This window comes from Pseudonaja textilis, chromosome Z (assembly GCF_049901715.1).
Source record: "Pseudonaja textilis isolate UNSWEBS1 chromosome Z, rPseTex1.2, whole genome shotgun sequence".
Classification (NCBI taxonomy): Eukaryota; Metazoa; Chordata; class Lepidosauria; order Squamata; family Elapidae; genus Pseudonaja; species Pseudonaja textilis.
In genome coordinates this window covers 107,844,760-107,916,848 of record NC_142008.1, presented here as the reverse complement: position 1 = coordinate 107,916,848, position 72,089 = coordinate 107,844,760, and the positions used below count along the sequence as shown (strand labels likewise).

The window sequence follows — 72,089 nt, the reverse complement described above, 5'->3', positions numbered from 1 at the left end:
CATGTAACCTAAACCCACCCCCCTGCTTGCTGCACAATAAAAGAGAGGGGCAAAGTTTGCTCTGGGCTTCCTCTCACCAAAAGAAACCTTTGTGTCGCTGTCATCTTTGCCATCAAGAGGAGCCCACCCAGACAGTCTGCCTGGGTGCAGGTCGTCAGCTGATTCATCCCGGCACTGGGACCCGCAACTCATCACAACCTGGCTTGCTTCTCTGCTTGCCCAGGATCCATTTCTAATGGGAAGGAGGTGGACTTGGAAGCTTTCTACTGTACTGGGAAACTCTTGCCTCCCATCAACAGCAACAGGAAGGAACACGTGGAGGCTCGTGGAGGCTTGAGCCAGGTTAGCAGCTGCTTTCATTCTATCACCTGCTGCTGTTTTGGGGAAAGCAAAAGTTTCCCAAAATAGCAGAAAGATTATAAATCCCCCCACATCAGAGACTGCTCCTGGGCAAGCAGAGAGAAGGAGGATTCAACCTGGCTTCTCCTGGCCCAGGATCCATTTATAATGGGAGGGGGTGGACTTGGAAACTTTCCACTGTGCAGCAACAGATGAGAGAAGCAGCCGCTTACCTGGCTGAATCCTATACAAGCCTCTCCATGTTTTCCTTGGTGGAAGGCAAGCGGTGAGGGAAAGGTGGCTGGCAGAGGCAGCAAAATGCAAGTGGGAGGGGGAAGGTGACTGGCGGCAGCAGCAAAAGGCAAGTTGCGGGGAAAGTGACTGGGGCTTGCAGAGCCTCACTCACCCAGGGAGATCAGTAAAGGCAGGACTGCAGTGGAAGGCAGGCAGCAATGGCTGGCCTGGCAGGCACGCAAGAGCAGGCAGAAGTGTTGTGCATATGTGCAATGTTGGGCATGTGTGATAAGGACTGATGGGCAGGCAGTGGAGAAGTGAGAGGAGAAGCAGTCAGAGAGGGGCAGGGCCAGCCAGAGGCCCGATTTACCAGTTCTCTGAACTACCAGGAACGATAACTGGTTCTATAGAACCGGGCCGAACCTGTAGAATCCTACCCCTAGCAGAAGCTGAACTTACTTTTTAAAATGATGCATTTTAACTCATTAAATAATGAACTCAATAAAAAATAAAGTACATATTTCTTATTTTAATTGCTACAATAAAATGCCATGATGGAAAAGAGAAGATAAAGGATTATGCTACTGATTTCTTCTCAAATGAGAATGATCATTATAGTCAGATTATTGAATTATTTTGGGGGTGTGGGATGATTCAAAGGGAAAGTGAAAGGAGGCAAAAATAGAGAGCTTTTTAAATCAGACTGACAGCACATAGAAGAACATCGATTCTGGGAAATGTTGAGATGTAATCTAAGCAAGGGATTGCTTTTAATCTCGAGACCCAGAGATTTAAAAATAGGGAGATTTCCATTGGCATATCTGTTCTCTCTGTGTTGCTCTTTCATTTCTCTTCCTGTATTTTAATGGATATCCCCTCCATTTACATTTAAACAAGAGTCATTTGATTGGGTTTCATATTGTTGTCTTATTTGGCTTAAATTGCCTTCTTTGTGAATAGCTTCTAGATCTTATGCACAATGTGCCTTAAATGGTTATGAAAACTGCACGCTTGCTTATTTTTATTTATATATTTATTTTCCTCTTTACTATTCTTATAAAAATCTCAAATTGGCAGACATATCTAATATTCCTTCTTCATCCTATTTTCACCACTACAACAACTCTGCTCTTATTAGAGACATACTGATCAGGGAAGATACAGTGATCAGAGAAGTTAAATTACTTTTAGATATGTGGGATGATTCAAAAAGAGACAAAAATAGAGAGCTTTTTTAATCAAACTGAGTGCACATAGAAGGACATAGATTGTATAGTCTGAGCAAGGTATTCGTCTGGTCTTCAAACCCCAAGATTGAAAAATAGAGATATTTCCACTTGGCACATCTGTTCTTTTTCTTTCTATCTATCTTTGCTCTTTGTCTTTCTTAATGAAAGTTTCCCTGTTTTGCATTTAAACAAGAATCATTTGGTTGGGCTATACAGTCTCTGCCAATTTTTCATAGAACTCACTGTCTCCAGTTTCTAGCCTGGAGCTTACCCATGACACCAATCTACTGCAAAAATCAAATATCTTTAGACTGATTTTCACTACATTTTATAGGTTCTAGTTCTAATTCTATTTTCTGATTATATTTCCTTGTGTGCACAGAATAAATGCAATTTGTATGCAGACTGGATAGTTTCTCTATCTTCACTACTTTGAATTAATCTTCTGAACCCAATGGGCAAGACCACATCCATCTTTCATTTCTAGAGAACTTTCTGGAATTGAGTTTTGAAGTGTAATAAGAAATATTTCTGCTTGTATCTTATATCCTGCCCATCAAGAGACCTTCTTATTTTTTGCATTCAAACACATACTAATTAAGTTCACTTAGGCCAGGGATGTTAAATTCAAGGCCCACAAGGTGGTTAGATCTGGCCTGCTCACTTCATCTCATCCTGCAGAATGAGCCCACTGCTCCACACACCAGAGACCCCTGTGTTCCCTCCTCAACCCACCTGGCCCCCGACAACCATTCCCCATAGAAGCAACATTGATCTAACCATGCCCCCAGGCCACAACCATCCTGGCCATGCCTCTCTCCCAGCCACCAGAGGACAACCACAATGCTGATCTGGCTCTCAATGAAATCAAGTTTGACACCTCTGACTTAGGAAACCTGTTAGAAATAACAGATATTACTGATTTTCCATCTACACCTCGCTCTTCTTTGTGGTCAAGTGGCTGGAGTATCAGTGTTATTCAACCTATGTCCAATGTATTTTTTGTTTGTTTCACATTTTTATTAGTTTATCAAAATATGAAATACAATGAGAAATTCAAAAAAGTAATAGAATAGGAGGAAGGGGAGAAAAAGAGAAAAATATAGTGTAAAGAGGGAAAAGGAAAGAAAAAGGCACTAACTTTCAACTCTCTTTAGTACAGTAGAAAATAACATTATAATTTCAACTGTTTACTTTTACACAACACTAAAACATTTCTATAACAATAAATCTGCCCAATTAATAATTTTTTTTCATTGGAAGCACAACATTTGAAAGCAATTTCCCAATAGAAATGAGGTTAAATATATTCTCTTCTCTAGATGAAATTATCAATTTGACCATCTCTGTTTCTCCTTGATATGGAGAATAATATATGCTACTGTCATTAATCTTTATCATAATTTGTATTAAGAAAATCAGCTATATTATTTCAATATTTTTAAACATTAAGGGAGAAAACACTCTTTTCTAATTTTGATATTTTACTAACTTTAAAAAATACTCAAATATATATAAAGGGGAGAAACCCTTCATTTCAAACTCAGAACCCAAACCCCCAAACTGCATTGGATCTTTCATTTGATTACCTTTATCTATACCATAAGTCCAATTAACTCCAATTACCTCATTTGATTCATATCTCTCCCCCAAGATTAGAATCATTTTCAATGATTCTAGGACTCTCCCTAACCCAGGAGAGTCAGATAGACAAAAGGAAAACTATTCTTTCTATTGTTAAATTGGAAAAACATCTACAGAGAGGAAATTCTCTGGGTATGTCAGGTGCCAACCATGTCTTCACCAGAAATCCATGTCCAACATATTTGATTATACATAAACTTACCTGCCATGGCCATGTATTCTGAAGATTGAATTTTCTACCACTCAGCTTTCTCCTGTGTTGTTGGCTCAGGTTCATGATATGTAAAGCATGTGCCACAGCATATACTGCATTGTATATACTATAACTATGACTGGTCATTCTTGTTAGGAATAACAAGGTTACCTAACGTAGTTTGGGTAAAATAATATATATAAACTATGATAGTAAGTTTAAGTGTGTGTCACTTTAAACTGCAAAGCATGTAATTTTGGGTGCGGTGTGAAACCTCCATAAGAGGGAGCAAGAGAACCTGACGATTTGCACAGTATTTGCACTGCAATGCTTGCAGTCAAGAAAAAAACCAGCAAATAGAATTAATGGATTTAAAACTAAAGAGCCTCTAGAGGTCATATTTGCTGATATTATAGGTCCTAAAAAACCAAGTGTGGGAGGTGCTCGTTATATATTAAGTATAATGGATCATTATTCTAGATATGGTTTCTGTTATTTAATGAAGTGTAAAATGGAAACATATCAGAATTTCTTTAATTGGTTGAAGTTTGCAGAAAGAAAAACTAAAAGGAAACTAGTAACTCTTGTAACTGATAATAGTACGGAATTTATAAATAATAAATTCCAAAATAGACTAAAGATGGCAGGTGTAGAACATAAAAAGTCTGCACCATATAGACCACAACATAATTCCTTTATAGAAAGATGAGGCCAAACAATACAGGCAATGGCTCGTACTATGTTTTTGGATTCAGGATTACCTGAAAATTTGTGGGGAGAAGCAATAATGTGTGGTAATCATATACTAAATAATGTTGTTAACTCAACAACAGATGTATTACCATTCACACGGTGGCATGGTAGAAAACCTGACCTAAGCTACATGCACACATTTGGAGCACCAGCATGGGTGCATATTCCTACACAACTGAGACATAAGGGGCAGCATAGGGCTAAAAGGTTATTTTTTGTAGGTTACGAATCTAATCACAAATCATACAGGTTCTGGGAAAAAGGTACATCTAGAGTTTACTGTAGTACTAGTGCACAATTCCTGGAACATGTAGGATGGGAAAAACTGGAGCAAGATTCAAGTAAGGATGTAATCATAGAAACCTACAAAAGACCAAACCAACATATCAGTAATAAGAAAAGTACAATTAAAGAGGAAGTACAGGAAGAGCAAATAGAACCAGAACAGGAAGAAATAGATAACCAGGAACAGGTAGTACATGAAAGTCCACCTGTAAGTCCTGTAATACCTAGACGTTCAACACGTGAAACCAGACCACCTGACAGGTACCAAGCAAGTGTAGTTTGCCAAGTTAGTAAAGTTCCAGCTACTGTTGAAGAACTTAGAATGTATCCTGCAAAGGATCAAGAGAATTGGCATACAGCGATGGAGAAGGAACTAAATTCATTAAAACAGATGGAAGTTTATGAAAATGTTAAATTACCTCCAGGTGAAAAGTCCATTGGCTGTAAATGGATATTTAAATTAAAAACAGGTAAAAATGGGACTGTTACCCATAAGGCTAGGTTGGTAGCTCAAGAATTTAATCAAACTGCATGTGATTATGATGAAGTGTTTGCACCAAGTCTAAAAGCAACAACCCTGAGCAGCTTTAGTGTGGGCAGCTAAGAAAAACTATATCATAAATCATTTAGATGTAGAAACTGCTTATCTGCATGCACCATTGCAGCACATTATATACCTAAAGAAACCTGTAGGGATTAAGGATAATAAAACAAATAATGACTGCTGGAAGCTTAAAAAGAGTCTCTATGGATTAAAACAATCTGGTTATGAATGGAACCAATATATTGTTAAGGAGTTAAACAATATAGGGTTTAAAGCAGGTTTAGCTGATCCATGTTTATTTAAGAAAGAGACAAATGGAATAGTGTCATTATTATTGTTGTTTACAGATGATATTGCTTTAATTACAAAAACTAATAATGAAGCTACTGAAATAATATCATTATTAGGTAAGAGGATAAAATTAAAGCAATTAGGAGAGATAAAACAGTATTTAGGATTGACAATAAATAAAACCAACGGTGGCTATAACATATCTCAAGAGGATAAGATTTATCAATTACTAAAAACATACAAGATGGAACTTTGTAAGCCGGCAAAAACTCCAATGGGTAAGGAATTTTGCCGCACTGATGCTCAAAGTTCAAAATTTGATAAGACTATCTATCAGTCGCTAATTGGTAGTTTATCATACATTAGTAATTGGTCAAGGCCAGATATTGACTATAGCATTAATCAATTGGCACGATTCAATGCTGAACAACACGACAAAGCGTATCTTAAGATATCTTAAAAGGACAATGCACTATGCATTGTATTTGGAGCCAAAAGATGATTTGATTTTAAGTGCATATGCTGATGCAAGTTTTGCAACAGACATAAACACTAGGAAATTAACTTCAGGAATGGCTATACTGTTAGGAAAAGGATTGATTGGTTGGAGGTCAATTAGACAGCAACACATAAGTATGTCCACAATGGAAGCAGAATTTTCATGTCTATCTTTATTATGTACTGATTTAATTCTGTATAAACAGTTATTATTGGATATGAGACTAACTGTTAATGATTCCATTGTAGTGTATGAGGACAATCAAGCGGCCATACGGATGGCTACAAATATTGCTGTGAAAACAAGATCTAAGAATACAGATCTTAGATATCTGAATGTAAGGCAATCTGTAAAAAATGGTTTAATAAGACTGGAATATTGTATGACTGAGCAAAATATTTCTGATCAATTTACAAAAGCCCAAGGTGCAGTGAAACACAAAGAAAGTTGTGATGACTATGGGTTGAGGTGGTAAATAGATATATATATATATATATTATTATATTACCCAAAAGGGGAGAATGTTAGGAATAACAAGGTTACCTAACGTAGTTTGGGTAAAATAATATATATAAACTATGATAGTAAGTTTAAGTGTGTGTCACTTTAAACTGCAAAGCATGAGCAAGAGAACCTGACGCTTGCTGACACTTGCTGGTTTGATGGATTGATGGTTTGCTAACTGCGTGTTTTCCCTACTGCTGAGTTGCTGAAGGAAGAAAGGAGGTTTGACTTCTTCATATCTCTACTGTGAGGAGATATATTACTGGACTGATATCTGTAAGTTTACTGGCCTCTTTTTTGACACTGGACTTTGCAACTGATTAATCCCCGGACGGACTGAATTAGTGAATGATATATGGACTGTTTTGACTATGCTAAAACTATTACTGGAATAAACTATTTAACTAGCACAGTGTATGACATAAGACATAAGAATTTATTTGTCATTACACTCGCAAGCGGGTGCAACGAAATGAGGTGCTCTTCCACAAGTATCTGTTTTACTGAGTGTAAGCTACAAAAACGTTTATCTCACATATTTTGCCTGACTGCTTGACTGCCGTGCAGATTCTGCTAGGGTGTATCCCTAACAATTCTCATTTAAAAAAAAAGGCCCAGGAAGGCTATCCAGTTTCTCCTTCCCTATGCACAAATCATCCATTTCCTCACTCTCAGATGGATTTGGAAATACACAACCAAATCCTTGCTCCCACACAGTTTTGAGGAAACCATCCTCTTTGGCTGAGAAATGGTTTCTTGTCTGGAGAAAATGTTGAAAACCTGCAACTTCATTTGAGGAAGCTACGAAGGTCAGAGCACCATGGAGGACTTGGATATCCCAACTCTTCTGATAAAAGAATGAGGCAAGACCCACTCTTAAAGCCATGATCCACCTTTACCTTTTGGTTTTATAGAAACTATTTCCATTTCAGGTAGACGTAACAACCATCTTAAATTTAGAAGATAATTATCATTGACTATAACAGCATTAGCTTTGCTGTTAACAAAAGTATGAAAACTTTTGAGAAGTCACTTCATATTATCAAAAACAGTGTTGATATAAAATGGTCTTAATTGTTCCAAAAATGCAATGCAAATACCATAGAGAGGAAGCATTGAAATAATTAGATGCTCAAATTTTCCTCTAAGCCCTTTCACAAATATTCCAACCCAAGTCTATCTGAAATGCAAAAGTAATCGAATAATCCCCATGTAATGATGTTCTTCACCTGGAACCATACAGTAGTAGATAGGGTTTTCATTTGAAGAAGAACCAGTTGGAAACTATCAAAATCAAAGTCAGGTGAAATTAAAAAAAACAGACTAAATACATGATCAACAAAAGAATATTTTAAATTTAATCCCTGAAATATTTCAAGTTTTTTTGCACATGGTACTAATGATACGATGGCTGTATTAAATTATCCTTGTGTTCTCTTCTAACTCTATAATCCTATGATTATCTCAGTGCATGTCCTCTGAATTGGCTTCCATAAAATTACTTTCTGAATTCCTGCTTTGGCTGATTATTTATATAAGTATTTACTTCCTTCTTTAATTTGAGTGCTATTACCTTGCCCAAGATTCAAAAGATTCTGGGTAGCATATTTCTTGGGAAAATGCACAAATGTAAATCTTCTTTAGAAGTTTATATACATATATTGAAGTACATATTAAGAAATTACCTCTCTTAATTTCTTTATTCTAAGTTTTGAATGTATTTTCCAACAATCACAATCAACTGTATCTAAAAATACAAATCAAAGTATGGCTATGTTGTCATTAATTCATCTTACCTGTGGAACTTTGTAAGTGCTTAAAATATCTGCCATTTCAAAAGAAATGGCAGGATCACGATCTCCAACAACTGATATGAGTTTGTTCAATTTGTAATTGGGGAAAAATTGTTCTGACTAGAGAAAAGTTCCATTGTAGCATAATATGTCTGAGCCCCAGCATAGCTATCATAGATTCTGAAGCCCAAAGTGATGTTAGGTAAGATGCAGAGGTCTTCATTGATCTTCTTCACAGCAAATATATGCTGATAGTACTTAGTCAGGACTCTGCAAAGAGAATCAAACGTTGTATCAAATAAATTCCTGCCTCTAAAAAGGATAGTAAAACTAAAGTACATGAAAAAGTGTCTTATAAACCATCACTTTTTCATCTTAACCAATTAATAGATGAAACCCCATCAAAATAACAATTTAGAAATTAATCGTCACTGCTTCATGTTAAGCAATTTATATATTACCTGTATAAATATTGTGGAATTAATTTTGAGGGCAATAATTAAAGGGTATTTCTTTTTTCTCTTTACTCTTTTTAAGCTGTTCTAATTATATGAAGGCTGACCAAAATTGTTACCAAGAAAGTAACATTGTATACTTGGTACCTGAAATTGGATTAATCATTTTTTCCTACACTAGATATGGTTTAATTTTAATTTAAATGTCTACAAGAATGATGATTTTTTTAAAAAAAATTGTCTGGCTTGTGAAACATATTTATAACAAATTATATCTTGTTGAAAATCAAGCAGCAATGCTTTTATAGCACCTCAAATACTTCTTAAAGAAAGCATATTGTAATTATTTGTTATTACATTACGAGGCAGCTTAAAACTCTTTGTATACTAGAGAATCTACCACAACTGGATCATCATTCACATAATTTTTTCTCTCAAATTTCTGTAAAAACTGGTGCTACTGATATGTTTATGAAGTTGATAAGCTATGTTGTAAGAAATACATAACAGAAAAATTGGGAGGAAAATGATTAAGAGAATTAAGAAAGGTAGAAGTAGAAATTTTACCAATAAAAGAAGATTGAGAGCATATGATTCTGCTCTCTGCTTTTCCACCTTTTCCCCCCACCCCTCCAAAAAACACTTTCAGGTTATAAGAAAAGTATTCTTGGGAGAAAGTTGTCTCATTTACCGAGATGAAACATGTTGTATGTCTTGGTGAGCATCATTATTCCTCTGGTACAATAAATTTTGCATCTTCTGCAGAGTTACTTTTAGAGGCTGATGCTATAATTCCTATCCCAAAGGAAAAGACTGGGAAAAGGAGTGGGACTCCCATTTTGTCAGAAAACAAAATCAGGTATTGAAATATTAACCAGGTATTGAAAGATTAATTTGGTTTGTTTTATTTGATTTGAGGAACATACAGTAGTTTTCATCTGTTGATTTTACAAAGTACAGTACCAGGAAATGATTTAATTGAAAATTATGATGCTATTTAAACTATAATTGGGGGGGAAATTATCACAGTAGCTAATTGTGATACACAGAGTAGATGTACTAAAGAATTTTAACTAGATTGATATAGACAACAGAAAGAAAATAATGACTTACAGAGATTCACCAACAACAGAATGATGGGGATCATCCTCAAAGTTTCCTATATCTCTAGTTATTAAGAGAAAAGAAGTAATGCCACCAATGATTAGATCACCTGGTTGGAAATACTTGTGATCAATTGGGATAGAATCTTGAATGCTACATTTTATTGGTTGAGTCTTGCAATCCATATGTGGCAGTAACAGTAAGAAACAGATCAAAGTTCTCATAATAAATATTAATCCAAGGTTAACAAAGTTCCCAAATTGAACCATCTTGAACCAAACTGTGTCCCTCAAATTATTTCCATTCTGTTTTGAATCTTAGAAAGAAAATGGCTTTGAGAGCACATTTAATTATTTTACCTGTCTCTAAATTCTAATTATTTTATTGTCCATTAACACTTGCTATTCATCTTTCTGAGAATAATAATTTCTCAGTTAGGGCTTTGTAGGACAGCAGAGATAATAATACTCTTTTGCTAATTATAAGGGGAAGAGGTAAATGGTACCCTTTAAATTTCAATTTCCACCCTTTTAATGAAATAGTAAGGGCAGAATGAGTCAATGATCACTGGCTTGAGTGTAGAAACAGTTTGTAAGATTATGGGAAGTTAGACATGGCAAAGATGGAGAAATCTATTCCATTTTACAAAGCCAGGCTAACATTTTTAGCAAAACAAAAGTTTGATAAAATATGAGGGCATAAACATAGCAACTCTTTGCAACCACATGCATTTTTGTCTTGCAATTGTCTTCATAACTGCACTGAGATTGTAGAAAAAGTTTTCATTGACTTAATGAGGTGCTTTATTTATTTATTTTATTTATTTATTTTGTCAAGCAATGATAAATTAACAGGTATAAGTATAAACATAGTTATGGATACATGAAATGGATACATATAAGAAAAATAAAAGAAATAAAAAGAAAAAAGAAACAATAGGACAGGGATGGTAGGCACGTTGGTTCGCTTATGCATGCCACCTAGGAAAGGGGTGAGGTCAATAGTAGACAGTCGAAGGTTAAAGTTTTTGGGGTTTGGGAAAGAAACAACAGTTAGGTAGAGTATTCCAGACATTGACCAATGTTGCTGAAGTTGTATTTCCTGCAATCGAGTTTGGTGCAATTAACCTTGAGTTTGTATCTATTGTTTGCTCCTGTGTTGTTATGGTTGAAGCTGAAGTATTCATTGACAGGTAGGACATTACAATGAATAATTGTATATACTATACTTAGATCAGACCGAAGGCGGCGCAGTTCTAGGTTTTCTAGGTCTAGAATTTCAAGTCTGGTGGCATAAGGTATTCTGCAACGAGTAGAGGAGTGGAGAACTCTTCTTGTGAAATATTTCTGGACTTTCTCAACTGTGTTAATATCAGATACGTAATGTGGGTTCCAGACTGATGAGCTGTATTCAAATATTGGTCTAGCAAATGTTTTGTATGCTCTCATTAGCAGTGTGATATTACCAGAGAAAAGCTACATAGGATTAGGTTAACAACTCTTAATGCCTTTTTAGCTATGTAGTTACAGTGGGCTCTAGCATTTAGGTCATTAGAGATGAATGCTCAAAGGTCCTTGACAGAGTTTGGATCATCAACAAGGTCTTGACTATTCAGCCTGTATTTTATTTTCTGATTTTTTTTTTTTTTTTGCCAATATGTAGGACAGAGCATTCACTTGTTGAGATTTGAAGTTGCCATTTGTTTGACCATTCTGATACATAGTCAAGGTCTTTTTTTTTAAAAAAATAGATTTTATTAAATTTACTATTTAAAAACACATCGACAATACATTTACAAAGTAGAAAGAAAAACGGGTGAGAGGGAAAGAAGGAAAACACCCGGCCTAGCACATCGGATAAAGGCTGGTTGGGGAAAGAGAAAGGATATAGAGGGAGAGAAGGGAAGGAAGGGAGGGAGAATAGGGTAGAAATACAAATAAAAACGAATGATATCTTTTTGTGACAGTCTGTAAGGATCATTTCTCTTCATCATATCCAATCTACTCCTCTTTTCCATTATGTTTAAGTTACTTTTTATCATTTACATAATTTGTCTCTGTGTAAGCCAATTATACCATGAGTCCCAGTTGTCATAAAATGTTGAGGACTCTTTGTTTTTTAATGCTATCGTTAATTTATCCATTTCAGCACACCCACAAATTTTCTGAATAACCATTTGCTCTGAAGGTGTATGAGGTAATTTCCAACATTGAGCAAAGGCTAATCTAGCTGCGGTTAGAATATGGATTATTACATATTTTGTCTTTTTGGATAAATATCTATCAGAGATCCCTAACAGGAAGAACTCTGATTTATAGACTATTTGTTCTTTAGTTATCTCCTCCAACCATTTTCTGATTTTTTGCCAAAATTTTTGGGTAGTTTTACAAGACCACCACGTGTGGAAAAATGTTCCTTCAGTGCTTTTGCATTTCCAACACCTTGAGCTCATGTTAGGGATATGTAAGAGTGAGCATTTGTTTGTTGAGATTTGAAGTTGCCATTTGTTTGACCATTCTGATACATAGTCAAGGTCTTTTTGAAGGGTAGCAGTATTGTCTGTGGTGTTGAATAGCTTTACATCATCAGTGAAGAGAATGCAGTTGCTCTTAATATGATCACAGAGATCATTTATGTAGAGTATGAAGAGAGTTGGTCCTAGAACACTGCCCTGGGGGACACCACTGTTGACAGGTACAGAATTTGATAGGACGCTCCCAATTTTGACCATTTGTTGTCTGTTTGACAGCAATACTTCTATCCAGTTATGCAGGTGTCCAGAGATACCGTAAGATTTTAGTTTTAGGAGTAGTTTATTGTGTACCACTGAATCAAAGGCTTTACAGAAGTCTATGTAGATTGCGTCTATTGCTTTGCCCTGATCAAGTTGAGTAGACCATATGTTTCTGCAGTGTAAGAATTGCAGATTACAGGATAGTTTTTTTCTGAAACCAAATATTAGAGGGTAGGTTGTTTGTCTCTAAGTGGAGGATAATTGATTGGTTAATAATTGATTCCATGGCTTTACAGGTGATGCAGCATAAAGAGATTGGTCTGTAATTTTCAATGAGACTGGGGTCTCCCTTTTTGAAGATGGGGATGACCGTGGCTTGAGAACATAGGTTTGACAAGGAGCTGGTCCTGAAAGATTTTTTCAAAGATTATGCTTAGAGGTTCGGCTATGGCAGTGGATAGCTTTTTTAAGAAGTAGGCATATATTCCATCCAGTCCAATAGATAGAGATGGTTTTAGATTGCGTAGTGCTTTTTCAACATTGTCTTCTGTAAAATCGATATGTATTAGATCATTGTAGTTTTCTGTGGTTTGGCTAGGAATACTGGGCTTGATCCATTGCTGTTTATAAATACTGAGCCAAAGAATGTGTTAAAGAGATTGGCTTTAATGGTGTCATAATTGCAGTCTTTACCATTTGGTCCTTTCAGGGGTGGGATGGACCTTGAGTCTTTTAGTTTGTTTTTACAAAATTGTAGAAAGTGTGGGTGGAATTGGTGCTTAAAAGGTTTTCCTCTTGTTTAATGTGATAATTGGTGGATTCAGTCTTTATCTGGTGGCATAAGTTTTTGTATCGACTTTTGAAGTTGGGAACATGACCAGATTTGCTTTTCTGCCAGAGTGATCTCTTTTTGGATTGAAGTTTCCTTATTGTTATGGGTAATCTGGTTTTTGGGGGCGGGGGGTTGCTGTTGGTACATATAGTTTGATGACTCTTTTGACTTCAAGTAAAAAAATGTAATGATCTTCAACAATATTGCATCCAGTGAATAGAAATTGCCAATAAAGGGATGAGAGATTGTTGTTTATAAGATCATAGTTGCCTTTTTTGAAGTTATAATCGGGGATTCCATTGTTGTGATGATTTTTGTGTGGACATATGTTGAGATAAAAGTCAATCATGTTGTGGTCACTGTTGGAAAACGGTTCTTTAATTTGTATTCCATAAATTGAATTCAAACTATTGCAGGAGATAGATCAAGGCAGTTATTAAGTCTAGTATTATTGGTTACTAATTGTTCTAGTCCCAGATTTGTTACAGCATTGTAGAAGGTTGCTTGTGTGTGTTCAGTTGTACATTCATTAAGGGTCCAGTTAATATGAGGTAGATTGAAGTCCCATTACCATTACCAAAAATCTAGTGGATCTAGTGGTGACACTTAAGAACAATGTCTGTTTTAAAGATGCTGCAGAGAATGATTCAGAAGTGTCCCAGGACAGCTTGCATGTAAACTTCCACCATTTCAGCACATTCAAACAAAGCAAACAAATTGAACTAACGTTAATTATAATAATATTAAAATTATCTAGCAAGATTAAGCATTATTAAAAAGTGAGAAAGTAAGAACTCTTTGATTCTTTTGAAGGCTTATGTCAACATTCCAGAAAAAACAAACTCCAACACCAAAACTCTGAGGCAGGCATTTTCTCAAAGTTCCAGTTTATTAGAGTAATCATACTGGCACATCTGGGAAAACCCAAATCTGAGAGTTCTGGATTTTTCCACAGTATTTCAAAACATAAATCCATCCCCTGCACACAGCAGTCCATCACATGGTCCAATAACCATCTGTCCCCACTTGAGACATCCCCTAACCATTAATCATCCAAGTACAGGAAAGACATGACCTTGACTGCAAGGAAGAATGCTATTATGTCTAATTACATACACTCTACAAAATCCTAGCTCCCAATTTCCCAGGCACAGGAATTTGGCAGAGTGGAAGCTTCTGGTGCTAATATAGCTTCCAAAGCTGACAGCCTATGGTCAAATCAAAATTCTTATGTTCTGTTACATAAACTGGGAAAAATAACTGAGAAGATCTCTTGATCCCTAATCAGCATAACATGAGTTGGTTGCACCTAAAACAGCTTTATCCTGACAGTTTTCGAGATGACTACTTCAAAAAATATAAAATATACTGGGTAAGAAAAAGCTCTGTTGGGATACATGAACAAAATCTGCATGTTCCTGAGTATTTCCTGATCAATTTTATCTGAAATCTTCTTTCATGGACATAAGATACTAAATAATGATGGTGAGATTGGGAGAAACATGATATTCAAACATTATATTTCAAAAAATATAATCCAGTTAATTATTTTAATTATACCATAATTATTAACTATAACATAATTATTTTCTGTTTCATAAAGGAATGAATTAATGATGTTCCACGTATCTCTATTTTTCTATGATTGAAGAAAAGTCTTATACATGTATTGTTCTCCAACCTTTATGATTATCTTTTTACAATTTACTGTATATCTGCCAATCGTGCTATCTATAGCATACAACATAATAATGCCTTAAGCAGTCTATAAAAACCCTTAATGCTTGCATTATTATGCTCATGTTAGCATATACTACTTTGGACTCTCCTCATGGGGGATAGAGTTTGTGGCTATCTATTGGGTTTTCCTGATGATTTTATAATTCTTGTGTATGTCAAGTTTATTTATTTATTTATTAAATTGATATGCAGCCCATCACCCTATGAAAAGTAACATTTTTCTGGGTGACTTCCAATTAAAACCACAAATATAAATATATATTAAAACATTAAACGCAAAGGCAAAAGAGGCAAAATTGGGACATTCTTGCTGATTTCCCCATTGAGTTTACATGTGAGGATCTGTCAGGGAATATCAGAAATCTCTCTCTTCCCTTCTTCCCTCCTTTCCTTCTTTCCCCCTCCCTTTCCCTTCCCTTTTCAATGGTCAGGTAAGTCACTATTACTGGGAGGGCAGTGAAAGATTATGAGACTGCCTGTGAAACTGTCATGGAACATTGAAAATGAAGATCATAAGACAACTCAGCAGCCCTGCAGCAGCTAGTAACACTGAAGTAGCTATAACTTTCCCAAATATATTCCCTTGGCAGTCATGGGTCTTGAATGTTGAACACATTTTGTAATATTCCCTATTTGAGATAAATGGTGCCTTTATGATGCAGTGATAATGAAATTTTTTAGTAGTATAGAGATAGACAGGAGTCCTTGTGTGTATACTGTTAACAATTTTTCTTAACTGTTCATTGCTATTTAACCTACACAACAACATTGCAAAATATGATTTGTACCCAGGCAAGATTATGTATCCCAATATACATATACATCCCCATAGAGATTAGAAACAAACTTTTCTTTTTTGAAACTTTAAATTTTTTTGAACATGAATCCAATCAAGTTTTCCTCAAATTCTGAGGTACATTCTTAAATAGAACCATACTTCCTCATTTCTCATATTTTCAATTATAATTGAATTATAATCAATTTTAAAAACTTTGCTCATATACCAAACACATGCCTGAGTATTTTGACCACCCACCCCAAATCAGCGGTTTAAAGTAAACAGACTTAAAAGAAGTGATATTAAAGAGAGAAATAATGAAAAAGGGATATTTTTGTGTATTATAAAGATTTTCTTTTTATTAGTTGTTCCCTGTTGTTTAGTTCTGGCCTAATAATGATTAGGTAACATTTTGGGAGATATATGCAGCCTAGCAACCCAGCACTGGAAGCCAGAATGGAGAAAACCTCCACAGCCACCATGTATTTGCCTTTGGTGCTCAGGTAGGAAGGAACAAAAGAGAGCCACACACTGCAAAAGATCAGCATGCTAAATGTGAGACATTTGGCCTCATTGAAACTACTGGGAAGCTTCCTGGAAAAAAATGCTGCTATGAAACTGACAGCTGCCAGAAAGCTCATGTATCCCAGGACACAGTAGAACATGGTAGAGGAGCCTTCATTGCACTGCAGTATGATTTCCTCTCTTTCTGAATGGGTGTCAACATCAGGGAAAGGTGGAAATGTGAGCAACCATACTGTGCATATTCCTGTTTGAATTAAGGAACAAGAAAGAACAATGGAAATGGCCAATCTTCTTCCCACCCATTTCCTTAGACTGGATCCAGGTTTAGTGGCCATGAAAGCCAAAATCACTGTGATGGTTTTTGCCAGCACAGAAGACACAGCCACTGAAAAGATGATGCCAAAACTAATTTGTCGGAGGAGACATATTGTACTGCTTGGTACAACAAGGAACTGCAATGAGCAAAGAAAGCAGAGGAGGAGGGAGATTAGTAGAATGTAGGTGAGATTTTGGTCATTGGCCTTGACAATGGGAGTATTGTGGTACTTCAAAAATGTTGCCAGAATTACAATTGTACAGAGAGAAAAGAAAAACACCAGAGTAACTAAACTTATCCCCATTGGTTCCTTATAAGACAAGAAAGATATTTTCTTGGGAATACATGAATCTTGGTCTTTATTTGGATATTGACTTTCTGAACATTTTGAACAGTCATCCATATCTAGAATTGAAAGATATAAACACATATACATTTATTCTACAGTCATATCATTCTTAGTAATTATACAGTTGTTTTCTGCATGTAAGATTAGCCCTTATGTTAATTATTTTTCTGATTTTTTTGCTCTTGTATTTGAGAAATATCAAACATAGAAGAACATGGTAGTTATGTGATAAGGGGTGTGTGCATTATTCTGTCTGGGAGCTGAAATCCCAAATGGCAAAGTGAAAGTATTTGCTATCATAGTTATACCAATAGCAAACAATAGCACTTAGACTTACATACTGCTTCACAGCACTTTACAGCCCACTCTAAGGAGTTTACAGAGTCAGCATATTGCCCCCCAACAATCTGGGTCCTGATTTTACCAACCTTGGAAGTATGGAACACTTAGTTAACCTTGAGCCAGTGAGATTGGAACTGCTGAAATGCTGGCAGTTAGTACTCAGCAGAATTAGCATGCAATTCAATACTGCATTCTTATCACTGCACCAGCATAGTGCACTCATAAATTTCTATTTCTATTTTATATTATCATATTTTATATCTGTTATTTGTACTATTTGTTAACAATCAAGAAAAAATTATTTCTCTGAAAGTAGCACAATTTTGCTAAACTTTATGAAAGCTTTCACCCACAAATGGTTGCTAATGATTTTGTTGTTATGGGATAGTTTGGTGTTCTTCATTTTATTGAATATACATTTATTGATCAGTTATGAAGATAAAGATTTTGTCTGTCTTCTTAATAATGACTTCATTTCATGTTGCTTACTCATTATATTTGCTTAATATTGTGCATCTCTATGTATCTCTTATTTTTACTACTACATAATTCTTCACAAGGTTTCCTAGAGACTATGATTGAAAATAATATAAATGTAAATAAATATAATAGTATTTTCCTTCTATCAGATACTTTATGATGTCTTTCAATTTTATATTCCTGTATAATAAAATAAAACTAATATTTACATCCATATATACAAACTTTGCTGAAGGAGCAAAAGGAAATATATTCCTTATTCTCCTTACATTAAAAATTTCCGAAGCTTTCTGAATCAAGTGGAATAGTTTGTGTAGACATTAGAATGGAATTTTTTAAAAAATGTACCACAATCTCAATGTAAGAGAAACTACATGCTTTAATCTTATTTTAATCTAGTCTGCTAAAAGTTGGGTAGTTTTTTTTTTTTTTATAAATCACATCTAAAAGTTTTAAATGCATTCAGAAATAAATAAATGTGCCCTAGAATGATATGTCCTGAATAGACAAAGCATATAACTTAGCTCCTATATGTCTGTGTTCATGGATCTGCCTGGGCTAACCTGCAGAACTATAAGTCAACTTACCCTTCTGGATTGACATTTTATCTTTGGGACATGGAGGACAATCATAGCAGCAAAATGGTTTTCCTTCCTGTTGTCTCTTAAAATAACCAGGGAAGCAGCTCTCTGTACAAACTGAAATGGGGGAGGTCTGTACAATAAAGAAAAAATAAAGTGTTAGCATTTAATCCTATATTTTGAAAATAAAATTGAAAAAAGCATGGTCAGCCTATACTGTATAAATTTAAATAATACAAATTTTAAAGTGTTTACATCAACTTCAATATAAAACTTTTCATGACTGAATTATTTTTATAATGTAATAATATAATATATAATAAATACAATGTATACAATACAACACAGCCTAACACAATACAATATAAATACCTCAAGGGGCAGATTTGGTGGAGCACTAGGTCTTTTTCTGCCATTAGTTCTTTTTATTTCTAAATTTTCAATATACTTAAACTCTTATTGGTTTTTGTTAATTGCTTATGGCTCTAATTATTTCAAGCTCCAACAAGTCCATAACAAAAATAACAAATCTTGCTAAGAAATCTTGCAATTTCTCAGATGGTTTAACAAGCCTTCTTTCCAATTTAGGACATAATGAGTCATATTGTAGAAAAATGATTGTTGAAAAAGAATTAAAGAATTTATCATCCATAAAAATTAACACAAAATGCTTCAAGCTTAAGAGAGTGATCAAATCTAAAAACCTGGGACCCTACATTGAAAAAAGGACAGAATCTGTCAGTGTTACATACATGTTTATCTATAGGTATGTTGATTTAAAAATTTAGTTAGTTATATACATATTGATTTGCATAGTATTTTTTTCTATAGCTTCATTCAACTGCTAAATGTGGAGAATGTTTTCTGAAATAGTCTCCTTAATTGTACTTAATAGCTAGACGATTGTGTTTAATAAAAACTGGAACAAGTTAAAAATTTGCTCTGCCTTTCATGGAAGATGAAATCATAGATAAGGGCAGACTTACTACAGGGAGATCTGGCTAGCCAAGGCTACTAAATATCTTGCCATTTGTTTTCATGTTATTGATGATAACTCAATCAGAATAAAACTGGAAGAAACCTTGGAGATCTTCTAGGCCAACCCCATATTCAAGCAGGAAACCCTAAACCATTCCAGAGAAGTGACGGCTAGTCTCTTCTTAAAATCCTCCAGTGATGAAGCACCTATAACTTCTGAAGGCAAGTTGTTCCATTAGTTAATTGTTCTCACTATTAAGGAGTTTCTCCTTAATTCCAGTTTGCTTCTCTCCTTGGTTAGTTTCCATCCATTGTTTCTTGTCTTGCCTCTGGTGCTTTGGAAGATAAGTTGACCCCTTCTTCTTTGTGGCAGTCCCTCAAATACTGGAATCCTGTTATCATGTCACTCCTAGTCCTTCTTTTCTCTAGATTGGCCAAAGCCAAATTCTGCAACCATTCTTCATATGTTTTAGTCTCCAGGCCTTTGATCATCAGTTGCTCATCTCTACATCTTTTTCCAAGGTCTCAACATATTTTTGATAATGTGATAGCCAAAATTGGATGCAATATTCCAGGTGTGGCCTTACTAAGTTTTTATACAGCAGCACTAATATTTCACATGATTTTGATTTTATGCCTCTGTTTAAACAACCAAGGATTCTATTAGCTTTTTGGTGGCTGCTGCTGTTGCACATTGCTGGCTCATATTTAGGTGATTGTCCAAGGTTACTCACAGTTACTGTTTTTGAGCCAGATTTTACCTAATCTGTACTTGTACCTTTGGTTTTTCCTGCCTAAGTGTAAAACCTTGCTTTTCTCCACATTAAATTTCATTTTGTTGGATTGGGCCAACTGTTGGATTATTCAAATATGTCATTCAATCAAAACCACTGGATTACCTCATCCAGAGGCTTTATGTAGAAGTTCAATCATGGGGAAAAAAACCCAAATCACCTGGAACTCTCAGGGGAGCAGTCTCTATGATGATCTTGCCTTTCTCACAACTAAAGACTGAAATAAGCATTGTAGGAATGAATGAAACCACTGCAGAGCCCAAGATTTGCAGATATTCCAGAAGGATAAAAATCATTCATTGTATCCTTAATAAGTGTCATATCTCATTTTAGTTACAGAATTAACAACCCTTTTAAAAACTGCTTGCGCCAAAGGAATAAAAAAACTATATATCAAATCAATTTACCTGAAATTCATTTCTGGAAGGGGAAAATTGTTTCAAAAATATAATTTGTGTTTTTCGCCCAAACATTTAAGGAAAACAATATGGTTGATTCATTATTAATGGAATGTAAAATAAATTGTAATGCACAGCATCCAGATTCACACATGAAGAATTTAAACTGTCTACTTTACTATGTTCTACCCATAGTACAAGAATCTGCCCAGTTAACATCCCTTTCCTTGGGAATAATAGATAAGATTAACCTGACTCTATGGTATTTGGGGGGAGGTCAAGTCATTGTGGACACACTGAGGCTAACTCCCACTTGATCTTTCCTCCTTTCCTGGTTGGGAGCGTCCCAACATTTTATTATTTGTTTATGTTAATATATACTCTATTTAGATGTCACTCACTCACAGAGCACCTCTAATTAATAGGTTAACAGAGTTAGGAGCAGTGGTGGGATTCAGCATATTTGCACTGTTTCACCCAAACTGGTAGCTAACTGCTTGTGCAGTTCAGAGAACCAGCTAAAAATAAAGTGCAAGGTGGGTTCCCCTCTTCCCTTCAGTTAATAACTCTGGGATGACAGCCAAGAACCACTTAACAGGCTACTTCATTGTGATAACAGCTGACACATGCCTTGAATAAAGTCGATAAACAACAGAAACTGACAGGATTAGGGCGGGGAAACATCCAGGAAACCCATCAGTCACTCATCTAGGGATGCGACCTTCAGGAAGAAGGACAAGATTACAAACATTTTACAAACATGGTTTGTAAACTGTTTACAATAAAACAGTTGGTTTTACAATTGGTTTACAAACATTTTACAATCACTTTTGGTGAATGTCTCAGCTCTCTTCTCCCTGAGATCCTCTGCTTTTTTCACCCTTGCCTCCACCTTTCTGTCTTAATGTAGCCGCTTAGTGATTTCTGCTGCCATTGCCTGTCAGTTACATGGTTGTGTTTATCTGATGTTTTTCCACATAACCCAAGCATGTGAGACAAGTAAGAATTTCACAGGCTATGCCATCATTAGAGAATAAACCAAAAAGTAGAGAAAAATAAAGTGGATAAAAATGAAATAAATCCAGTAATGTAAGGCATGTGACTAGGCAGTCAGCACCCCTCTCCTTTAGAAGGACATCATTTTCACAAATGATTTCTTTATTTTGTTAGATGTTTATCCTGTCTTTACTACTTTATAAGGAACTCAAGGTGGATAACTTATCTAATATTCCTTGCTCCTCTTAGCTTCCCCACAACCACAATCTAAGACACAGTTTGGGCTGGCAGAAAATGGCTGGTCACTCAGTCATTTTTTTCAAGATTAAAATGGGATTAGAACTCAGAGTCTCTTGGTTTCTAGGCCAGCACCTGAACCACTACTTTGCTTAATAAAAAGAATGTCAAAATAACTTATAAGAATTGCATGCAGAGGGTGACAGGACAGGGACGTCCAGAGGTGGAGAAGCCCAGCTGTGGCTTTCAAACACCTCTTCTCGTGTTTGGAGTGATCCTTAGTGGATACATGAAACCCGTAGAGCTTCGTGTCAGCATAGAGGACCCCAGGTTGCTGTTTGGGGGAAGGCAACCCCCCAGCAACAAAGGAAGAGCCTCTGAGACCAGCATGAACGAGCCAGCCTCCAGCAAATGGTGGCTCCAAAGTCCGGCCTGTCACTGAACTGACGAGGCGAAGTGTGACAGCCTGAAAGATCTGAGCAGAAAAGGGCGGAAGGACTATAAAAGTTGTGACAGAAATCGGTGTCTGATCCTCCCTGTTTTGATGTGAGTAACAGTTGTCGGAAGCTGGAGATAAGCGGCTAGAAAAGCGGTCTGAAAAGTGAAAGGGGGGACAAAAGCAGGCAGAGAGGCTCATTACTTAAAGTGAAAGTGTGGATTGGAGTGTTCGGAAGGAGATTGCTGGGAAGAGAAGAAGGCTGTGGGGAATTCAAGAGGCTTGTGAGGGGGCTGCCATCTGAGACCAGTTCCTGAGAAGACCAGAAGATTAGAAAAGGATTATAGCTGCGAAGGAGGGAAGAGCGGGGCACAGAGAGTGGGATACCGATCCGCTGACTCTTATGTGAAAGGTTTTCTGCCTGTTAGCAACATTGCTTACAAAACTGATTTCTAACGTGACTGATTTGGAGCGACAAAGTGACAGTGGACTGATAATTGCTGGCAGAAGGGAAGAAGAAGAGGGAAGAAGAAGAAGGAAAGGGACAGATGGAAGCCTGGTAAAGACTGATCACGGAGCGCTGAGAGCAATTAGTCAGCACTTCCTCCCTTTGCTCCTCTGGCTCGCCCAGGAAGAAAGACTATAAGGCAGAAATGCCAGCCTCAACTCAGATTTGTCTTCCTTTGGTACCAATTCCACAGACACGTGTCTAGCAACCCCTCAAAATCTAAAATACCCTTTTCCTTCCACACCCTCTCTTTCTCCCTTTCTCTCTTAGTCTTTTCTTTCTCTCTACAATATTTATAAATTTAGGTATAAAGGTAAATTGCTTTTTATAGATATAAGTATTAACTGATTAGAGTGTCTTGAACATATAATAATTCTAAGGATTGTTAAATATGGTTGATTTAGATTAACTGGAACTCTCAACATCAATACACAATATAGGATAAAGGTATATATAGAGTGAGAAATCTTAGAGTTGTTGGTAAGCTTTAAATAAGTTTGACCTGACATGGTATTGATTTATTAGTTGTAAAATATAATTAACTTTGGTATATAAACTTATTATAGAGAATAATATATAGTATTTGATAACATTTTATAATATTGGAATTTAAATCACCCAAATGACAAATTGGGCTGTAGAAAGAGATCTAAAACAACGTGGTGGTGTAATTTTAGTAAACAGACCTGTAATCACATTCAAGGGGCTATAAAACCGAATGGTGATCTGGGACAATATACTTAACATAGTTCAATTGCAAAAACAAATCTTATTAGAGATGACTTCCACAACAACCCCAACCCTGAAAACAGGAAGGAAGAACACCCAGACCTTGACGACAACTTTGGCATCAGCCTCCCCAACAACACAGAAAACTATAGAAGAGACCCTGACAGGAGAAAAACAAGTGACCATTACCAATGCTAATTTACAAGTGACATTATTATCCCTGCAAGAATCAATGTCCAGAATGCAGGAGATTATGATCAAGAACCACAGTGAGACTAGAGCTGATATTAGCGAACTGGAGGAAGAAATGGGTAAACTAAAAGCGGAGATGAGAGCAGACATACAGAAAGTTGAAGAAAAGGTTGGGACAATGCAATTGGCCATGGAAAGAACTGAAATAAAAATAAAACAAATAGAGAAGAGGACGGAACGAGTAGAGAAGAACCTAGAAAGGACTGAGGAAGACTTTAAAAACGTAAACAGAGAAATGGAAGATTCCTTGGTCCAACTAGAGATGGACAAAGCAGCGGCATATCTAAGGTTCCAGAACGTGGAGGAATCCAAAAATGAAGAACTAGAGCAACTAATGGCAGGTCTGCTAGCTAAACTAGTAGAAAAAGAGAAAGATGACTTACTCAAAGAATTCGACAAAGTCTATAGGGTGAATACCAATTATGCAAGGTGTCACAACTGCCCAAGGGAGATACATATCTGTTTTTTAAGAAGATGCATGAGAGACCTAATACTGAGAATGGCCAGAGATGAGAGAATATTATATAAGGGCAAAGAGATCATTGTTCTTAAGCAAATTCCAAGAAAAGTGAGGGCCATAAGGCAAGAATATAAATTTTTAGCCAATTACTTAAATAAAAAAGAAATTTCATTCAAATGGCTAATCCCAGAAGGGATATTAATATCATGGAAGGGAAGAAAAATTAAAATTGATTCAATAGAACAAGCACAAGACTTCCTAGAACAGCTAACAACCACGGAGGACCAACATGCTAGGGAGGAAATTCAAAGGAACATGCAGGAAGACCGTAACCGCCATAGGAACAAAGAAGAAAGACCCATCCAAATCCAAGGGAAAGACAACTTACAACAGGAAAGAGAAGAAACAACCCTATGTCAACCACAAGAAGAGAGCCATATAGTTACAAGACAAAAAGCGAAGCAAACGTAGGTAAATGGAGGAAGAAAGGAAAATTCTTTCCATCGATATAAACGGTTTAAATTCAAGACCCAAAAGGAAAAGGATTTTAACCAAACTAATAAAACAAAAGGTTGATATAATTTGCATACAAGAAACACACATTAGGAAAAATGAGAAATTTTTAGATTGTCCGAAACTGGGAAAATTATTTACAGCACCAGCAGATAAACACAAAAAGAAAGGTATTGCAATATATGTGAGAGATGACATAAAAGCGGAGCTAATTTGGGCGGACCCTGAAGGAAGAACTCTGGTGGTACAAATTTTGATTAATTGTATTACATTGTTGCTGGTAGTAATCTATGCCCCAAATGATGATCAAGGTAAATTTTTCAAACATCTCCACAAAAAAATGATGATCAAGGTAAATAAAAAAATCACCAAAAAAATAATAGATTTTGAAAAAGGCAATATTTGTCTGATTGGCGATTTTAACTCTATTGCTGACTATCAGAAAGATCATAGTAACACGAGTAAGAATAAAAAAGGAAAAAGAGAATTTTCGAAGCCATGTAAGGATATGAGGAATGAACTGAATCTGGTAGATATCTGGAGAAAACTAAACCCCCAAAAAGAACAGTTTACTTATTATTCTAACCCACATAAAATCTGGACAAGAATAGATATGGCTTGGATAAACTGTGAACTAGTAAACGAATTCAAAGATAGCGAAATCTTACCAAATGACTGGGCTGACCACAACCCAATTCAAATAACTTGGAGAGGTAGAAGAAAACCAAAGAAAAGATGGACTCTTAACACTCACTTAATAAAAGAAGAAGAATATACTAACAAATTGAAAGAACTGAACTTCTTCTTAAAGGAAAATAATAATGAACTTACTTCAAAACAAAATATATGGGACACAATGAAGGCAATTATAAGAGGAACAACAATTTCTTACAATGCTATGAGAAATAAAAGAAAGTATGCCCAACAAAGTAATCTACAACAAGAAATTAAAGAATTAGAAACCCAACTACAAAAGAACCCCAAAACCCAAAAAATACAAAATCAGTTAATGACAACTAAACACAAACTGAATTTACTGGGACAAGAAAAATTGGAGATAAGTCTGAAATTGACCAAGCAAATCTACTTTGAGCATGCAAACAAGCCAGGGAGATGGTTAGCCCACAAACTCAAAAAAACGAAGGAAAAAAAACTGATACACCAATTAATGGACAAGAGGGGCAATTAGCAAGATGAGATAGAGAAGAAAAAAGAGATCACCCATAAATACTTCGGGAAATTATATAAAAAGGAAGAAGTTAGTGAGGATAAAATAAGGAAATAGCTAGAGGAAGCGAACGATAAAGCAATTGGAGAGGAAGAGATAGAACTATTAAATAAAAATATTACATGGTCCGAATTGAAGTCAGCACTAGAGAAGCAAAGCAACAACAAATCGCCAGGACCAGATGGGATACCTGTAAAACTTTATAAAACAATCATAGAACAAATTGGACCACTGATGTTGGAAGTATTTAATGAGGTACCCTTAGCAGCTAGGATGCCGGACTCATGGAAGGGAGCCTTAATTTCGCTGATCCCGAAGGAGGATCTAGACCATAGATTCATTAATAATTACAGACCGATTTCGCTCCTGAATGCAGATTAGAAACTATTCTCTTCTATTATAGCTGATAGATTAAAACAGGTTTTAAACACACATATCATGAAGATCAAAATGGATTTCTCCCATTTCGACAAATCAAGAATAATTTAAGAACAGTGATAGACATTTCAGAATTCTATGAAGCCCATCCGAAAAAACAATTTGCATTTATGTTTTTGGACGCTGAAAAAGCATTCGATAATTTAAATTGGCATTTCTTAATACAAAAAATATACAATATGAACCTGGGCACTAGATTTGAAAACATCGTAACTACAATTTACCACACCCAACAGGCAAATATTCTAATAAATGGGGAACAAACTGGCCCAATAAAAATAGAAAAAGGGGTAAGACAGAGTTGCCCTCTCTCTCCTCTGCTTTTCATATTCGCCCTAGAATCACTCTTGACGTGCATTAGGCAAAATTCGAGAATTAGAGGACTGAGGATTACAAGTTTTCACTGATGACATGGTTTTCTTTTTGGAGGAGCCTATAGAAAAAGGACATAACTTATTAGAAGAATTAGAACGATTTGGAGAAGTTGCAGGACTCAAAATTAATAGGAAAAAAACAAAACTAATTACTAAAAACTTAACAGGAGACCAGAATAAAGAGTTAGGGACATCAATGGGAATACAGGTGACAAAAAAAATTAAATACCTAGGCATTTGGCTAACTCCACAAATCAAATCACTAAAAGAAAACAATTATGACAAACTACTCCAACAATCTAAGAAAGATTTAGATTCCTGGAGTAAATTACAGCTTTCTTTACTGGGCAGGATTGCCTTGATTAAGATGAATATACCTCCAAAATTTTTATATTTATTCCAGACAATTCCAATTAAATTAAATTAAAAATTTTTTATAGAACTAAATAAGATAACGCTAATATTTATTTGGCAGGGAAAAAAAGCTAGGATCAACGTAAAAGCCTTACAAGATCCGAAAAGCAGAGGAGGGTTAGCCCTGCCAAACTGGGAAATATATCATATGGCAGCCACTTTACTATGGATAAAGGAATGGGTGAATCTAACCAATAAAAGAACACTAATATTAGAAGGCCACGAAATGAAGAAAGGATGGCACACCTTCCTGTGGGAAACCCAGGCAATCATATTTCCATAGGCACCTTATCAGGGACTCGCTACTAACCAATTGGGAAAAAGTACGTAAAAAACTCTATCTAAAAATATCGATTTGGCTTTCTCCAATGGAAGCAATAGTACACCCTAATAACTTGGATATAACTAAAATGATTAAATACGAGAATTTATTAGACCCACAAGGAAAGCTGAAAACATGACAAGAATTACAAGAGTGAGGATTTATAATTGATCAGTGGGTGTACCTTCAAATCCATAGTAGATATAAACAAGATATTAAGGAATTCGGAATCTACAATAAATTGCAAACTTTAGACAAAATTCTATTAGGACCGAATAAAAAAAAAAATCTAAATTCTACAAACACTTATTGGAAACAGAACTAGAATAAGAGATTGTCAAGGGAAATATGATTGTGTGGAGCAGAAACGTGGGACGGAGTATCACCCTAGCAGAATGGGAAAGGATCTGGAATAGGAACATTAAGATCATGAAATCAGCAGCTTATAAAGAAAACTCATACAAAATGTTTTATAGATGGCACCTGTCCCCTTCAAGATTGGTGAAAATGCACCCCAACATGAGTCCCAAATGTTGGAAATGCCAAAACATAGAAGGTACCTTCTTCCATATGTGGTGGTCATGCAAAGAAACTCAGAAACATTGGCAAAAAATTAGGCATTGGCTAGAGGAGATTACTAAGGAACAAATTGAGTACAAACCAGAGTCCTTCCTTCTAGGAATTTTTGACAAACAAGTATCCAAAAAATCGAAGTATATTATAATTCATATCTTAACCGTGGCCAGACTGGTGTTCGCTCAGTGCTGGAAATCACCTTCTATCCCCACTGAACAAATGATCATTCAGAAAATTTTAGAATGTGCCGAAATGGACAAACTAACCCAATCATTAAAAAATAAAGAATCCTCAACCTATTATAACAATTGGAATCCTTGGTACAATTGGCTAAATCAAAGATAGACTATTTCGAGAAAAATTGTAGCCAAGGGCTACCTAAGCAGAGTTAATGAAAAGTACCGCTGACACTATATTTGAAGAAGAAAGGATCTTACAGACGGTCACAAAAATATGGTTTTATTTTAACTGTTTTTCCCATTTTATCCCCCCTTTCCCTTACCCTTCCCTCTCCTCCCTCATTTGCCCTTCTCTCTTTCCCTCTCACCCTCTGCCAAGGCCTGTTTGCTTTCTCTTCTGTATATAATTTGTAGATGTGTTGTTTTTAATGGTAAAATTAATAAAGTTTAAAAAAAAGAACTACATGCAGAAACAGGGTTGGAAGAAACAACTTGTAAAGCTGCAAACATCACAGATAATATTTCAGAATAATTTCCCATAGAATGATGACAGGGGTGGGATTCTACCAGTTCACACCTATTCACTAGAACCATTTGTTAACATTCTAAGCAGTTCAGAGGACTGGTTGTTAGAAGAAATTACTGGCCTAATCCTGTAAGGAAGGCAGGAAGGAAACATTCTGGTGTTGCTTACAGAAACTGCCTCTCCGTTAACCCTTATTACATTCTTGGCAGGACTAGACTTTCTGTCTCTGGAATTTCTTTGGAGGTTTTTTTCCCTCCTTTGCTGGTACTTTGCTTGTGTGGAGTGACCACTGAAAAATGTGACTTATGACCATTTTTCACACTTACGACTGTTGCAGCATCCCCACAGTCACAAGAGGCCAGGCGAGGAGATGTGTGCCTCGAAGTGAGTGATGTTGAGTTGGCCATGCCCAGCCAGTAACATGACCACCAAGCCATGTCACCCAGTCCCATGTCCACAAAGTATGCCCACCAACTAAGCCACGCCCACAGAACTGGTTGTTAAAAAAATTGAATCCCACCCCTGAATGATGGGGGGGGGACCACAAAAGGTTGTAACAAATTACAATCTGAGATGGACCTGTTAGTAGGAAAGGAGACTAGAATGAGCAATAATACTTTGCAACCTGAAGTCAAGATGTTTGGTATTTATTTGCACAAGGCAAGCATTCTTTTTATTTAAAAACTACTTGCTCCAGCAAGTAGTGACAAGAAGTGCCTGGAAGAGGAGCGGCGAGGTAGACTGGGCATGGCAAGGAGAGACTGGGCAAGATGAGGTGCCCCTTGACCCAGTCACCTGACTACCCTATACAGCTGGTCATTAGGGCAGAGAACCAGTTGTTAAATTATTTGAATCCCACCACTGATTGGAAGGGACCTTGTAGGTCATCTAGTCCTACACACCCAAATAGGACACCATTTCTGACAGCAGTCCAGTCTCTTCTTGAAATATGCGATCACATCTTCCCTGGACTTTCTTTTCAGTACACTAGCCACGGCCAATTCCTGCAACTATTCTTCATTGTTATATATTGTTATAGCTGCTTATCTCAGACAGATTCTAAGTGATACACAAAACTATTTTAAAAAAATAAGAAATTAAACACTTTGTAGAGTATGCTTCAAAAAGATTATAAATCAATTCATTTTGGCAAACTTTTTAGAAAAAGCATTATTATATTTTATTCTTCTAAAAATTGCTTTCAAATATACATTTTTATCCTGAGAATATAAGTTTAGGAATATATTTGGAAATTGATTGGTTCACCTGTGCCTAAGGCAGAACTCTAGCCTTGTGGTTTAATAACTGCACCAAACTGGTCCTCATCCTCTACTATAATGTTGGTATAAATACTTTATGTATCTTCTTGTCTTTTTAACAAATTCTTTATCTTAACAGCAACATATATTTTGAGAGCCATACTATTTTATGTAATCACTTAGATATGCCTGCTTTTCAGAAATTTTGAATTTGTACCCTGCTTACAATTATTCCCAGTTTTTTTTATAATCTTTCTATGTTAAATGATATTGAGCTACTCTTTGGATATCACCTGATCATTAAAAAAAAAATCAATTACATTTAGAACCTACTTGGTTGAAAGTGCCGGGCCAGCTGATAGCGCCCTCATGAATGGTGAACATTTTGTCTTTAGCAGCCCAGGGATCCAGCTTCCCAACTTTCATTCGATGGAAGGATTGGTTGGGGAATGTGATCCAGTTCTCAATCTCTAGTCCTGTAATCAGTTGTCTGTTCTTATCAAAGGAAATTTCATTTCCAACATTGTTGTTAAACGATATTCTTTGCAAAAAGTAGTGAAGCTGAATATGAAATAGTTATGCAAAAATCAATTATGGATAACATATAGAGCTGTGTGATACATGTTAATCTTTTTTATTTAAAACATTTTACAAATGTGGATAACATTCTACTCTAATGTTCTTGTGTTCCCCTCAAAGATGGTTATCTGTGGTCCTATATTTAAAAAAACCACACACTTACAATCTACTAAAAAATAATTCAGCATAATATACGCCGAGAAAGCATATGTTAATATGTAAAAGTATAACTTATTGATTGAACCTGTTATTTAACAAATAAATGTAATCAAACTTGTATTATTTTTGCAAGACTTTAAGATGCTTCTCCCCTGCTGTTATTAGAGACAGAATGGTCAATGTAGACCAGATCACTTTAAATCAGTTTTAAAATTAAACAACTATGCAAAGAAGTAGGGAAGGGCTGGACTTATTTTTCAAAATGTCAACATTATCTTTCTTTAATCTTAAAAAGGATAGCATTGCTGCATTTTGATTCTGTAAGTAATGAAATTAAACCCCCCTCTTCTCACATCCTCTATCTCAATGAATGTATTCTCAATCATTTTGCCTTTAAATAGCAAATTTGGTTCAACTGCACATTTTATTGTTTGATTGCTTTTTAAATGTATATCCTACCCATTTCACTCTGAATCATGTCTCACATTATTGCCTTCTGGGCCTTTTTGCTAAAAACCCTTCTTTGTGCACAGCTTCTAGATTGTATGCATAAATTGTCTGAGCCCCATGTTTAAACAATTCTTGTGACTTTATACATTTTGCTTCTTGGACCTTATTCTTTGCACAATCCACTTTAAACAATCCATTAAATTTAAGACTGCTTTTCACTATCTTTATTGGCTCTCAATTTATCTTCTGACTGTCCTTTCTTGTGTAGAAAGAAACCTAATTTAAAAGGAGGCTGGCTATATTCTCTAGCATAAACTGAGGACAATGAGCAAGATTAGTTTAGTACCTTATTTCTAATGTATGCACTAGAATGTCAGAACTTTCTGGTAGTGAATTTAGAATCATAATAAGAAATATTTCTACTTATATATTTCATCCTATCTCTTAAATGCATTCTCAGTTCTTGAATTTCATGCACATACTAATTTAATTCTCTTTTCTTATGCTTTTATTTAATGGCATCTATAAAAATATCTTTAACAAGGCATTTTCCTTTTCTCATACAATGGATTTACAGATATGCTCAGATTGATCTAAATCTTATAGATGAATCAAGAAAGAGCTGTGCACCTCAGGAAGATCATTCATGCTGCTGTGTCATTTGTAGTTCTTTGAATCTCACTCTTCATTCATAGATCTTTTTTTTGTCTAGACAAAGGTACTGTCTTGTGGCCTCAGATGCATATTTATTTTGAAAAACCAAATAGAAACTTTTAGTTACCCCAGTTCCCACATTATTAAAAGTTTTCCATTATATTCCTTGTTTTAGGCACATACCCATATTGACTGAAATACTTCTGAGTATGTTTCTCTTCAAAAAAGAAACTTAACTTGAACAAGCAAGTTATTATAAAGCTTGTTACAGGAAATAATGCACATATATGTAGGAGGCATAGGCAAAGGGTGCACCACAACTAGCCTACAACCTATCACAAAGAGAGATAGAGTGAGCTGCCAAGTTCAAAGCATGAAGGAAGTACACTGAATTTACCAATTCCACAAAAGAAAAGAAATAAGGAAGAAATCAGCAAGTCACTACAAAGTTTCCATCTATATCTCACAGCCCTTTGTGATCAGATGTGAGATACTGGAGAATCAATGGCACTCAATTCCCATTTCCAAATTACCTGCCATGGCTGGGCATCCTGAAGATTGAGTTTTCTACCACTCAGCTTTCTACTATGTTGTTGTGCCAGTTTCATGGCATGTAAAGCATGTGCCACGGTATACACTGCGTTGTATATACTGTAACTATGACTAGTCATCCTCATTTCAAAAAAAGCCCCAGGAAGAGTCTCCAGTTTCTCCCTCCCTGTACACAAATTATCCATTTCCTCATTCTCAGATGGATTTGGAAAAACACAATCAAATGATTGCTCCCACACATTTTTGATAAAACCATCTTCTTTTGAAGAGAAATGGTTTCTTGTCTGAAGAAAATGTTGGAATCCTGCAACTTCATTTGAGTAGGCTGCAATTGTCAGAGCACCGTGGAGAACTTGGATATCCCAGCTTTTTTGATAAAAAAATGATGCAAGATCCACTCGGGAAGCCACAATCCATACCTTACCTTCTGGCTTTACAGCAACTATTTCCATTTCAGATAGATGTAACAGCCATCTTAAATTTAAAAGATAGTTATCGCTGATTATGATAGCTTTGGCTTTGCTGTTAACAAGAAGATGAAATGTTTCAACAAGCCATTTCAGATTATCAAAAAAAGTGTTTAAATAAATTGGTTTGAATTGTTCCAGGAAGGCAACGCAGATGCCGTTAAGAGACAATATTGAAAAGATTAGATGCTCAAATTTTCTTCTAAGGTATTTTGCAAGTACTCCAACCCAAGTCCACTTGAAGTGCAAAAGTATTTGAATAATCCCCATATAATGAATGTCTTCACCTGGAACTAAGTGGTAGTAGAAAGGGCTTTCATTTGGAGCAGAATCAGTTGGGAACTATGGAAATAAGAATTGATTGTATAAATAGAAAAACAGAGAGGAGAAAACATGATTGCAAAATAAAATGTGCGCCCTCTCTAAATTAATAGTTCTGAAATATTTCAATATATGTTTTCAAATGATTTTTATACTCAAGATACTTATAAGACAATGGTCTGACTAGATGAAAGTTGTGTTTCCTTCCAAATCTTCAATTCTATGATTACCTTTTTTGCAATTCCCTGAATTTGCTTCTGTAAAAAGCCTGACATGTGAACTCGTGCTTTGGTTTAATATTTATATATGTACTGACTGACTAATTGACTTGCATACTTAGAATGCTTTACCTTGTGCCAGGACTCTGGGCAGCACATTACCTGGAAAAATGAAGTAAAGTATAATAACAATGAAATAATAAATAAAAGATACAATTTCAAATAAGAAAGAACTATAAAATTTCATGACAAGTGTATATATACATACTGAAGTGTGCATTAAAAGACTAAACTCATTTTACAATAAATTTTATTTTTTTTCCAGTTGCTATTCTAAAAAACATTGCAGTCTAAATTTTGCTTTGCCTTATTTCAGACCTTTATGAACTGCTATGGTTTATATGCTTCTTGTTTTAGAATATTATATACCAACAGCAGGTAACTCTTTTTTAAAAAAACCAAAGTTTATTCAGTTTTTCACATTAAAAACACATTAATGTTAAAACACATTTTACTGGACAACATGTTTCCGGGTCATCACCTTTGCATACAAATATGACAGCAATTATACATTGATATGTGCATACTTAATTCTATTATTATCTTTCCCATTCCAAATTTTCAGTAAGGAGAGAAAGAAACACATTAATTCTAGCCTCTTTCATTAATCTCAGTCGAAATTTCTTTTTGTTTCATTTCAATTATTTCAAATATAATCCTTTAATATTTATTTTAAAAATAAAGATAAACAATATGTGCTTGCCTAATAATAATAATAATAATAATAATAATAATAATAATAATAATAATAATAATAATAAAAGTTACCAATGTCTCTCCTTGCTTTTAATAGTCTATATTAACTTATTAATTTAGTTGGTTCTTTAGTGTGTCATATTCTCTTTCCATTACACATTCTTTTTATAAATTCCAGATTAATATGAATTTTAACACTAAAAATAAAAAACAAGTATAGGTTTCCCCCCTTTTACTGTTTTGAGTGTGACACCTCAATGATTAAAATATACCTTTATTCCCTCATCTTAATTCCCAATAAACCATTATTTTTAAGAAGTTACAATAATAATCGTTACATCTTTTCACTTGGATTCCACAGCATATTTCCCCCTTGATTTTTAATAAGAGTTATCAGTATCTATATTACCCTATTTTCTAAATAGTTTTAATTGCAGAAATATTCTTATTACCCCTTGTCACCCTGCAGAATCCCCTTTTTAATTTATCAACCGTTATCTCTGAAAAAACAATTTCTTTTCAACATTTTACTATTTCCGTATTTCTTTATTTCATGCACCTGTTTCTACTGCTTCTCCTCCCTCTCTTTTCCCCATATCTTTTCTCATTCCAATTTATATCCCTCTCTTTCTTAATATCTTCCTTTCTCCTTTTCTGCTGGGTCTTTCTGCCTTTCCCGACTTTACAGGTATTCCCCCTTTTGATTGCCTTCTTAAATCTCAACTTTTTAATGTTCCTTCTTTCCCCACTTTTTTGTAGTGTTCTTTGTGTTAATTGTCTATTTAAAATGCCTTCTCCTTGAATTGACTCCTCCTCCTCTGAAGCTCTTTCTTTTTGTTCTTCAATCGCCATTTCCATTTTTCTAACACAGAGCAAAGTGATTCTCTTCTTTCCTGTAGTAATTCTCTCATATTTTTAAGTTCCATTTTTAATTCCCGAAGAGACATCATCATTACACACTCTTATATTTTTTGATCATTGAGGTCCACACACACAAAAAAAACTTTTACTTTCCTTCTTTCTTCTTTCAATTTTCTAAAGTTCTCAATTATTCCAACCCAGGGTCTTTTCCTAAAATATCAATCAATCCCACAGTCAGTCTTTCCTTGCTTTTTTCTTTATTCTGGTTCTGCTTTCACTTTCTAAGATTCTTACTTTGTTTCAATATTTCTTTAATGTTATATCCACACAAGTTCATTCAGAAACAGGATGCTTTCCCTTTTTGTCAAAAGGTGGCACCTTCCATTATACAAAGATTTTTGGAGACTACAGATGCCATACAAGCATAGGGTGTGCTTTTGTATGGCTTCCGAACTCTTCAGAAGAACTGCAAGAGAACTGTTCTCTCACATAGCCTCTGAAAGTGGCTTGAAAATCACTTTTGGAGGCTGTGGAGGCTGTAAATACTGGGAAGTGATCTGATATGTCTTCTGAAGCATCTGTAAGTTGCATGAGAATGGAAAGCACTTTTACACAGTTATCAGATGTTTTAGAGGCCACAATAGAGCATTCTCTGAACCTACTTCAAGAATTAAGGTCTTGAGTGACCTGGAGCAGACTTAGGCAGGCCACAGGGGCTGTTAGCATAATACTGATTGAAGGTCAGCAGCATGCAGCAGATTCTGGGGAATGGTGGGGGCAGGGGTGGGTGGCTACCAGTTCACCCCGGTTTGGGTGAACCAGTAACTATTTTTTCATTTTTAATTACCAGTTCAGTGAACTGGCAAATCTGACCCCTTGGCTGGCCCCACACACGTTGCACTCCCCTTCCAAGAGTCTCCACATGGCTTATTTTGGATGCAGGGCCCACATGGAGGCTCAGGAAGGCAAAAAATGGGCCTCCTGGAAATGGGCCTTCAGAGCCCGGGGAGCTGAAAACACCCCCCACCATGGTGCAGGAGGCTGACTAGGCCATGCCCATGCTTATGCCCACCCCGCAACCAGGCAAAGAACCAGTTACTAACATTTTTGAAGTCTACCCCTGGGAGGGACATGGCAATAATCACACAAGGTGGCTGCTTTGAGTGGCAGTCATGACATTAGGGATGAAGTCAGGGCCTGGGCTTTGACTTTGGCCCAGTTTCAGTTCTTCTGCTGCTGAGTGCTTCTGTTCAAGGTGGCCTAGATATGGGGGAGAATGGGAGATAGATTTTTTTGTTTGTTGTTTGATGAAGGGAGTAACAAGCCAGCAGAATCAAGTTAGCATTTTCTGAATTTTTTAAGATCCCAGCCCCAAAATGTTTGCCATCGCTGCTTTAGAATGTTAAATTGGCCAGGAATTATATTGCATCTCCAAGGATAGTCCTGTCAATTCCTCTTCAATTTTCTGTTCAAGTTAAGATGAGATATTGGGGGACAGTGACAATACATCAAGGACAAGACAGAATTTCTGTTGCACTATAACTGCTAATGAGGCTTCTGATTCTGCCTTACATGGAATCTCTAATAATTATTTTATCTGGTTTTAAGTTCAAGAGTATCTTTCCCTGCACTAAAATATATTGTTTGCCAAGATTTAATGTTGGATTCCTTTCTAATAGGGGTTCTTTCATTATTCATCTCCTTGACTGATAGCCATACTTACAGCCATATCCTTTAACTTCCATCATGATTACCCTGCTTTAAAACAAGTATGAAATAAGCTTTGGATGACGAGCAAGAAGAACCTGGTATATGTTCTCAACCATTGTACACTTTGGGTCAGTCCTACCTTCTTAATATAACTTACCTTATCTGATAATTGTTCAGAAATATATAGACTGTTCTCCCTTACTGACTGCTTTGACCATTTGATGTTATAATGGTTTTAAAAAGGGTTTTGACCAATCCTTGCATTTACCATTTTTACAGTTTTTGACTAATCCTTGCATTTACCATTTTACAGCAGCCTATGGTCATGTGATCATTTTGGGGGAACTTACAGCTGGTGCATGTTTATGACCATCACAGAATCCCATTTCACAGACTTCACAACTGGCTTCCAACAAGCAGAATTAATGGAGAACACAGAAGTGAAATCACAAGTCATGGTAAAATGATTTCTTTCTACACAGTCATAATGATTTGGTTAATGACAGAAGCAGAGGTGAGCTTATATGTCTAGCATGAGCATATGATGTGTCAATTAACAACTATGGTGCTTAGTAAAAAAGTGGTAGGTCTCAGTTTAACCACCAAGTGAGGACTACCTGCAAAAAGCAAAAACACTACCTATGTCTCCTTAACCACCTGAATGAAAGGCACGATATAAAAATAATTATAAAAAACAAAAATTAAATGTAGAAACATTAATATTATTCTCATAGTATTAGCAAATAATAGGATATTACAAAAAATAAGTTTCTGTATAATAGTTAATGATTAATTAACATTAATGAATAATCTTTGAAACTCAGTAATAGTCAAACCAAATTCCGAGGTTGAATTTGTCTTTATTTTATGATATATTAAATACTTTCTCTTTAATATGGTCCATAGAGACCATATCATATACATAATGTGTATGAAAGTCAATTATATCTTGAGGTTTGTAATCTACTTTATCTGAAAAGACAAAGACATATTATTTAGGAAGTAATAGTTATTGCTTAATTTTAATTGATTTTTCCACATCTTACCTGTGGAACTTTGTAAGAGTCTAAAATATCTACCATATCAAAAGTGATTCCAGGATCAATAGTTCCAATAGCCGATATGAGTTTGTTCAGGATGCCACACTGGTAATTGGGAATTAGTTTGTTCTGAACAGAGAAAAGTTCCAATGTAGCATGATATGTCTGAGTCCCAGCATAGCTATCATAGATTCTGAAGCCCAAAGTGATATTAGATAAGAGCTGGAGGTCATCATTGATCTTCTTCACAGTAAATATCATGGTCAATATATGTTGATAATGCTTAGTGAGGACTCTGCCAAAAAAATTAGAATCAAAGTTGTATCAAATGAAATTCTCCTTCTAAAAAAGACCAGTAAAAATAAACTCTTACAAAAATCTTACAAACTGATAATCAGTCTTTCATGTTAACATATTAATGGTTAAACTCCATCAAAATAATTATTTAAGAGGTAAGTAATAGTTATTGTTAATTTTAATTGATTTATATAATATGATAGATAGATAGATAGATAGATAGATAGATAGATAGATAGATAGATAGATAGATAGATAGATAGGTAGATATAGAGATATTGTGAATTATTTTTGAAGAGAATAATGGCAGTTTTTTCTATCCCTTTGATAATTGTAACCTATTTTAATTATCTGAAACTGACCAGAATCATTACCAAAAATGTAACATAGCATTGTATAAATGGGAAGTAAAATTGCATTAATCACTTTTTCTTACAGGTGGTTTCATTTTAAGGTAAGTGATTGCAAAAAAATAAAATAGAAAGGAGGGGAAGCAAATGTAGCATAGAATTAGTGTTTAGTCTTATTTCAAGAAGAGGCCTTCCTATATCTTTTTGAAGAAATGTTGACTTTTAAAGTACCACAAATATTTTGCATAATTCAGTAATGTATAATTGCAGCTAAACCCAAGTTCCACAAGTTAGCTGGTGTTAAAGCTAGTTTGCCCCCCACAGTGCACCAAAGATAGGTGCACAAGCATTGAAGAGAACTGCCTGTCTCATTTTCTGAGATAAAATGTTTATTTATTTTTTGTTTATTTCTACTCATCTCACCAGGAGGTGATGCTTACAAACAAGGAAAACAACAAAATAAAACATTAAATATTAAAATAATAAATATTAACTTTAAAATTTACTTAATTTTTTTAAAAAAAATGGTTAGGAAGGGAGCAATATACTGTATCTCTGTCTGAACATACTTATTCCCATAGTTCAGTGCAATTTCACATTTTTTACCAAGTCAGTTTTAGAGGCTGATGCTGCAATTTTCATTCCCAGGAGAGTGGGGAGTGGGGAGGAATGCAATAGCCATGAAGTTGATTTAAAAAAAAAAAAAAAAAAGGAACGTAGATTCTAACTGTGGGTTTCCTTTAGAAAATATAAGTAAATAATGTATAAGCTAAAATTGTAATTCAGTTCTGGAAAAGAGTATTTTAATCAATCTAGATAATTATGATTTTTAAAATAGAATTTATCTAGGCTGATATAGACAATATAAATAAATAATGTCTTACAGGGATTCACCAAGAAGAGAATGTTTGGGATCATCCTCAAAGCTTCTCACATCTCTAGTTATGAAGACAAAAGAAGTAATTCCACCAATGATTAGATCACCTGGTTGGATATATTTATGATCAATTGGGATAGGATCTCGTATTCTGCATTTTCTTATCTCAGTTTTGCTAGTGACATGTGGCAATTGCTGCAGGAAAAGAACCATTACTATCATAAAAAATAATAATCCCAATTTGATAAAGTCTCTCATTTCCATGTAATGCTCAAGTATCACTAAAATTTGACTAGGTTGAAGTGAACCTCTGTCTGTTCTTATAATGACTTTTATTCTGAATCTTAAAATACAAATGGTTAAAAGAATTAATTATAATAATAACCTTAGCTGCCCCTAAACCCCAGCTTATTGTCAGCACTTTGTTTTTCATTCTTTCAAGAATAATAATTTTGTCAATCAGCAATTTGCTGAGTAGCAAGTTTAACATTTTTTTTTTTTTGATAATTATAAGGAAAGAGGAAATTGCAACCTTCAAATTATTACCGGAGTAGTAAGGTAGAATGAGTCAATAAGTTATCATGTAATGAAAAAAAATGGTTGGAGATAAGCAGAAATTAGATGGAGTCAAGATGGAGATATTCATGTTGCATTCTACATTTTAATTTTTTAGCAAAAGCAAAAGTTTAAGACAATGTAAGGAATAATTATATTTCTTTACACCTTTATAATCAGGTGCTTCCCCCCTTTCAGTTGCCTTCACAGTTGCAGTAATATCCTAGGAAATACTTTTTTGGTTTGAGGTGCTTACCTATTACCATAAATAATGCAAAATATCATCAATATTTGAGGTGTGGTGGTGCAGGGATTATAATGCTGTACTGCAGGATACTTCTGCTAACTGATCTAATTAAAAACAATTCCGAGTAGGATCTCAACATTAATTTTAAGTTGCTGAGCAGAATGACTCCTAAATATCTCAGAGCAACTCACACAAATTTATACCACTTACACACATTTAAACTAGGCAAACATATGTGATTAACATTAACTACAAATAATATTAAGATTATCAGAATGATTAAATATTATTTATAAGGGTGAATAATAAGGGTTCTTTGAAAATCCAAAAGGCCATTTTTAAAAGCCCTACCCTTTTTATTTTCTTTATCCCTGTATGGAGCAATTATGATGAAATCATTTGAAAAGAAACAAATGTGGATAAGCAATCCTTTCACTACAACAAGCAGCATTATTTTATTCCATTGCAGTGTAGAAAAATGTTCAATTTCTCTTGTTTAGAATAACAAAATATTATAAAAATCTTAAATCTAAATATATTTTCTAGAATATTGATTGATTAATTCATTTTAGCAACCATATAGATGTCTCCATGTTGATCTATCCCTAACTTGTTCTTTCAAGTTTCCCAATGGTACAGGTCTCACTGCTATAACCATTTACCTCACTGGTTGTTCTTTCCTTTTTCCTTCCATCTTTCCCAGCTGGTTTGGTTCTCCAACCCAATAGGACAGACACAGACTTCAAAGGATAATTTGGACTGCAGAAAAAATAATTACTACCCACCTACCTTCAATTGAGGACCTGTATACTGCATGAGTCAAAAAGAGGGCTGTGAAAATATTTACAGACCCCTCACATCCCAGACATAAACTGTTTCAACTCCTACCCTCAAAACGACATTAGAGAACACTGCACACCAGAACAACTAGACACAAGGACAGTTTTTTCCCCCAAATGCCATCACTCTGCTAAATAAATAATTCCCTCAACGCTGTCCAACTATTAACAAAGTCTGCACTACTATTACTATTAATCTTCTAACCTTAATCACCCATCCCCTCCCGCTTGTAACTGTATGACTGTAACTTTGTCCCTTGTATCCTTACAATTTATATTGACTGTTTCCTAGTATGATTTGATTGTTTATTGTACCCTATGACTATTTTTAAGTGTTGTGCTTATGATTTTTGATTCTTGATGAATGTATCTTTTCTTTTATTTATACTGAGAGCATTTGCACAAAGACAAATTCCTTGTGTGTCCAATCATACCTGGCCAATAAAGAATTCTGTTCTGTTCCATTCTGTTCCATTCCATTCCATTCCATTCCATTCCATTCTATTCTATTCTATTCTATTCAAACCTATTCCAACAAGTTGGGACTTTATCAGAGTATATTCATGAACTGGAATAGAGCTTGGTAACAAGGTCAGCCAATGAATAGGCATAGCAACTAAATCAGTCAATGAGAATAATTTGGAAACTAAAACTAACCTAGGTGTGGCTCTATTATTAAGCTCTGCAACTCTGCAGCTATTTTGAGCTCTGAATCTGTCTATTGAAGATGAAACTAACTTGCTTGCTGAAGACTGGAGCTCTGCTCTGAACTTGCAAGATGATTCTGTTTGAGTTTTCTCCATTTTGGAGAAATTTACAACTGGTTTGTAAAATCTAATGTTTATAAAGATGTTAAATGTAGCATCAGCCATCTGTTTTTATTTTTCTGGTGCTCAATCATTGTAGCTATTCCACCATTAAGCAGACATTGTCAAACACGGATACAGAGATGTTTGCACGTATCTAATGACCTTGTTTTAGCCTACCGCAAAATGTTGCAGTATGATCGTGAAACAATGATTGATGGTATTCTCCTCCATCCCAGGACACGTCAGCTAGTAAGATAAGCATACTTGCAAGCTTGCAAACTATCACATACTTTGTTCTTTGTTCTTTGTTTATGATTTCTTCCATATAAGGTAAAATTCTGCTACCCCCTGTGTGCTCCCCCACCCGCTTGAAAGAGAATAATAAAAGAGGTTTGTGCAAAGCACTCGGGGCTGCTGCTGCTGCCGGGACCATTCCATCTGCCCCGGGCGCGATGTGCTCCCTCCTTTGAAGCAATCGGATGTCTGGTGTCTGTTATTGGTATTCACCCTTGCGAGGGTCCCGCTAAACTTCTTCCCTGCTGGGAATTCCATAGGCAGTGGAAGGACACTGACGGAACAACAGACCGGTCGCTCGGCGCGACAACTGGGGGCTCGTCCGGGATCCGTCTGCCTTTCGCTGTCTCAAAGGTGTGATCTCTGTCTAGAGGTGCATCTCCTTCACTCCCGTTCTTACGCACCTGGCAAAGGCATCGTACAATCGTAAGTAATGGGCTCCTCACTTTCCAAAGTTTCATCAGGTCATAGGGACGAACTTTATACTATAGTGATGAAGGCTAATTCATTTCAAAAAATTAATGGCACCACTATATATCCTCTTTCAAAAAAATCATTGACTAACCTATTGGCATATATAGAGGAACATTGTCCATCTTATCCTGAGAAGGGAACACTCCGACACTCTTCATGGCAGAAATTGGGGAAGTACCTACACGATATCCCCCGAGCCCCGCCTGAAATATTAACATCTTGGCGGGCTGTCATGGCAGCATTAAACACACTTTATCCTCCAAAAGAGAATGCTGCACCTCTTACCTCTGATATTCCCCCTCTCTCTTCTTCTTCTTCTACTACCCCTGCTAAATCTGGAGATCCTCTTGTGGCACAGGTGGAAACTCCCTCTCTTCCCCCACCTTACATCAATCCTGCGGAATCTTCTAATCTTTCTCCTTCTGCCCCTACCCCCTCCTCCCTCCACTAATTCCTCGAGGAGGCCTTATTAGCAATCTCCTTTCCTCCCCTCTACCGTTGGATGATTCTGAAACTCTTTCTGCCTTCCCTTTTGCCCTTCCCCCGGGAGGTGGCGGCAACCCTGTACATACTAACATTGAATTTAAGGTCTTGAAAAACATAAAAGATGCGGCAACTAATTATGGTTTGCATTCACCTTACACTAGAGGCATACTTGATTCCTTAGTTTCTGGTAATACTGTCATGTTGCTCTATGATTGGAAAATGTTGTTTTCTATGCTCATGACCCCAGCACAATATGTTGTGTGGCAGTCTGAATATGAAAAATGTGTTGATGCAGAAATACGGTGAGGTTTGCCGGCAGCGGTCACGGAAGGCCATCTTAAAGGGACAGGACAATTTGCCACTTTAGCTCAACAACAGACTTGTCCCCGCCGTGCTTTTGCCATCATTCATATGTGTGCAATGAATGCTTTGAAAAGAGTGGATGATACAGACTCACAATCCACCCAAGCCTTTTTAAAAGTAGTGCAGAATTCTGATGAATCCTATGCCTCTTTCATTAGTCGCTTGCAAACTGCATTGGATCGTCAGATTGATAACGCTACTGCTAAACAGGAATTACTCATGAAATTGGCCTTTTCTAATGCTAATCATGACTGTCAAAAATTTTTGCAACCTGTTGCTAACAAGCCAGGGGTCACTTTGGCTGAGTTTCTCCAGCTTTGTAGAATTGTTGGCACAACCTCCCATAAAATGGATGCGCTTGCAGCAGCTATTTCTTCTTCTTTCCCTGCTTCTGCTTCTTCTCCCGACGCTTTTGCTTTAACTCGTAATGGCAACTGTTTCAACTGTGGCAAGCCTGGACATTTTAAAAATCAGTGTTGGATGCCGGGAGGAGGAGGGGCACCCCGCAGCCAAGCTAGGCGCCCTCTGCCTCCTGATTCTAAAGCAAAACCAAAAACCATCTGTCCTCGCTGTCGTAAAGGCTTTCACTGGGCTTCGCAGTGTCGTAGTAACCCCCCCTCTGCTCAGCCTTCGGGAAACTAACTATGGGGCTTTCAGCTAGCCTCACTACCAAGGCTGACCTCCCCACTACCACTTTCCCAGTAGTGTTATCTGAAGACCTTGTGTATAATGACCCTGGTGCTGTTGTCACGCTTCCTTTAACTGCAACTCTTTTAACACCCTTGCCTCCCTCGTTGCCTATTCTGCTCATTCCCAATTCCACTCTTACCATAGAAGGTATCGTCGCTGCTCCTTATCTATATGACTCCTCTGCTCTCAATAACCTGGCTCTCGCTGCAATAGGGGATCGCTGTTTTTCCTTAAAAAGGGGGACTGTGGTCGCTACGCTTATCTTAATGCCACTTACTGATCCGCCTTCCCTGTTTGCATTACAGCAACCTGTGCACACTTCTAAACCTACCCTGTCTGTCACCTTGAATGGTCACACTTTTGATGGCCTGATTGACACCGGTGCTGACGTTTCTGTCATCTGCTCTGCTGAGTGGCCACCTACTTGGTCTCTTACCGAGGCTGCCTCAGTGCAAGGCGTAGGCGGAGCTCAAGCCGCCAAGGTCAGCTCTAATTGGCTCTCTGCTTCTACTCCACATTCAACTATAACAGCATACCTTAAGCCTTATGTTCTTCCCCTGCACTGCAATCTGTGGGGACGTGATTTGCTTTCTCAGTTTCATGCCTATATCCAGCTACCCTAACACCTCTGTGTAAAATCTTTGCTTTCTTTCAATATGTCTATTGCACCATTAGCTCTCACATTGAAAACATCTTTGCCTGTATGGACTGATCAATGGCCTCTTACCAAAGAAAAGTTAGAAGCATTGCACCTTCTTGTTCAGCAACAGCTTACGGAGGGGCATATTGAGCCATCTACAAGTCCTTATAACACTCCTGTTTTTGTCATCAAAAAGAAATCAGGCAAATGGCGCCTCTGGCAAGATCTCAGGACTATTAATATTATCTTGCAGCCCATGGGACCTCTGCAGTGTGGCTTGCCTAATCCTAACTTAATTCCTGTCGGATATGATCTTATCATTATAGATTTGAAGGACTGTTTTTTCTCCATACCTTTAGCACAAAAGGACAGGATCATTTTTGCCTTTACAGTACCCGAGCTCAACAACTCAAAGCCTATCGCTCGGTACCAGTGGAAGGTCCTTCCGCAAGGCATGTTAAATTCACCAACTATGTGTCAATTTTTTGTTAACGAGGCGTTACAGCCTTATAGGTCTCAGTTTCCCACTTTTCTTGTTTATCATTACATGGATGACATCTTGATTGCTGCAGATGGGCCAAAAGGAACAGTTCAGAAAACCTTTCCAGTCCTTTTGACCACATTAGCAAAAGCAGGGTTACACATAGCACCTGAAAAAATCCAGTCTCATTACCCAATGCAGTATTTAGGTCACAAGGTATTAGCCTCCACGGCTTCTCCATCTATTCCCTCGCTTACACTTCCTCAACCAACCACCTTGGTTCAGCTGCAACAATGCCTAGGGGTCATCAATTGGGCTAGACCTTATCTTGCATTGACGACACATATGCTGTCACCCCTGTTTCAGGCATTAGTAGGATTAAAACATCCAGCAGACAAAATCTATCTTTCAGAACAACACTTACACGCTTTGCACCAGGTAAATACAGCCCTGGCCACTAGATGGGTGGACCGTGCCCTCGCTGATAGACCACCTTCCCTTGCCATTCTCTCTACCCAACAGCTATTAACTGCTATAGTGATCCAAATTTCGGATGAAAAACGCCTCCATATTTTGGAATGGTTACACCTACCACACACTCCCAAGACATCTATAACCACTAGAGCAGCTCAGATGGCTTCCCTTATAGAGAAGGGGCGAAAAAGAACCAAAGCCTTGATGGGAATGGATATTTTTACACTATATATCCCTTTTAAGATTGCTCAATGGGAACCTCTCCTGCAAACCTCCATGGTATTGCAGGATGCATTGGAAGATTGGTGTGGTCAAGTGTCATGCCATCTTCCCCCTGATACTCGGCTGCAAGTTTTGCGAACAGTCCCTTTTGTTCTGAAGTCACCTTTTGTTCAGCAGCCCTTGAAAGAAGCCCTTACTGTGTTCACTGATGGCTCTAAGACTATTGGGGCCTGTGTGTGGTACATAGATGCTCAATGGAACAAACGCTTAACTGCCCCGCAGAAATCAGCACAACAGGCTGAATTGGCTGCTTTCTCATTGGCCTTGTCTCTTTTTCCACAGCAACCTTTAAATGTCATATCTGATAGTATGTATGTCACTCAAATGGCTGTTTGCATGTTTGATGCCTATATTTCCCCTGTTACCCCTCCCCCTCTCATGACACTTTTTTTACAGCTCCAAGCTCTGCTGAAGGAAAGAAGTAAGCCCTTATTTGTGGCTCACATTAGAAGTCATCAACACTTGCCCGGATTTTTATCAGAAGGCAATCATATGGCCGATGAGGCCTGCAAAATCATGACCTCCTCCCCTTTTTCTCAACCACTTTTGGCTGGGGAGAGTCATGACTATTTCCATCAAAATAAGAAGGCCCTGGTACAGCAATTCGGGATTACGTACCAGGAAGCCACAGCAATAATCCAACAATGTCCCACATGTAGTCTCCAGGCTAGAGGTATCCCTGAGGGTGTTAATCCCAGGGGTATCCAAGCTTGTGACACATGGCAGATGGACGTCACTCATTATCCTCCCTTTGCTCCCTGGAAATACATTCATGTGTCCGTAGACACTTATTCAGGGTTTATTATGGCAACATTGCAAAGAGGAGAGGCAACTAAAAATGTTATTAATCACTGTATTCGAACATTCGTAATGTTGGGATGTCCAAAAATTCTCAAAACAGATAATGGTCCTGCTTATGTCAGCTCTCCCTTTGCTGAGTTTTGTCATAAGTGGGCCATCATTCATAAATTCGGTATACCATTCAATAGCCAGGGTCAGGCTATTGTGGAAAGGGCAAACCAAACTCTGAAAAACGCCTTGATCGGCAAACGGGAAAAAGGGTTTAGGCCCCCGAACCTCCCAGCGTTACAAAACATCTTGAACATTACACTCTATGCTCTTAACTTTCTTAACATCACTGGCTCTCCCTCTTCTATGGCTGCTTCTCGCCATTTTACCAAGCCAGTGCCCCCTCCTCTCGCCCTCTTGTCTATTTCAGGCAACTTCCGGATCCTGCGTGGAAAGGCCCTGCGCAGCTCATCACGTGGGGAAAAGGATACGCTGCAGTACAACTTCCTGACAAAGTGCTTTGGGTTCCTGCCCGTTGTGTCCACCCTTACCATGGCCCACCCAATGGCCAAGACTCCTCTATCTCTCACCCTCTTGCTGACAATGATATTTCCAGTCTTTTCACTCTTTAATGCATCTCCGGGGTTATTCTAGCCCCCCTTCACAGCACAGTAACCTTTGTTTATGAAGACAATTCTCTTCCTGCCTGCAATTATGCCTTTCAGCATAATGGCCGCCCTCTTCTGCCTGCTTCAGAAATCACTCTCTCATATTATTATTTCCCTTGCTTCATTTCTCTGACTATACAGGTAACTTCGCGAACAATTGGCTCCTATTCTTGTTTAGGCTTTTCTTTTAATCACACTTACCTTAATCATACTGTTCTCTTACTGTCTACCCCCTCTTCTGCTTTTCCTCCCCTATCCCCACCGTTTTTATCCTGGCTACAGCTGCTTGACTCCAACGTCTCTCCTCTTTCGGAACGCATGGAGAGACACCTTCACTGCTGCATTCCACCCTGCGACTCTGCTGCCTGCCTTTGGAGATCCATTCTTCCATCTTACTGGCCAGGCCGTTATAAGCCACCCTCGAGCCGCAGGCGCCGCCTCATCCTCGATGGCGCTTCTCATAAAACAACCACACTCATCTGGATGCATCGCCTCAGATACCCTGCGATTCCGGGTCTCAGCTCCATTTCCAACGCCATGGAATGTGTCCAATGCTCTCCGGTAAAAAAGAAGGGAACTATTTGGAGGTGGTTTTGAAATGATACTCTGTTGACAGATGACACCCAATATTCCATCACTTATCATTTCCGTGCTACAACCCTGGCCCTTCACCATGTGCGATTGGCTGACTATGGACAGTACCACTGTGAAATTACAAAAATGGTCAATGGATTTGCCACTTCCTCCCGATTGACTCTCACTTTGTATCAACAACACGCTCCACACATCACTCATCGTGTCCGTCGATCCCCTCGAGCAGTCTCCACGAATGAACATCAGCCACATACCTATACCTGTGAAGAAGGACCAGAAAAGGAATATATTTTATATAAGTTAGCTAGCTCCTGAGTATACTATAACTATCTAATATATAGGTCATAGGGACAGAAAGCAACTCTGTCTGTGTTACGCTGAAGAATTAGGAAATCTATTTAGAGGAAGTAACAATGTATTTAAAGTTGAGAACAAGGAAGCTGCAATCAAGGGAAGGTCTGTAAGAAGCATTTTTGTAAGTGTAAGATAATGGTAAAAATAGCATATACTTACAGACATCCTGTCTTCTCTACCACATCCTCTTTATTATGTTTTGTTCCCAGGAAAAATATGTTTTTATGTATTTTGTAAGCATAAAATCCATATTTGGTAAATAGGTCATAGATGAACGCCCAGGCTTGGGCTGAAATCATCATAAGGTATAAAAGAACTGACCCCAGCATGTAATGGGGGTTCAGAATTTGTCATGTTAATGCTCTGAACGCTTTGCGCAAATAAACCTGAATTCTTCCACCTCTCGTGGTCTCTTGTTCTGTGTTGAAAACGAGATTGCTGCAACATTTTCTGGCGAGACTCCGCCGGGACTGGAGGGGCCCTGAGGCCCTCTGGGTGGTCCATCCCGACAGTCAGTGGATCGGTGAGTTGGAGGGAATATCCCAGGCGCCATCGGACCCTTTGAATCCGAGGGACTTCCCCAGACGGCTGACTGCTGCTGTCGGCGATTGACGAACCCACGAACCACTGGTGAGAGGTGAGAAGAACAGGACTGGGGCTGGCCAGCAGTGAAAGAGGAATAAAAAAGGAGAAGACGCCTGCAGGCAAGTATTGGATGGGAAATATAATCCCTCCCTGTAAGCAGGGACGGAGGAGAGGACTGATCACCCTCTCTTAACAGATAAAGTGGGTGGACTTGTCAAGTCTGATTGGAAAAGAGAGAGAGCCTACTGCAGTTCCCATTGGTGACTGTGAGCCTCCAGCACCGTGGGTCAGTAGAAAGCGAGTGGCGTCCGCAGTTCCCATCGGAGACCGTGAATATCCGGCTCCCTGGGTCGGGCGTGTGTGAGTGGGTGTCTATGTGAAAAATCCCCTGCTGTGTTTGAAGAAAGTGGGACCCCTTACCCTCTTCTTCAATTTCCTCTCCTCTCTCTCTTGTCTGTTTATGTGGGAGGATTATGGGTGGTAGACAAACTAAAGAGGTAACCCCTCTGGAGGTTATGATGAAACATTTTAAGGAGGCTTACCAATCTCAGGATTATGGGTGTAAATGGGATAGGCAGAAATTGCAAAAATTTTGTGAAATTGAATGGCCCAACCTGGGGATTGGGTGGCCCCTGGTGGGTACACCTGATATTTCCACTGCCGTGCAGGTACATCGTAGGGTCTTCCACCCAATGTTAGGCTACCCAGATCAGGGTCCATATATAGATGTGTGGCTGGATTTATTGAATCATCCACCCCCTTGGCTACGACGACTTAAAATGCAGCTGTGTAAAGCCTTGTTATCACGACATGTTACCCTTAACAAATTACAGAAATCTGTACAAGTGCTACCTAGTTGTCCCGAGGAAGTTCCTCACCCCCCACCTTATGTACCACCGGGAGGTTTCGAAGGAGGGTCAGAGGGGGAGGAATCGGGAGGAGTGGCAGACTTTATGGCACGATTAGATCGACTATCTCCATATCAAAAAAAGTCCCCTAAGGTCAGAGGCAATGGATCGATCGGTCCAGGTGGATAGATCACAGCTTTCAACATCCACCCCAAAGGAAAGGTCCGTGGACCCTACCCCATCCACTTCAGCGCCGGGAACATCTGCTATGACCGAACCGGTCGCAGCTAGAACTCGGGCAAAAACAGAACAGGCTTCCCTGACAGCCCCCCTGAGACAAGTGGATCAGTTGGCAATTAATCCAATTAATGGAGGTAGCTCGAAAAGTCTTTGCAAATAGGGATAAAGAGGAGGACAGGGGAAAAAAGATCAGAAGATGCAACGCAGGCTGAATTAATGGCAGCAGCCATGATGTGGGCACCACGAGGACGGTCAAATCCACGTGGTGCGGGTCCGGCTCACAGAGGGCCGGGGCAATAGTCGGGAGAAAGGGGAAGATGGGAACTCGGCCATAACCAATGTGCTTTATGTAAGAAATATGGGCATTGGAAAGGTGAGTGTCCCGAACGTGAACTACCCAGAAATAGGGAAGGACCCCCACGAAGCCTCAGTTTCGTGGTGGAAGATGGTCAGAGAAGGCTGACCCAGAGGGGTAGAGGACAGACAGAAACCAGACGGGGGTTGGGCGGACCCCCTCTGGTGGGCTTGGCTCAAGCAGAGGAATGGGACTGAGGCCGACCGGGTTCAGTAAGCCTCCCTGAACCTATGGTCAGACTGAATGTGGGAGGCAAGCCAGTTACATTTTTAGTGGATATCGGAGCTACCCGATCAGTTTTAACCCAACCCTTAGCGCAGGCATCCCGTGAAACTATTAATATTCAGGGAGCAACAGGGACAACTTTACAACGTCCCTTTCTGGAGCCCCTTGAATGCACCTTAAAAGGGCAGGCTATAACACACCAGTTCGTTTACATGCCTGACTGCCCTGTCCCATTATTAGGAAGGGACCTGCTCTGTAAAATGAGGGCACAATTATCCTTTAATGAGGATGGTTCCATGAACCTGGGGTACGGAAAAGTAACCTTGTCTGTACCTTTGGAAGAATCCTGGAGGCTTATGGTAGCGAGGGATTTTGGGTGCGCTGACAAGGAAGTCTGGAGGCAGTTTAAAGTTCCCTATTTGTGGGCGGAAGATAACCCCCCTGGTTTTGCAGCACACCATCCACCCATTCTAATTGAGGAAGTGCCTCTGAAAGTGCCTGTGAGAATCAGACAGAGGGCATACCCTCGCCACTTCATGCAAGCTATCCAGGATATTATTGACTTATATTTAGAACATCATATCCTGGTACCTACTGAGTCGCCCTGGAATACCCCCATATTACCCAATTCCAAAGGGGATGGTCGTTTTCGCCCTGTTCAGGATTTGAGGCCTGTAAACCTAGCCACTATAACAATCCATCCAGTAGTTCCCAATCCCTATGTCATATTGGGACTCATCCTCGGGAGGCCCAGTGGTTTTCTGTGATAGACTTGAAGGACGCTTTTTTTACCATCCCCATACACAAGAAAAGCCAGCATTTATTTGCTTTTGAGTGGGAAAACCCTAATACTGGTAGGAAGCAGCAATATACCTGGACCAGGCTGCCTCAGGGATTTAAGAATTCACCTACACTTTTCGGTGCAGCTTTGGCCAGGGATCTGGAGGCTTTACATATACCAGCCCCAGATGTGGTCTTACAATATGTGGATGATTTATTAGTAACAGGATATGCAGAGGACGCGTGTTGGCAAAATACAGCTGATTTACTTTCACTACTGCAAGATTTAGGCTATAACGGCTATAAAATGGGGACATGGCACGGCCGGTAGCATATCTCTCCAAGCAACTAGATAATGTAGCCAAGGGGTGGCCAGCCTGCCTTAAAGCAGTGGCTGGCACAGCAATCTTGACTCAGGAAGCAAATAAGCTAACCTTTGGTCAACAATTGCATATATACACACCACATTATTACCTGAGCCTGAAACAAGCAGTAGAACACAATTGGGTCCAGACTATTGAAGAAACTTATGCTAGTCGTCCTGACATGAAGGATGTTCCCCTTCCTTCCCCAGATTATACTCTGTTTACTGATGGCACCAGCTACTTACAAGAGGGAGTGAGAAAAGCGGGATATGTGGTGGTCACGCTGGATGAGGTCTGGGAAGCAAAGCCACTCCCTCCCGGAACTAGTGCCCAATTAGCTGAACTACATGCCCTCACCCGGGCTCTAGAGCTGGCACAGGGGCTGGCAGTAAATATATACACGGATTCCAAATATGCTTTCCTCACAGTCCCGGTCCATGGGGCTCTGTATAAAGAGAGGGGACTAATAACTGCAGGGGGAAAAGAAATAAAATACGGCCCCAGATATTGCGTTTATTGGACAGTGTGTGGGCTCCGAGCAAAGTAGCAGGCATGCACTGCCGGGGCCACCAGAAGGTGGTGACAGATATACAGAGGGGGAATGAGAGAGCTGACAAATTTGCGCGTGAAGCAGCCCTACTAGACTTTGCCCCCTTGAAAGGCACCTTGCCATATGGGTGCCCGATGCTCAACCCCAACCCCATTACTCGGAGGAGGATAGGGACCGGCTAAAAGGCACTCGAGGCGCACCAAGAAGGTCAGTGGTGGGTCTTACCAGATAAGAGGGTGTATATTCCCGCTCATTTGGCCTGGGATGTTGTACGTCAGCTACATAAGCAATTGCACCTAGGTAAGACTGCCCTCACAAAGGCGCTTAGGAGGGAGGTGTATATAGATAGAGTTAACAGCATAGCAGCCAATGTATGTGCCCGTTGTGAAATATGTGCAGCCAATAACCCCAGGCAAGGCCCGCAGCCACCAATGGGCCACCAACCCCGAGGCTGTTACCCCTTCGACTCTTTGATGGTTGACTTTACCGACATGCCTCGTTGTGGCCCTTACAATGCACTGCTGGTTATTGTCTGCACATACACGGGCTGGCCAGAATGTGTACCTACACGCACAAAGAAGGCCACTGAGGTTGCTCGAGCATTACTTCATATTGTAATACCAAGGTATGGGTTACCCTCCCGGATCTCTTCGGACGATGGTCCGGAGTTTATTCACAAGGCAACACAGCAGCTAGCAAAAGTTTTAGGTATTACATGGAAATTACACTGTAGTTTCCACCCCCCTTTGGGGGGCCGGGTGGAAAGAATCAATCGAACAATTAAGGACAAGCTGGCAAAGATATGCCAGGAGACACATCTCAAATGGACTGATGCCTTGACCCTAGCTCTGGTGGCGATACGTTGTGCACCACGCAGGTCTCCCCTTTTGAATTATTGTATGGCAGGGTTCCTAACTTGGTTAGGTTTGATATGCATGACACCACAAATGTATCTGATGTTATTAGGTTAAGACAACTCAAGGCCCTAAATGAAATTATCCATAAATTACAGGAATATGTGTTAACATGTAAACCTCAGGTTTGGGTAACCTCCCCCCACAACATGCGTCCAGGGCAGGAGGTTTGGGTTAAGGATTGGAAACGGGAAACATTGTCTCCCAAATGGAAGGGCCCCTATACTGTAGTCATGTGTTCTCCCCTTGCTGTTAAGGTAGCGGAGATTAAATCATGGGTTCATTGGTCTCGGGTTAAATTAGCCGCGCCTGCCTGTTGGAAAGTCAGATCTCAACCTGACTTTCCACTCAGGTTGACCTTTAAAAAGGTGAAGAGGACTCTCTCCCCTAGTGGTGACACTCCGGAAGCTGTCCCTCTACCTACGGGAGACGAAGAGGAATTGCCCTCCCCTAGTGGTGACACTCCGGAAGCTGTCCCTCTACCTACGGGAGGCGAAGACCACCAAATCCCCACTACTTCTAGTTCGGAGGGTCTTCCCTGGCGGCTTAGGTCTCGCGCCAGGCTTCCCTAATAAGTTGGGAAAAGGGAGAGGGAGGAAACAGTAGGATATGGAGCCTAGTCAAAGGCTAAGGGAAACTGCTTGCATCCGAAGGGGTCTTATGCCATCTGTCTGGGTTGTAACCATGTTACTGGTGTTAAGTGTGGTGAATAATTCATTGTATCTTTATTCAACACTGATAAAAGGAAGACCAACCCAGGATGATCCTTTACCCCTAGAGATAGAGCAGTTGGAGGAATGGTATTCCCCTGACCCTTTTTATGATGACCCTCCCCCAGTTATAAACCCCAGGGAAACGGAACAATGCATTGATTGCTTCCTGGTTCGTAATACTGGGAGACACTTTACATATACCAATACTAGGCCTCCAGGTTGCCATATCACAAGTCTCCCACAATGTGAGTACCAAGGGACGCGATATTGGCAATGTGTACAAAATGAAACAATAAGATGTTACTTTCTCCGTTTCCCATGGGTCCCTGTCCGCCACAATCGGGTACCCCGTACCCTGAACTCCCTCCATGGAGATCAGAAGTGTGACATCCATGTGGAATGTAAGGATGGAAAGGGGGGTCTTAACTACAGGGTAGGAAAGCCCACAATGTGCACAGACTTCACCCTGCCATGATGTAAACATACCACATGGTCTCCTCCGACCTCTTGTAATGGCACTAAGCGTACAGGGGTAATGAGGGTTGAGATATTTGTCAATCGTTATCAGGGGAAGCAGGGCCTGGTTTGTTATGTAAATGACAAAGCAGTGCCTACCCCATTTTGGAAGAATCCTAAGGAATATCAAGCCCAGCCATCATTGTATTTGTAGGGATCCTGGTTGGGGCTTGTGTCATCTTGCCATGTGTGATACCTCTTTTGATACGTACTATTTCAAGTTCTGTCTCGTTGTTAATTGAAAAAAAAAAAAAACAACTACCGAAAAGGTAATGGCTTTCTTGGTACGGGAACCTGTGGGTGTCTATGAAGAACTCCTTCCCCTATGTCCTCCTTCCCGGGAATATGAAACTACACATTAATCTTTCGATTTAGGTGAAGTTTCAAAGGGGGGAATGAAGAAGGACCAGAAAAGGAATATATTTTATATAAGTTAGCTAGCTCCTGAGTATACTATAACTATCTAATATATAGGTCATAGGGACAGAAAGCAACTCTGTCTGTGTTACGCTGAAGAATTAGGAAATCTATTTAGAGGAAGTAACAATGTATTTAAAGTTGAGAACAAGGAAGCTGCAATCAAGGGAAGGTCTGTAAGAAGCATTTTTGTAAGTGTAAGATAATGGTAAAAATAGCATATACTTACAGACATCCTGTCTTCTCTACCACATCCTCTTTATTATGTTTTATTCCCAGGAAAAATATGTTTTTATGTATTTTGTAAGCATAAAATCCATATTTGGTAAATAGGTCATAGATGAACGCCCAGGCTTGGGCTGAAATCATCATAAGGTATAAAAGAACTGACCCCAGCATGTAATGGGGGTTCAGAATTTGTCATGTTAATGCTCTGAACGCTTTGCGCAAATAAACCTGAATTCTTCCACCTCTCGTGGTCTCTTGTTCTGTGTTGAAAACGAGATTGCTGCAACACCTGGACTATCCTGGACTTTCAAGGACAAGTTCTTAATAGCACCACCAACTACACTCGGTGGCCATGGTTTCCCCCATTATCCATGGACTTTGCTGAAATGGGTACTGGGGTCGAGAAATTTGCTGACAAAAAACTGCAAGCTGATAAATGGGACAAACAGGGCTCTTGCTCTCCAACTCCTGCTCATAACTTTCCTTTGTACTTTTGTCCTGCTCACAGTACCGGCGAATCCCGCGCTGCTTGTGGTGGTCCAATCGATAGGTATTGTAAAAAATGGAACTGTGTGTCCACTGGCCACATTCGGTGGTCACCCCCTACCAAAGGAGATTATATCAACATTACCTGCACTCGTGGGCAGCTCCACTGCTCTTCGTGGCCATGTTGTGGCCAGAGACTGAACCCGCTCACCATTACCTTTACCGAAAAAGGGAAGACATTGACTCAACAACAATGGATGTCAGGGTTTACATGGGGGGGACGCCAATGGGATGGTCATAGGGATGAAGGTAACATTTTCACTATTCATTTAACAATGTCTTTGCCCACGTATGACATAGGTCCAAATCAAAATTTGAAGTCTGCCTTTTTACAAAAATCTGACGCTCAGGCCAATCCATTAATTCAATTGGTTAATTTTTCTTTTGCATTATTAAAAGCCACCCTTAATGACTCCTCCAAAATGGACCAATGCTGGCTCTGCCTATCTGACCTGCCACCCTTTTATGATGCAGTAGCTTCAAATGAACCCATTCGCAATTCCACCTCAGATAACGAATGCCGATGGAATACTTCTTCCATCATGGTTACTGACATAGTAGGTCAGGGATGCTGTTTGGGAAACATCCCTGCTAATTATTCCAAGTATTGTCATAATGTTTCATCAGGTTATCATTGCCAAGTTTATTTGACCAAAGAACGGTTAGCCATCACATCCTTTACCGGGCATGGTGGATATGGCCCATTATATACCTCTTCTGGAGGCGACATAACTGCTCTCCTCCGGGGTCAGTATTTCATTCCGGGTAACAACTCTGTTTGGGCATGCTCCACGGGAGCCACAGCCTGTGTTCACAGGGACGTTCTCATTGCTCAAAACTCCTTTTGCATACAAGTAAAATTGCTCCCCAAGATAACTTATTACCCAGGGCCGGAACTTGTTAATGTGTTAGAACCCCCAAAATTTCCACTTCGTCAAAAAAGAGAAATTGTCACAGCTCTCACATTGTCTGTGTTGTTGGGCCTTGGTGCTGCCGGCGCAGCAACTGGGGTCACAGCTTTGGCTGTTGGTCATCAACAAGTAGCAGCACTCAGTTTACAAGTAGTTGAGGATCTCAAACGTATTGAGACCTCGATCTCTGCACTCCAAGCCTCGCTCACTTCTCTGGCTGAGGTCGCTCTGCAGAATAGAAGAGGTCTTGATCTGCTATTTTTAAACAAAGGGGGATTATGTGTAGCCTTAAAAGAAGAATGCTGTTTTTATGCTGATCACTCAGGTATTGTTAAATATTCAATGGCTGAATTACGCAAACGATTGAAGGATAGAGAAAATGAGCGACAGCAGAATCAAGCATGGTATCAAGGCATGTTCAATTATTCTCCATGGTTAACTACCTTGTTGTCTGCTGTAGCCGGTCCTCTGATATTGCTATGCCTTGCCTGTTTAATAGGTCCATGTGTTATGGGACGATTGCTAAAATTCTTACAAGGTCGCTTACAAGCACTTGATAGTGAAATCAGTAATACTCAAAAAACGGTCAGTTTTCTCACATCTGTTATTGTATCCAAAGATTCTGTTAAACAGCCTCTGCTGGAATGGTCTTCTGACCAAGAGTCAGAGAATGAAATAGATACAAATGCCTCCTATGCTCCCAAAGGAGCCTTATTGGATATGAGTGATGAAGAATCAGAAGGTGAGTGTTCCTCCTCGTACGAACTGGTGCAGCAGGGTCTCAACAAACCGAAGGGTTTGTTGCCACCCTTTGAATCCATTTCAGAGGAAAAAGGACTTTACCTGGAGACGGCATCACAAAAATAATAAAAAAGGAGGAATTGTAGCTATTCCACCATTAAGCAGACATTGTCAAACATGGATACAGGGATGTTTGCACGTATCTAATGACCTTGTTTTAGCCTACCGCAAAATGTTGCAGTACGATCGTGAAACAATGATTGATGGTATTCTCCTCCGTCCCAGGACGCGTCAGCTAGTAAGATAAGCATACTTGCAAGCTTGCAAACTATCACATACTTTGTTCTTTGTTCTTTGTTTATGATTTCTTCCATATAAGGTAAAACTCTGCTACCCCCTGTGTGCTCCCTCACCCGCTTGAAAGAGAATAATAAAAGAGGTTTGTGCAAAGCACTCGGGGCTGCTGCTGCTGCCGGGACCATTCCATCTGCCCCGGGCGCGATGTGCTCCCTCCTTTGAAGCAATCGGATGTCTGGTGTCTGTTATTGGTATTCACCCTTGCGAGGGTCCCGCTAAACTTCTTCCCTGCGGGGAATTCCATAGGCAGTGGAAGGACACTGACGGAACAACGGACCGGTCGCTCGGCGCGACAAATCATCGCTGTGAAACTCTCAATAAGTTATGGGCCCAGAATGCCCAGAGAAAAGACTGAATTGTAATTAAAGCTGAGAGACTGCCTGTTTTAAAAGTAAGAAATGTTGAAAGGTGTCAAAAATGCGTTTCTTTCGAGGATTCGATTTTCCTGCTGGAAGAGCTCCGATGCAAGGATACAGACAACTGCTTGAAAGCTGGGTCTTTTTATTTTTCAGGAAGGCAGAGAACAGCGAGAAGTCTGCGTTCCTGGGCTAGCTAGCTTCATATGGTAAGTCCCTGGTTTTTTATACCCTTTTCTCCCTTTGTAAGTTGATTTTGTGTGAGTGTTTGTATTTGTGCCTAATGTTTCAAATCCTGTTTGAGTTTGTCTTTATTTCCGTTGGAGGGCAAACTCCGCAGGATGTGGAAGGCAAACTCCACTGGGTGGCCAGATTGTATTATTGGCTTTCTGTAATCTCTTTTGGATAGTTTTTCATATGTGGCAATCTCCTGTCTGTCCCTTTTGTAATTTATATTTTGTGTCTTTTGTCTGTTTGTTTTGCTTATTTGGTATGTCCTGTGTTTGTAAGGGTTTTCTAAATTATCTTTTGTTTCCTTTTCCTATTTGTCTAGTTTTCTTAATTACTTAGGCTTTTGTCTATAGGGATTCTTTAATACTTTTTATTTGATTCCTTTTCCTATGTAAGTTAGTTTTCTGGCTGACCTGATGTTCCCCTTGGGCTTTTCCTGTTTTTTGGTGACACTACTGCCTTTGTGAAATTCCCTTTCCACAGAAACAAGGCAAGAGGCTTTGCAGGATGGCTGAAAGCTCTCTATCCAGTTTGGGTCAGAAGAACTATATTATTTGGGCTGCAAAGATGGAATGTTTCCTGAAGGCAAAAGAGCTTTGGAATATTATTGAAAATCCACCCAGGCACCATTGAATGCTGCAGATCAGAAGCTGCATGATAGAGCATTTGCTTATATCATCTTAAGTTTAGAAGATGATCAGTTTATCTATGTAGCTGATTTAAAGACTGCAAAGGAAGTCTGGGATAAATTGAGGACTGTTCATGTGAGTGTATCTGCATGCAACATAATACAATTATCAAGAAAGTTATATAGAGCTTGTTTGCAGCCAGGAGATTCAGTGGAACAGCATTTTGTTCATATGCAAACTTTGTTTGTGGAGTTAGAACAACATGGGATGAGAATACCTGAATCTCAGAAAGTGCTCTTAATTTTGAACATCCTAGATCAGGGATCTCCAACCTTGGCCCCTTTAAGACTTGTGGACTTCAACTCTCAGAATTCCTCAGCCAGCTGGCTGAGGAATTCTGGGAATTGAAGTCCACAGGTCTTAAAGGGGCCAAGGTTGGAGACCCCTGGCCTAGATGAAACTTGAGACATTGTGTCTGCAGTGTTTGAATGCAAACTAGAGCAGAAATTGAGTCTGGAAGCTCTGAAAGCAAGCCTGATACCATTACAGAAAAAGCCTCAAGGAGGAGAAATCCCTGAGGAGTTTGAAGAAGGAGGTGTTTGAAGTAGGATAATTTGTACTTAGTTATTTGTGCCTCAAGTGAAAATTTTGGATGGATAATCATTAAATAGATCATTAAACTGTATTTTGGGGTATCCGTGATATTCTCAGGAATCTCCTCCAACACCAAAGTTCCAAGACATCAATACATTTCTATTCTGTTTCATTAAATCCCAACTTTTACTTCCATACAATGTCATAGGTAATTCCATAGCTTGCATAATTTTCAATTTTGTAGGTTTACACCACCATACTTGAATATCTTTTTGAAGTTGTTATAGCTGCTGTATACAGTACTTGTTATGACTCCCTTTCGAAATTCAAATGAACAAAACAGAAAGCAGCCATTTCACAATTAAATCAAACGGAAAGAAGTCTTACAAGATAACGGCTGGCAGAAACCACAGCATAAATCTTTACTCTGTCCGGCAAACCAGTCCTGGCAATAAATCTCCAGCCTCAGAGCTTCTTGCTGTAACATCTTCACTCAAATAGTTATTTTGTTCCTGGCAAAATGTACCAGCCCAGCTGTGTCCTTTTATACTCATTGAGGCAACGTGCTAATTTACTGACTTGCTCTTCTCATTCGCTCCAGCTGATTTTGCCTTTTCAACCGTCTTCTATTTTTTACATTTAACCACAAATTTTCCAAGTTCTCATCTCCACTAGAAGACTCTCTCAAAACTTCCCTGTCAGCCATTCCCGGCTGTTGATCAGATAAGGAACCAGAGGAGGTCAAAGGTCCTGACAATTCTAATACATCAGGTCTGTCGTCCTTTGTCACGTCCATCTCCTCATCCTGGTTATCAGTCCAATCAGTAAGCCAGGCCGGCTCATATTTGTCTGCGATGACCTCTTCACTTGAACTCATGTCAATCACAGGAGCTGAATCCAAGCCCGGAGCCACAACAAGTACTAGTCTGTAGAATATTTCTTGATTGCTTGTTTCTTTACTGTTGATAATTGATTTAAAAGACAGAAGTTACCCATCTTTTAAAAATATTTTCACTGTCAAGTCTAAGGCCAGTTGTTCTACTGTTGTTATTAGTATTATACATAATTTTAGTCCCCCCCCCCTTTTTTTACTATGTCATCTGATTTTTAATACTTGCAAATTCTTCACATTTTTCACTATCAGGTAGTATAACATGCAATTAAGAAGCTCAAACAGAAATGCCAAGTTAATTTAAGAAATAATTAAAGAATTACCAAATTTGAATTGACAAACTAGAAACTGGATTAGAATTAATCCATATATCCCTATTACAAATCAATTGTAAAATATACAAATACATACAAATTATGCAAGTCTTCTTATTAACTGATCTTTGTTATTTAATTGGGGTTTCAATAAAATTATGAAGCATTTGGGGAAAAAATACAACCCAACAACCCAACAGTAGAGGCTAAGATTGAGAAGATCTCCACAGCTACTGTGTATTTCCCCTTGGAACTTAAATAAGCTGGAATAAAAGATAACCATACACTACAAAAGACCAACATGCTGAAAGTGATGAATTTGGCTTCATTGAAAGTATCTGGTAAGTTTCTGGCAAAGAAAGCTATAGTAAAACTTACAATAGCTAGGAAAGCCATATAGCCTAGGACACAATAGAACATAATCATTGCATTCCAGTATTATATATTCAACTTCTGAATTCATGTCAACATCTGAGAAGGGGGAGAGGTTACAAGCCATATGGCACAAATACATGTTTGAATCAAGGAGCAAGAAAGTACAATGGAACTCCCCAGACTTTTCCTCATCCATTTTCTCATGCTGCTTCCTGGCTTGGTGGCCGTGAAAGCCAGAACCACTGTGATGGTTTTTGCTAACATGCAAGAAACTGCTACTGAAAAGGTGATTCCAAAACTCATTTGTCATAGGGGACATGTTATTTTTGTGGGTTGGCCAATAAACAACAAACAACAGAGGAAGCAAAGAAGGAGAGAGATGAGAGAATATAGGTGAGATCTCGGTTATTGGCTTTGACAATAGGAGTATTGTGATACTTCATAAAAATTCTAAGCACCAGAGCTGTGAGGACAGCAAAAGCAGTAATAAACAAAACTAAACTCATTCCCAGAGGGTCTCCATAAGATAGATAAGTACTGACTTTAGGAAGACATAAATATTGTTCTTTGTTTGCATATTGGTCTTCTTTGCATTTAAAGCAGTCATCCATATCTGAAAAAGACAATGTTTGTTTGTTTGTTTGTCTAATTTCTATGGCTGCCCTCTAAGACTCTGGGCATTGTACAATAATCTAAATAAAAGTATTCATATTGTATAAATTAGAGAATATAATATTTTTCAACGACTTAATAAATCATTTGTTTTCAAATTTCCTTCCCCCTTGGTCCCCTCTGTTGGGTAAAGATCAAGTAATAACTATAAGGTTAATTTCTTGCTTTGGAAGGTTGATGTCCATTAAAATTAATATTTTTAATATATTACCAAAATTGTTGTATTTATTCCAGACAATCCCCATAAAATTAGACCAGAAATTTTTCGAAGAATTAAATAGAATGGTGCTCAAATTTATATGGATGGGAAAGAAAGCACGAATAAATGCAAAAATGTTACAAGAAAGTAGAAGTAAAGATGGCCTAGGACTTCCAAAATGGGAGCTTTATTATCAGGCGGCGGTCTTGTTTTTGATTAAGGAATGGATAAACTTAGACAACAAGAGAGTATTAGCAATTGAAAGACATGATCTACACACAGGATAGCATGCCTTCCTGTGGGATAAGCAAGAAAGGACACATTCATATTTTTATTGCCATCAAGTTAAGGATTCATTAATAACGATATGGGAGAAGTTAAGGAGGAAACATTACATGAAACTACCAGACTGGGTGTCACCGATTAAAGCAGGGATTTACTCAAATACAATAGAGAAGAAAAAAAGAATCAGATATAAAGAATTACTAGATAATCAGGGAAATTTAAAATCAAATGAAGAACTCAAAGAACAGGGTATAATGGTGGATTGGTGGCAATATTTGCAGATACGAATGTGATATAAAAAAGATATAGAATATGGAATAGAAAGGGAACCCCAACAACTAGATCAAATCTTGACTGGTAAAGAAGAAAAAAATCATAACTTAGAACATATAATTATTTATTAAAAATGGAAATGGAAGAAGAAATAGTAAAAGGCCCCAGGATTGCCTGGGCACAAAATATAGGGCATAGCATACAGCTAGAGGATTGGAAAAGAATTTGGATCAAAAACTGCAAATTAACATTGTCAATGGTGTATAAAAAAAGGTGTATAAATTCCTGCATCATGTCAGGAAGATCAGACTGCCCCAGGAGCTATTGATACAATTTTGCAAAGGGATTATTGAATCTGTCATATGTACTTCTATAACGGTCTGGTTTTATACAGCAAACAAACAGAACATATATAGAGTCCAACAGATAGGACTGCAGAAAGAACAAATGCCAACTGAGACCTGATGGTGCAGTGGTTAGAATACAGTATTGTAGGCTAACTCACTGTTCACTGGCATGAGTTTGATTCTGATCCACTCAAGGTTGACTCAGCCTTCTATCTTTCTGAGTTAGAAAAATGAGAACAAAGATTGTTGTGAGCAATATGCTGACTCTGTAAACCATTTAGAGGGGGATGTAAAGCACTATAAGTCTAAGTGCTATTGCTAATTGCAACCAGCCTGCCTTCCATAAAAGACCTATATATTGCAGCAGTCAAAAGGCAGGCTGAGAAAATATCTACTGACCCTTGACATCTTGGACATAAATTATTTCAACTCCTTTGCTTGGGAAGAGCTATAGGGCAATGCATGTCAAAACAACTAGAGACATCTAAATCTCAGTACTATCTAATGTTTATGTACAGTATATTTACCCATATAATATAGCTGCAGTATTATTATTATCCTTCTTATTATCTACTTTATTACCCACTCTTATTGGGATGATGATGATGATGATTCTGTTGCTTTGCATGTACGCTGAGAGCTTCTGCACCAAATAGAAATTCCTTGTCTGTCTAATCACATTGGGCCAAATAAAGTATTCTATTCTAATCTCTAAAACATATCGTTTGGATTCCCCTTTTCCATGGGTAGATGGAATTCCTACTTCACCCTTATTTCTAGATCATTGACCATTATAGGGTGAATTCTAGAAGAGGAGGTTGCTTCAGATTTATATCCCTAACTTCATATAAACTATAAGAAGTACTTGGAATAAGATTATGAAATATATTTAGCCATAAGGAGGATTGGGAAAACCAAAGAGTGGTAGAGGAAAAAATGAGGAATAATAATGTTATATCATTATTTCCTAACCTTGATAATCCCAGCAATTCTGTTTCTTCATCCTAAATGCATAATATATGTTTTCATTTGTTTGCTCTTTTTAGTCCAGAACTAACCATCTGTATTCTGAAATGTCACTTAACATCAACCTGAATAACAGTAGGGCTTATTCAGATCACCCCAAGTCAAAGGCATAATATAGTAGAAAAGAAAGCTATTTTTTAGGATATTAGGTAGAAAGAATGAAAAATATAATGGACTATCAATGACCATGCATATGTTGCCAAATTACAATTTCAGTATCATTCTCATTGACTTATGCTGGCTGTTCCTACTAGATATCTTCAATATCAGGAGGGTTACAGATTCCCTATCTTTGGTTTGGAGAATTATAAATTGAGTTGTTTCTGGCTTGAACAGGAACAATCTAGGAAAATTATATAACGTATTTTGGAATTAACCTACTGTTAAATTATTACCAGAGCAGAACTAATAATATCTGCTTTTTGTCCTTGAGATATACTTCACTTTTTAAATTCAATTATTACCAAGGACAAGAGATTGTTCAAAGTTTAAATACTATTTTCCTAAAATGAGGTGATTACATTCTTTTTAAAAGCATTTTAAAATTTGATAGTTGTGAAATTTTAAGTGCCCATTAGAATATTACCTTTAGATATTTTCAGTTATTATGTATTTTCAAGTTTATATTCTAATATTATAATTACTATGGTTACAACATACAAAGCAGTAATTTCTGCACTTCATTTCAGTGTTAAATTGTATATTATCATTACTTACCTGATTGAAAATGTCATGCCAAGTGATTGCATGCCAAGTGATTATTAATGTTGAACTCTTGTTCTGATGTGGAAATAGGATTCATTTTTCCAACTTTCACTTTAAGAAATGTTTGATTTGAAAATGTGACCCAATTAATAATGTCAAAACCAACTATTAATTCTCCATTGTGATCAAATGAAATTTTGTTTCCACCGCTGTTGTTGAATGAAAAACCACTGAGCAGTCGATGAAACTTAAGGAAAAGGAAGATCGGCTATGTTATTTATTGAATCATAGAATAAAATGCCCTTTTTGATTATCAAGCTCAATCTCCAGTGCTGGGCATGTACAGGTGCGCACAGTTAAAGTACTCTGCTTTAGTCACTAAGATGAATGTCATATTGTCTGTGCAATTACAACTAAAGTTATTTTATAAAATATGTCCTTTTCAGAATCCTGAAATGTAGGAATGGCATTATTTGAATATGCATATATTATATACATAAAAATAAAAGCTGGAAACAGTTAAATAGTACATACTTCAGTAGAAAAATGAATGGCATTAAAAATGGAATATCTATTCATGAACTTTTTCTAACGGGTCTAAAAGTTCCAGGTAGATGTGTATAGGCCTGCAATTTAACATAGAAACCACATGTGGCTTCTGCATTGCTAGAATTCTACTATCATAGGTATATCACATTTAATTTCATTTATCAGCAGTCACCTGCCATGTCTGATTTTGAAGCTTCCATCTTTGCCCAACTGACATTGATTCACATCTTGATTTGGATTTCTGCAGGACATGAAGCACATGAACCATAGCATAAACAGCATTGTAGATGCTGTAACTAGGTCCCATCATGAACATTTCAGAAACTGTCCCAGGAAGGTCCTCAAGCTTCTCTTCTCCCATGCAGATGCCCCCAGTTGTATGGGAATTTGAAAATTTACAGAAAAATGCTTGTTCCCAAAATGCTAGGATAAAATTGTCTCCCTTTGAGTTGGAAGGTTTTCTGCTTTGAAAAAAATGTTAGAAACCTGGAAGGTTGCATGCTTTAACCGTGAAAGATAGTGCTCCATTTATCATTTCAATGTCCCATTCTCTTTGAGCTGATATAATCCATACCTTGCCTTTTACCTTAAATAGTCGAAACATCCATCTCCAATATATCGTTGTTCTAGTTTCTCCATAAAGAACTAATGCATTGGCTTCACTCCTCTTAATATTATCAACAGTTCCAATCATTTCACCAAATGAATTAATATAATCATCAAGGAAAGGAATATTGATTCTGTTTATGAAGACAAAACAGATACCATTCATAGGAAATCCTGCAAGAATTCTCTGCACAAACCTATTTCCATTGTCATCATTTATTGCAAAGATTCCAACCCATATCCATTTGAAATGTAGAAGTAACTGAAGAATTCCCTTTTACTGAATAATTTCATTAGGAATCATTTGAAAGAAAGTGAGTGATTCTCTTTGATTATTCATCACTGCAGTGGACCCATATATGAACTATACAATAATATGTCGCTTCGAGCGACCGGTCTGTTGTTTCGGCTTACTGGCTGATTGCTGAATTCCTCTCAGAGAATAACCCTCGCAAGGGTGAGATAAAGTAACCCTCGCAAGGGTGAGAAAATAGCCCTCGCAAGGGCGAGATAGCGCGGGACCCTCGCAAGGGTGAGGCTAGGCAAGACTCTCGCAAGAGTGATTGCCAAGCAAGCGCAAGAAATAAAACACACAAAACACAAGCGATCTTCAAATGAGGCAACACTTTGAGCCTGGGGGAGATCGGATTCCCCGGCTGCGCCTGGAACAGATGGAAATGTCCGGGCTTCTCTGCTTCTTTGCTCCTTGCTCTCCCCAGGCTTTTAGCTGTCCTCTTTTATTGTGCTAATTCCAGGGAGGAGGTGAGAGAGGAATTTTACAGGAAGATAAAGAGATACAATGTTAATCTTTTAGACCAGGCTACGTGACATGAGCAACGAACTCTGTAACTGCTACTTTGTAACTGCTATAGATAAGCATATCTTCTTTGAATACACATTCTTTGTCTGTGGTTAATCTTTTATTAACTCCCTTCCTGTCAGTGCTTTCCTGCTATAATGTTCTGAACTGAATACGTGCTCTTTAGCAAGATTTCTTCTTGTGGAAAAATACAAGACAGAGCCAAGGTAAAATAGTCACAATTCCTCCTTTTCTTTATTTTTTGTGCTCATGACTCTAGGTAGAGTTCTTTCTCTTCCAGAGTAGTCTCACAAGGTGGCAACAAGCCCTTCGGTTTGTTGATGCCTTGCAGAACCAGCTCATACGAGGAGAAGTCCTCATCTCCCGAGTCGTGGCTGGACCGAGTTAAGAAATTTTCTTTGGGAGAAAAGAAGTTATTAATGTCTATTTCCTTCTCTGACTCTTGGTCAGAGTACCATTCCAACAGCGGTTTTTTGACCAGATCTTTTGATTCAATGCTGGATGTAAGAAAGCTAACTGTTTTTTGAGTATTGTTAATTTCATTGTCAAGTGTTTTCAAACGATCCCTCAATAATTTTAGTAAACGTCCTATTACACATGGACCAATAGTACATGCAAGAAGCAATAACACAAGAGGACCTATTAAGGCTGATAATAGTGTTGTTAACCAGGGAGAAAAATTAAACATGCTTTGATACCATGACTGTCCTTGTTGTCTTTCATTCTCTCTATCCTTCAATCGCTTACGTAATTCAGCCATGGAATCTTTAACAATTCCTGAATGATCAGCATAAAAACAACATTCTTCTTTATTGCTACACATAATCCCCCTTGTTTAAAAATAATAAATCCAGACCTCTTCTGTTCTGAAGAGTCACTTCAGCCAGAGATGAGAGAGAATTTTGAAGAGCAGTAATTGAAGTCTCTATTCGTTTGAGATCTTCATCTATTTGTAAACTAAGAGTAGCTAACTGTTGATGACCAACAGCTAAAGCTGTTGCACCTGTGACTGCACCTGCTGCCCCAAGGCCTAACAATACAGATAGTGTTACAGCTGTTATTACTTCTCTTTTTTTATGAAGGGGAAATTGTGGAGGTTCAAGTTCATTAATAAGTTCTGACCCTGGATAAACGTGATCTTTGGAGTCAGTTTTACCTGAATGCAAAAGGATTTCTGAGCAATAAGAACATCACCATGAACACAAGCAGTTGCTCCTGTGGAGCATGCCCATATAGAATTATTACCTGGGATAAAGAATTGTCCTTTGAGACGAGCTGTGATATTGCCATTGGAGGTGGTGTATAGAGGACCATAGCCTCCAATGTTAAGGTTTGATCTTTCTTTTGGTAAATATACATCACAGTGATATCCAGATGAAACCTTCTGACAATATTGAGAGTGACTGGCAGGTATGTTTCCTAGGCAACATCCCTTACCTACTATGTCAGTGATAGTGATGAAGGAAGTATTCCATCTGCATTGTGTGTCACTGGTGGAGTTACTAATAGGTTCATTGGAAGCTACTGCTTCATAGAATGGTGGCAATTCAGATAAGCAAAGCCAACATTGATCAGTTTTGGATGAATCATTAAGTGTAGTTGCTAGCAATTTGTAAGAAGAATTAACCAATTGTACTAATGGATTCACCTGAATATTGGGTTTTTGTAGAAAGTTTGATTTCAAATTGTGATTGGGACCAATATCATAATTAGACATAGATATAGAAAGACGAATTGTAAAAATATTCCCTTCATCTCCTAGACCATCCCACTGACGTCCTCCCAAGTAAACCCAACCATCCATTGTTTTTTTGTAAGTGTCTTTCCTTTTGCAGTAAATGTGATTCTGAGTGGATTTAGTCTCTGTCCACAACAAGGCCTTGAAGAGCAGGGAAGATGTTCTTGAGCACGGGTAATATGAATATAGTCATTTTTGGTAGGCGCTTCCCACCAGATATGACCTGTGGATACACAACTCCATTTTTACAATATCTGTCAACTACCCCACCGCAGGCAGCACGAGAAGCACCAGTACTGTGAGCAGGACAAAAATATAGTCTAAAGTTGTGAACAGGTGCTGGAGAACAGGAGCCTTGCTTGTCCCATATATCAGCTTGTAGTTTTTTATCTGCAAATTTTTCTACTCCTGTCCCCATTTCAGCAAAATCCATGAAAAGCTGAGGAAATCATGGCCATCTAGTATAGTTAGTGGTGGTGTTTAAAATATTTCCTTGAAAATCAAGGATAGTCCAGGTATAATCTTGAGGTTGATGTTCATTTGTAGAAGGTTGTATGCTTCAAGGAATGTGATGATAGCCAAATCTTGGAACAGCACGAGATGCAGACCGCTTAGAGATGGAGTTGTCAGCGATGAAGACAGGGTACCCAAGATGGCGAGCTCGAATGGGAGCTGTAGTCTTACGATGAGTGTCATCAGGGATGGGGTGGCGTCTTCGCACGACAGGTGTTTTGTAGTGAACAGGAACCCAGGAAGATGAATGATGCAATATGCATTTGGTGACATCACAGGGTGGAAAGCAGCAACGAAGATGCCATTGCAGTTTGTCTCCAGGAAAAGTTGTCTCAGAATTAGCTTGAGATGGCAATGTAGGAAAAGCAGAGGATAGTGGAGGAGATGCCACTGAAGGAGTGGAAAGTAATAGAACAGTGTGATTAAAGTATGTGTGATTGTGAAAAATCCTAAGCAAGAATAAGATCCTATAGTAGATAGAGTAACATGTATAGTTAAAAATATTAAACAAGGAGAATAGTAATAGTGAACAGTAATGTCAGAAGTAGGCGAAAGAAAGCTACCATTGTGTTGGAAAACATAATTACATGCAGAAAGGAGATTATCTTTAAAAATAAAGGTAACAGTGTCAGCAAGAAAAGTAAAAATAGCATCAGGAGATGCCCTGAATTGAGAAAAGACAGGAAATATTGATATCAGAAGAAAAATTAGAGTTAGAGTTAGGTTTGCCATGGTAAGGTCTGACACAGCGAGCAGGAACCCAAAGCACTTGATCAGGAAGTTGGATAGCAGCGTAACCTTTTCCCCAGGTGATGAGCTGTGCAGGACCTTTCCCACGCAGGATCTGGAAGCTGTCTGAAATAAACAAGAGGACGGGAAGAGGGAACTACTGGCTTGGTGAAGTGGCGAGAAGCCGCTGTGGAAGAAGGAGAGCCAGTAAGATTAAGAAAGTTAAGAGAATAGAGAGTAATGTTCAAGATGTTTTGTAACGCCGGGAGGTTTGGGGGCCTAAGCCTTTTTCCCCTGTTTGCCGATCAAGGGCATTTTTCAGAGTTTGGTTTGCCCTTTCCACAATAGCCTGACCTTGGCTATTGAAAGGTATGCCAAATTTATGTGTGATTGCCCACTTATGGCAAAACTCAGCAAAGGAGAACTGACATAAGCAGGACCATTATCTGTTTTGAGAATTTTTGGACATCCCAACATTACGAATGACCGAATACAGTGATTAATAACATTTTTAGTAGCCTCTCCTCTTTGTAATGTTGCCATAATAAACCCTGAATATGTATCAACTGATACATGAATGTATTTCCAGGGAGCAAAGGGAGGATAATGAGTTACATCCATTTGCCATGTATCACAGGCTTGAGTACCCCTAGGATTAACACCTTCAGGGATACCTTTGGCCTGCAAGCTACATGTTGGACATTGTTGAATTATTGCTGTGGCTTCTTGATATGTAATCCCAAATTGCTGTACCAAGGCCTTCTTATTTTGATGGAAATAGTCATGACTCTCCCCAGCTGAAAGCTGTTGTGGAAGAAGGAGAGGAGGTCATAATTTTACAAGCCTCATCTGCCATATGATTGCCTTCTGCCAGGAATCCAGGCAATTGCTGATGACTTCTGATATGAGCTACAAATAAAGGCTTCCCTCGCTTTTTCAGCAGTGTCTGAAGCTGTAAAAAAAAAGTGTCATGAGAGAAGGAGGGGTAACAGGAGAAATATATGCATCGAAAATATGAGCAACCATCTGAGTAACATACATGCTATCAGATATTACATTTAAAGATTCCTGTGGAAAAAGAGACAAGGCCAAAGAAAAAGCAGCTAACTCAGCTTGTTGTGCTGAGTTCTGTGGGGCAGTTAAGCATTTGTTCCATTGAGCATTTTCACACCATGCACATGCTCCAATATTTTTTGAACCATCAGTAAAGACAGTTAAGCCTTCCTTCAATGGCTGTTGGACAAAAGGTGATTGTAAAACAAAAGGAACTGTCTTCAACACCTGCAGTCGTGAATCAGATGGAAGGTGGCATGACACTTGGCCACACCAATCTTCCAATGCATCCTGCAGTGTTGTGGAAGTCTGAAAAGAGGTTCCCATTGACTAATCTTAAAAGGAATATACAATGTAAAAATATCCATTCCCATCAGGGCTTTGGTTCTCTTGCGCCCTTTTTGTATAAGAAAAGCCATTTGTGCTGCTTTAGTAAAAATAGAGGTTTTTGGAGTATGTGGTAGGTAACCATTCCAAGAAATGAAGATTTTTGCATTAGATACTTGAACAATTATTTCAGTCAGTAATTGATGAGTGGAAATAATAGCAAGAGAAGGTGGTGTGTCTGCAAGTGCACGTTTACCCATTGAGTTGCTAGGGCTATGTTTACTTGCTTTAAAGCTTCTAGATGCTGAGCTGAAAGATAGACCTTATCTGCAGGATTTTTAATCCTACTAGTGCTTGAAAAGCGGTGATAGCATCTGTGTGGTTAGAGCAAGATATGGTCTAGCCCAGTTAATAACTCCCAAGTACTGCTGTAATTGAACCAATGTGGTTGGCTGTGGAAGTGTGAGTGAAGGAATATGTGGAGATGCTGAGGAAGCTAAAACCTTGTGACCTAAATATTGCATTGGGTAGTGAGACTGGATTTTTCAGGTGCTATATGTAACCCTGCTTTTGCTAATGTGGTCAAGAGGATCGGAAAAGTTTTTTGTACCGTCCCCTTTGGCCCATCAGCTGCAATTAAGATATCATCCATGTAATGATATACAAGAAAATTAGGAAATTGAGATCTATAAGGATGCAGAGCCTCATTGACAAAATATTGACACATAGTTGGTGAATTAAGCATACCTTGTGGAAGAACTTTCCATTGATACCTAGATGTGGGTTTGGAGTTATTGAGTTCTGGCACTGTAAATGCAAAGATGATTCTATCCTTTTGTGCCAGAGGTATAGAAAAGAAACAGTCCTTTAGATCTATTATTATGAGATCAAATCCAGCTGGAATCAAATTAGGATTAGGCAGACCACACTGCAGTGGCCCCATAGGTTGAATAATCCTATTCAAGGCTCTAAGATCACTAAGAAGGCAATATTTGCCAGATTTCTTTTTAATTACAAAGACTGGGGTGTTATAAGGACTGGTGGATGGTTCAATATGTCCCTCTATTAACTGTT

At 38.2% G+C, this 72,089-nt stretch overlaps 1 protein-coding gene across 1 annotated transcript; it reads right to left on the bottom strand.

Annotated features, from left to right (window-relative positions):
* Positions 1 to 16,292: 16,292 nt before the first annotated feature.
* On the bottom strand, positions 16,293 to 37,970 carry LOC113450991 (vomeronasal type-2 receptor 26-like). The gene is made up of 4 exons (XM_026722340.2): positions 37,935 to 37,970; positions 30,495 to 30,722; positions 18,551 to 18,677; positions 16,293 to 17,197 (listed from the first exon to the last, which is right to left on the bottom strand). The coding sequence occupies exons 1-4, from the start codon at positions 37,968 to 37,970 to the stop codon at positions 16,293 to 16,295; spliced, it is 1,296 nt and encodes a 431-aa protein (XP_026578125.2).
* Positions 37,971 to 72,089: the final 34,119 nt, after the last annotated feature.

What these genes read in the sequence shown, in the direction of transcription:
- LOC113450991 (XM_026722340.2), bottom strand. Translation starts at nt 37,970, where the DNA reads ATGGTAGATATTTTAGACTCTTACAAAGTTCCACAG. An exon ending in ACTCTTACAAAGTTCCACAG is followed by an intron (nt 30,723 to 37,934) that starts GTAAGATGTGGA and finishes TTTCATATTCAG; the next exon opens with CTTCACTACTTTTTGCAAAG. An exon ending in TAAAATGTCAATCCAGAAGG is followed by an intron (nt 17,198 to 18,550) that starts GTAAGTTGACTT and finishes TTTCAATTCTAG; the next exon opens with ATATGGATGACTGTTCAAAA.